The sequence below is a fragment of the Polyodon spathula genome, chromosome 9 (assembly GCF_017654505.1).
Source record: "Polyodon spathula isolate WHYD16114869_AA chromosome 9, ASM1765450v1, whole genome shotgun sequence".
Lineage (NCBI taxonomy): Eukaryota > Metazoa > Chordata > Actinopteri > Acipenseriformes > Polyodontidae > Polyodon > Polyodon spathula.
Genome location: NC_054542.1, coordinates 36,375,134 through 36,447,222, shown reverse-complemented (window position 1 = coordinate 36,447,222; position 72,089 = coordinate 36,375,134). Strand labels below are relative to the sequence as shown.

General features: G+C 37.1%; 2 protein-coding genes and 1 long non-coding RNA gene across 3 annotated transcripts; 2 read left to right on the top strand and 1 right to left on the bottom strand.

Moving 5' to 3' along the window:
* Positions 1-6,924: 6,924 nt before the first annotated feature.
* On the bottom strand, positions 6,925-15,190 carry LOC121320456. The gene is made up of 3 exons (XR_005950852.1): positions 15,073-15,190; positions 11,091-11,136; positions 6,925-7,899 (listed from the first exon to the last, which is right to left on the bottom strand). It is a non-coding gene; the product is annotated as an uncharacterized LOC121320456 (long non-coding RNA).
* An 11,740-nt stretch (positions 15,191-26,930) lies between these two features.
* On the top strand, positions 26,931-63,375 carry fstl1b (follistatin-like 1b). Its single transcript, XM_041259362.1, has 11 exons — positions 26,931-27,039; positions 27,156-27,212; positions 45,014-45,118; positions 46,689-46,818; positions 49,199-49,231; positions 51,628-51,758; positions 54,800-54,918; positions 55,565-55,677; positions 56,833-56,943; positions 57,792-57,895; positions 60,990-63,375. Exons 1-11 carry the CDS (start codon positions 27,037-27,039, stop codon positions 61,032-61,034), a joined length of 951 nt encoding a protein of 316 aa, XP_041115296.1. The 5' UTR covers positions 26,931-27,036; the 3' UTR covers positions 61,035-63,375.
* A 2,352-nt stretch (positions 63,376-65,727) lies between these two features.
* On the top strand, positions 65,728-71,082 carry LOC121320755 (leucine-rich repeat-containing protein 58-like). The gene is made up of 4 exons (XM_041259361.1): positions 65,728-66,342; positions 69,577-69,705; positions 69,937-70,214; positions 70,637-71,082. Exons 1-4 carry the CDS (start codon positions 65,891-65,893, stop codon positions 70,828-70,830), a joined length of 1,053 nt encoding a protein of 350 aa, XP_041115295.1. The 5' UTR covers positions 65,728-65,890; the 3' UTR covers positions 70,831-71,082.
* The last annotated feature ends 1,007 nt before the right edge of the window (positions 71,083-72,089 follow it).

Here is a 72,089-nt window from a genome sequence, read left to right as displayed (position 1 = left end):
GATTCTATAAATAAACTGGTACAATATGTTGTTTATCAAGCCAAACTGGATAGCCCCTTTCCCCTGTTTTTATCATGTACTTTGTAAAAATAAATTAAGTGACCGTGCATCACAGGAAGAGCATGTACCGTTTTAGCTTCCTAAAAATCATTCTAAATATAGGTGAGATTTAAAGATATGGCCTCCTGGGCCTGGGCCTCTCACCTTCCACCCCTACAGAAAATAACTAAGTGCAGCTCGTTCATTTACTCACTTAGTTCATTCTTAGGAGCTGGTGAAAATCTTAGTCTGTTACCATGCCTGGAACCCTGACTCCCACAGCTGATAGAAGAGGGGTGTACTAAACCTTCAACTGAGGGTGTAGCAACTAAACACTAAGCTATCACTACTGACTATCCTGAAATTTAAAAGAGGTTACCATAACACTAACCCTAACTTGCATTATTTTAATTCAATTACTGTGTAAAGCATCTATCTATCTATCTATCTATCTATCTATTATAAAAAGTGAAAATTTACCATGGTAAACTTTTATAAGAGCACCCCCTCCGTGTATCATAATGACATTCAATATTAAATACACTGCAAAGCTTATGAGTGGTACACATATATTATTGGGTGAGGTCACAAACAAACTTTGAAAGACAATGCAGATAAGATGTGGTTTTCTCATCACTATGAAGAGCTTAGACCACTTTAAAGCACCAGATGTGTTTGTAGGAGGAGTCTGCAGACAGCATTCTCTAAAATAAGAAGTCTTTTGGTAACATTTGGGTTTTACACTGCATGTAACTGCACAGAACGGTTAAAAGAGGAACGCCTTACTGATCAACTAAAGAGCAAGCTCTCTAGTCGAGAGGAAAGTATGTGCCTTATGGTGATGGTAGCGTTATAAATCCACCAGCCACTAGGAGCGGGATGATTACATTTTCATCAAGCTTTTAAATGAATAAACTGTGCATCAGTAACATACAGATTGTAGCACCTTTTGGTCATTATTATGATTGGTACTGAAGTAAATTAGCATCCAGTACATTGTTCTCTGTATTTAACCTTGATCAAGTAAAAACTTTAAGGAACATGCATAGATGCAAGACTAAATGGCCAGTTTACAGTTTCTAGCAAGAGGGTGTAGACAGGAAGTGGTGAAATGAGCCTCACTCTCTCCTATGCAAGCACACACACACTCACACTTGCCTGCACACACACAGTCATTTGCTGTGTGAACAAGAGCAGACAATTTTTTTGTTGGTAAGCTTTATTTGACTCAAAGTCACATGAAAACTGTTTGCTTGATACAGTGAGAGCACAGCTATCTGTTGTTTGAACCTCCAATACTGAAAACAAACATTTTATCCTACACACTTTATCAGTAGCAGTTATCATTGGCCAAATATTATCAGTCTGCAAACAGAAGCCTGCTATGTCAAAATTAATATCTGTAATTTAGAAAGTAAGTACCTATGGTATTACATAATAGAGTGGATGAGGTCCACTATGATATCCAATTGACAAAGTAAATACCTATAATATTACATAATACAGTGGATGAGGTTCCACTGTATGATATCCAGTTTAATTTGGAGAGGAAATGGCTCTGGATCAGTCCAATGCTGCAACACTCCTAATTAAAGGGTTACTTTCATTTCTAAATCTAAACTAAATGCTTTTGGCCATTTTCATATAGAGCTCCTAAGTTTTCAGGGACCAACCATCACTTGTTGTCTGGTTTCAACTGGAAGAGTCCTTAGTTACCTGCCATGCACAGAAAGATTCTCATGAAGTCCCAATTATCACCAATTCTGTTTACACCTACTGTATCTTACATAAAGAAACATTGCTTAGTCAGAAAAGGGAATTCATATACGGAATGATGTCGTACTGTTTCTACTTAAGACTTGCAATAGATCTGCACTTCATTCTTATGGTGTTCAGTGGAATGTAGTACATGCAGAAGTTTGTTTTTGCAAGTTTCATGGAAAACTAAAAAATGTCAGATTGGCTCGATGGACGAGGTTAAACAGGAAAGAATGTAACCGATAGTGTTGTGTGATTCAGTACCCCCTGTCGGCTCTTGTGGGGTGCGGGGTCACTGGTTTCTGCCCTGTTACACGTGCCTTCCAACTTAAATTGGGGTATGGTCTAAAACCACCAGTCTATACTAAAACACCTTGTCCTTCACATCCACTAGTTGGTTCATGTTTTTTTTTTATTTTATTTTAAAGGCAGGGTTGTATTCATATTTGCGATGTGTTGCTACTAAGATTACTCCCTTTATTTTCTCACTTTCACTATTTGCATTCTACGCAATGGTCATTTAAATAAACCAACTATTTGCAATTAGAGCTGGCTCCTGTAATAGGGCTGAGCTCCACCTTATCTTTCTCTTCAAGTCAGCACTTTAGATGGCCCGTGTGTTCTACAGTACTGTGTGTGTAATGGGGACTACTGAAGCTGTTTTATACTGTTTATTGTATACGATTTAGTGTTCTGGCATTACTGTATTAAAACGATGGTTGTGTCCTCCTGGTTTGCTTCCTATCCCCATTGGTTGGATGATATGCCACAATTACCATCTGGATCTTCTTTTCCAGCAGTGTTCTAGAAAGCAAGCTGATATAGCACAAAAAATATGATCCTTGAGAGCAGGGCGAGCTAGTGGAGAAAATAGCAGAATCAACAGAACACCGTTCATCTTCTTGACTAATGTATCACTTAAACACAAATCACAGTTTTAAAACAGCTATCATATGACAAGCAAATTGGTTATTATTATTATTAGATAATATTAGCCATATATTTTTGGTTTTTCCTTTCAATCAACTATCAAAGTTTATGTTAGAGCTTAAAAAATGAAGTAACATGGTAAAGGTGTGAGGAGGGATGTAATAAGAGTGCCGGGTAGAGTGGTTTTATTCATTTCAAAATACCTGTCTGTTGCTAGCTGTGCTATTAGATTCTGCTCATTTGATTTTCATTTGTGGGCACCAAGTGTGCACCATTGTTTACAAATAGGAAAAAACGGTTGCTGGTGGCAATCAATGCAGCAGATCTCTCTGATGAATCTGGCCAGAAGAGGGAGACAAAGCCAAGCATAGGATTGAAAAAAAAACTAAAAACTAAAAAAAAAACACAAGAATCCAGAATAAACTACAATGAGATTTGACCCCAAAAAAAGTGTTTCTGGTACAGATTGTTCTAAATGAACTGGGATGGATACAAAATAAACAGATTAAGGACACAAAGAAGCATACCAAAGAAAATAAAAGCAACAAGAAAATATGTAAACACACCCGCACAACCTGTAACACAGGTTAAAGTACCTCAGCAGTCCACATATTGGGTGAACACCTGGGAAAAGACTAAATGTTTTGTTATATATACAGTTGTAGTCAAACGTTTACATACCCCAATGGAAATTTATAATTTCTAGAAATTTCTCGAACACAAATAATTGTAGGAAAAATCTTTTGTAGCAAAAGTTTTACTTTTGTGAATGAGGAAATAAAGTTACAAGAAATATCTATCCTCAGTAACCGTTTAATCCTTTACAGGGTCGCGGTGAGCTAGAGCCTAACAAAGCACACACAGGGTGCAAGGCAGGACTACACCCTGGATGGGACACTAATACATTGCAGGGCACCACACACACAAAGGACAATTTAGAGTGACCAATCAACCTCACCAGTATGTTTTTTGACTATGGGAGGAAACTGGAGTACACAGAAAAAACCCATACAAACACAGGGAGAACATGCAAACTCCACACAGACAGACCCTCTAGGCCAGATTCAAACCCGGACCCTGGCTCTGTGAGGCAGCAGCGCTAACCACTATACCACCGTGCCACCCAGTTACAAGAACTAGATGTCTACAATTATTTATTTCAGCAATTTTTTTGCAAAACTCAAAAAATGTTAATTCAAAAGTATTCATAGCCAGACAAGGAAAATTAAAGTAATAGAGAGGCATATTTAGCAACAATAACCTCTTTTAAACGATTAGGATAATTGTCAGTGAGCTTCAGGCATGATTGTTTTGACCATTCTTCAACACAAAATTGTTCCAGTTCATTCAAATTCTGAGGACTTCTCTTGTGCGGAGCGTTCTTCAACTCATACCAAAGATTCTCAATCAGATTTAGGTCAGGACTTTCACTAGGCCATTCCAGAACCTTGCTTTTATTCTTAACCCTTCTGAAGTAGATTTTAATGTCTGCTTTGGATCGTTAGCGTGTTGGAACATCCAGTTGTGCATTAAACCAAGTTTTGTAGCGTAGTGTTTCAGATGATTGGCCAATATCCTTTGGTATGCTATGCAATCAATTTTACCATGTATTGGAACTACATTTCCTGTGCCATTAGAAGAAAAACAGCCCTATAGAAGGATATTACCACCTCCATGCTTGTCATTTGGTATGGTGTTCTTTTCTTTGTATGCTTACCAGACTTTCTTCAAACGTAATAACTATCAGCATGACCAAATAGTTTGATTATACTGTGTCTCCACAAAACCTTTGACCAGGACTCATATCTATCATTCAGATGCTGTTTTGCGAACTTTAAGCAACTGTCCTTGTGACGTTTTCCTAAGAGTGGCTTTTTTCTTGGCCTGTGACCATTGAAACCTTCACCATGCTCAACCTACAGTTGAAATGGAAACCCCAGTCTTACATGCAGCTAATTCACTTTGAAAATCTTTGGCAGTCAATCTTGGATTGTTATTAACCTTTCTCACAATTCTTGTACTTGTTCTTGGCGAAAAAACCTTCTTTCTTCCAGACCGAGGGAGCGTTGTGACAGTACCATGAGTCTTGTACTTCTTGATAATAGAAACAATAGTTAAAATTGGGGTACTCAAATGCTTGGAAATCTTCTTGTATCCTTCTCCAGCTTAATGACAATACATAATTTTCTGCCTAAGGTCTTCAGATAGCTCTTTACTTTTTGCCATATTGACTTATTGTTAATGACAGCAATCGTCCTATGCCTAACCCTTATATACTCTCTAAGAATGTTCACCTACAATCCAGCAATTAGGTTCTAGCACCTTGTAGACAATATCATAGCATCTAAGGGTATGAATACTTTTGAATTAGCATTTTTGGAGTTTTGAAAAAAAAAAAAAAAAAATTGCTGAAATAAATTAATTTAGGTATCTATTTCTTGTAACTTTTTTTTTACCTCATGCACAAAAGCAAAACTTTTGCTACAAAAGAAATTATACATTTCTATTGGAGTATGTAAACTTTTGACTACCCTGTACACACACACACACACGCACACACACACACGTACATAAAAACATGAATAATTGATAGAAAACTAGAAAACTGCTGGGTAAGAGGTTTGATTTCACTTTCGTAGTTTTAAGTCTTTGACCAATGTGAGTGTAACTGTAACTGTTGCAATAGCCTGAATAGACCTGGAACAGAAAGAGACACTGAATGCGTATATACACATATTCAAACTGAACATACAACTTTTGGTGGTTTGTAAGTTTCGAAATAATGAGTGAAAGGAAGGGTGTGGTTACTTGATTACAGGAGGATTGTGTCTATGAGAAGATACAGCTTTTCAAGTGTATACAATCCAAGACAAAGTCCAGGATGTTACACTTGCAAGGGAGACTTTTGTCTCCAGGTACAGTAGTTATGCCCTGTGTCTTTAGTTGTTATATCACAAGAGTTTTGGTATTTCCTTGTTTTAAATCCTGGATTTATGCGTTTATCCAAACTGTACTGTGTTGAGTTACTCTGGTTCTGTCTCATTTTTCTGGCATTGGTTGTCCTTGCCATTTCAAATGACTCATGTACTTTTTTATACAGATAACTTTTTTTTTTTAAATATATAAAACTGGGTGCTTGGTAATGTCAAGTAAAATAAATAAATAAATAAATAAATAAAGCCCCAGATTAAACAAGGAGATGGATTAGAGGTCACTTAACAATATTTTGACATGTTTGGTACAGATTCCCCACAGCAGTGTTTTATCATTTAATTCCACTTTACTGTATCTACTTTTTGTTACAGTGTAATTCCATTAATTAAAAACAGAAACAAGAAATGTCAGGTCATGACACACCAGACATAAGAAACATAAGACCATACCCACAAAGCAGAACACATGGTAGGCAGTTAAAAAACATTAAATAATAAAAAAGCACACCACTACAATGGTATAGAATTCAAGAGTTACTGAGGAGCCCTCAAAGAGCAGGGGGCAGTTCATAGTCATACTGTTACAGGCAGGGCCATGGCCCCCTCACTTGAAAAAATAAACTTGTGCACAGCGGGGGGAAAAGGCGCTTGTGTGGCAGATAATGTTTAGTTGTGGTTGTACTCTGCATCCTACATAGAAATGAGGCACTAATCATGGTCAGCCATGCGGTCAGATACCTCAGAAGAGTGTACATACATACTGTGGGAACAATGCATTTGCTTTAATACAGCTGAACATGCTGCTGGGTCTCTTGAAAACTCACAATCCATTGTTAAAGGCATGCATCAAAAAGGTAGCATTGTCAAAACCTGTATACCGCAATTTACTTACATGTTGTGCCTGTGTCTGTAACAACCAGAATAAAAGTGCATTCTCAAAAGATAACTCATGTCTAATCCCCTCACCTCCAGATATTATTAAGATCTGAAAGACAGATTTTCAAGCACAGGGATCGGATTCTGTTAGATGTGGACAATAAGATAGTAAAGAACTTGATATAAATCCTTGGTGATTTGTAAGCTTTGTGCTTAAAAACATTTGCTGGCTCATGACTTTAAAAATTGTTTCAATAAAATAAAGATTTTCTAAAACCAATTGATAATTCATGGCATTTAAAAAAAAAAAAAAAAAAAAAAAAAAAAAAGATTGTCTCTTTACAGTGTAAAGCACATATAAAAATATAATTTCTACAACCTCTGCAACCTCTTTCCAATACAGAAAATATCTGAATACCATTACCAATACAGAAAATATCTGACTTGATATAATGTACTGTATTGTAATGCATTTGGGAAATGCACTGGGTTCTGTTTGTGTTTAGTTATTTACCTGTGGTATTAAAACCCTGCTCTCCCCCAAGTGTCTTTCCTACAGAAAGTGTGCACTGGGAAATGCATCCTACACAGGGAGACATTTGTTTCCTATCCACATACCTGAAATTGAATATGTGTTCTGAGCACAGCTTCATTCTCTTTTCTCTCCCCTAGTACTACTGTTACCCTTGTTTTCTGACACACTGGCTTCCTGAACATGTAAGCTCTCTAAATGATTAGTTACGATGTTTGAACCGCATAAATCATCGCCCCTGACGAGCAGACAAACTGAGCTCCCCTCTCCCCTCTAAACCATTGCGCTTATATATACGATACAATCCCGCCCATTAATACTCAGTTTACTGGTTACATAGATGTTGCCTCAAATAAACAATTTGGATGAAATTACAGAAAATTATATAAATGTAGATAAAAAAAACTATATGTGATTATTTATTTTGTTTCTTGTGTCTCAAAGTGCAGTTACAGTGAGATTAAATGTGCAAAGGTGCTAAAATTACAGTTATATGCATATTCACACCTAAGGTGAAAAGAGAATGCAATGTTTATCATGTTTACTGGGAGGATTCTAACAGTTCTAAACCACTTTATTACCATATGTGGGAGCTTGGCTTGTACAGTCGTTAATGAAGGGGGATGTAGCTTTACATCATTAGAAAATCTCTAAGATCAAGTAATTTAAAGAAAGGTATTTGTACAATATTACAAAATTAATGATGACAAAACTTTATTTGCTGAGTGGTGACCATCATTGTCATCCTATCTCCTCATAGACAGAGTTCAGTCTTTCAAAATAACTTCTGCTGTTGTTTCTTGCAGTTCTAGTTGTATTTTCAGGCACTTCCTGTAAAAGAACATAGATACGGTGAGGATTTGAAAAGACACACTTATATTTCCCCATCAGTGTGTCATAATAATGGTCATACTAAGTGAACTAATTAATACAACATCACTAATAAATTCAGCCATGGGTCACTTGTATACAGTATTCAGACCCTTCCTATGGTGTCCTATTTTGTGAAATTACAAAATGATGCTGTCACAAAGACGGCCGGAGTGGGGGGGACATCAGACCAGAAAAAGGAACCAGGAAATAAACAAAAAGAGAGATGGAGTTTGGTGGAGCTGAGCGAATGGTCTTGCTCAGCATTTAATAAATGAACAGACAGTCAAAAAATAAACGGTTGCAAGACAAACAAAAACACAGGACACGGCACTCGTCGCCAAAACAAAAAGACAAACAAAACGGACTATACCGCTAAACACAGTGAGCTTCTATTTTTCTTAATACGAATACAATTACCTCCGTCTCCAATCCCGTTCTCCACTCACCGAACACACAACCCTGAGTGGGTGAAAACATGTAGCTTTTATGCAGCTGTACCGAGACTCGACTGCGAATCAATCATTCAGTTGGAGTTGCAGTATAACTGCACGTGAATTAATAAAGTGCAATTCCATCGTGCTCACATATTATTGCGTTTTAATTGCACGTGAAGTGCTGTGCAATCCTTGTGACAAAATACAAATATACATTTTAAACACTTGTGTTAAACAGACCCGTTTATATCCTGTGTACCAATGACTATACACAAACATTAACACACAACATATAACAGAACATATACACCGGGGCGGGCACTTTGCCACAGATGCATACACATTTTTCTAAACTTAATATTTTATTCAAAACTTGAATGCTCAAACTGAAGACTTGTAGGGGTAAGTTACAGTAAATGTCAGCAAAAACTAAAGAGAAAAAACTGAAATATGTTGATTGCATAAGTATTCAGACCCGTCAACTCAATATTTGGTGGAAGCACCTTTGGCAGCAATTACAGCCGCAAGTCTTTTTGGGTAAGTCTCTACCAACTTTGCACACCGGCTTGATGCAATTTGTGCCCACTCTTCTTTGCAGATTTGCTCAAGCTCTCTCAAGTTGCTTGGGGATCGCTTATGGACAGCAATTTACAAGTCTTTCCACAGATTCTCAAAAGGATTCAAGTCGGGACTTTGACTGGGCCACTCAAGGACATTCACTTTCTTATTCTTAAGCCATTCCCGTGTAGCTTTGTCTTTTTGCTTTGGGTCATTGTCCTGTTGAAAGGTGAATTTTCGCCCCAGTTTTATGTCTTTAGCAGACTAAAACAGGTTTTCCTCTAGTATTTGCCTGTACTTTGCTCTATCCATTTTTTTCAGTCCTAACAAGCTTTCCAGTCCCTGCTAAGGAGAAGCATCCTGTGAGGCGAGAGTGTATTAAATGGAATGTCCAGACAGTAATTTATGTGTACAGAAATAAAATAATTTTTTTTTATTTTCTATACACAACAAAAGGATTAAATAACAAACAAAAAAACAAAATGGTGTGAGGGAAGGAGTGCAGGGGTGAAATCCAAAACAAACTGATGACTCGTCTTTAATTTGTCTTCGTGGTGACCATAAACAAAAAAAAGACAAAAGAAATGTTAGTATTTCAAAAATCCCGCTGCACAAAACCAGTCTCTCCCTTCACCCGTTACTCCGCCTATTTTACTTTCGGACCAACCCCGAACACAGTAGTACGTTCCCTTTAGTATGTAATGTCCCGCCTCTGTAGTCAGTGGAACACCAATCCCCAACCGACACGTGACCTTCTCCTTCACTTGACTCCAGTGGCTGGAAGTTACATACTCGTACTTCCGCCCCTCACCAAGGTGCCGCCCCTCAAAAGATGACTTTTGCCATGGTCACGAGATCTTGGTAAGGGAAGTCCCGAGTTGGTTTGATGCCATCTACTGTCGGGAGGCTGAATCACAGACCGAAACCCCTTTGACTCATCACACATCCCCATAGCAGGATGCTGCCACCATCATGCTTGACTGTAGGGATGGTGTTGACTGGGAGATGTGCTGTGTTGGGTCTGAGCCAAACATAACGCTTGGCATTTAGACCAAAACATTCCAATTTGGTCTTGTCTGACATAACACCTTTTGCCACATTTTTGCAGGATCACTCGGATGCTTTGTTGCAAACTTCATGCAGGCTTTGAGATGGCTTATGTTTAGTAATGGCTTCTTTCTTGCCACCCTGCCGTACAGGCTACTTTTGTGAAGTGTTCTGGATATCGTTGACTGATGCACATTTACTCCTGTCTCAGCCATTGAAGTCTGTAGCTCTCTCAAAGTTGTCGTTGGCCTCACAATGGCATCCCTCACCAGTTTCCTCCTTGCCCGGCTGCTCAGGTTGGAGGGACGGCCTGATCTAGGCAGTGTCTAGGTGGTACAATGCACCTTCCATTTCTTGATGATTGAGCAGACTGTGCTCACAGGGATATTCAGATACTTTGATATTTGTTTGTACCCTTCTCTGATCTGTGCTTTTCAATGACTTTATCCCTGACTTGCTTTGAAAGCTCCTTGGTCTGCATGGTTGAGTCTTTGCTTGAAATTCACTATCTGACCAAGGAACCTCACAGAGACAGGTGTTTGTATTCTGAAATCATAAGAACCACTAATATTGCACACAGACAGGCCATTCAACTAATTGTGTGGCTCGTTAAGGTCATTTTGTGTACCTGAATTAATTTAGATTTGCCACAGCAAAGGGTTTGAATACTTATGCAATCATGACTTTTCCATTTTTATTTCATATTAATTATTTATTTACTTCTTTATTTTTGTTTCTGCTTTGAATGTGTGGAGTAGGTTGTGTATATAACACATATTAATTCCTACTTCAAAGTGTCATGACTGCAAGCTTTAAAGCAACACAATGTGAAAACTGTGAGACAGTCTGAATACTTTTGCAAGGCACTGTAGATCTGTGTCACTATGATATCTTATACTTGGAAATAATAAACCAACAGAAAACAGTGAAGATCCACATACCATCTGCATGGTTATACATGACTATAATTTGTAAACAGTAAAATGTATAATATAGAAGAGTACGATACAAAGAACATGCAGAAAAGAAGGAATAAAGTAAAATATGGGAGAATCTGGTCTCGTATGTACTGCAGAACCAATGGCAGTATAACAAGGCTAGTTTATATACCTGATTTCCAGGGTTATTTCTCTGGCTACCTTCTCTGTGTTGTAATCTGCAGAATGAAAAAAGTACTTTTTATTTATTATCACTAAATGACATAGAACATGCCCACACTGGACACATACCGTGTAGGATTAAGATCACAGCCTTAAAGAAAGAATTGCACCAAATTCCAGAACATACTTTTTGTATCAAGTCACCCAGGAAACCTGGTTAATGTACAACATTTCTGAGGCTTTTATTTGATCAAATATTCCCCACCAGGATAAATCACAGCTGGATACAAAGCATTTTACAGCACCAGGGGTTCCTCTACAGGGGAATCCCTGGATAACCACAGCAGGAAATCCCTGGATAACCACAGCAGGGAATCCCTGAATAACCACAGCAGGGAATCCCTGGATAACCACAGCAGGGAATCCCTGGATAACCACAGCAGGGAATCCCTGGATAACCACAGCAGGGAATCCCCGGATAACCACAGCAGGCAATCCCCGGATAACCACAGCAGGAAATCCCCGGATAACCACAGCAGGCAATCCCTGGATAACCACAGCAGGGAATCCCTGGATAACCACAGCAGGGAATCCCTGGATAACCACAGCAGGGAATCCCCGGATAACCACAGCAGGCAATCCCCGGATAACCACAGCAGGAAATCCCCGGATAACCACAGCAGGCAATCCCTGGATAACCACAGCAGGGAATCCCTGGATAACCACAGCAGGGAATCCCTGGATAACCACAGCAGGGAATCCCTGGATAACCAGTGCTGTATACTGTTTTAACACAGGAATGGTCAAAATTGGCCCTTCCAGTACAGCTCTGTTCCAACCATGTTCTCATGTACTCTTGTTAAAATGAACCAATTAAACCTCTTTCCTGGCACATTAAAGTAGCTAATGATTCAATTATACTTTGTTAAACCTGGACCTCCAGGACCGTGATCACAGCTGTGGCAATGTTGACTGCTCTGAATGCAGGTGTTACTGTGGTTCCAGTCCCTGTTTTTATTTCAATGATTTGTGGAAACTGTAACTTTGGTGCCCTCCCAAAATGTATAACATTGCTTTATTTATTTAGCAAGTCACTAAATTCAGCTAAAAATAACGGGTTTGACTCAGGTGGTCAATAGATAACTACAATATGAACTGGTAGTGCACTATGTAGTGTTAATGTTGACACTTCAAAAGATGAATAACCTGGGACAGTAACCTCATTAATTCTATGTTCACTACAGAAAATAATATCAAGTCCACCTCCCTGCCCAGTAGAGCAAGCTTTCTGGAAAAAAGAATAGTAAGTTGGGGAAGCCTCAATCAGTGAGACATTGTCAGTAGGTCCAAGCCAAGTTTCAGTTAATGATAAAATATCAATCCCGTAATCCTGAATAAAATCACTAATTAACAGAGCATTATTTGACAGAGACCAGACATTAAATAAGCATAAACGTAGGCCAGTCTCATCTAGTGCAAGTGACTGAGCAGGGATAATAGGATTTTGAGTAAGATTACTGTAACACACACCTCTGTGATTACTCACTGGGAAGCAGGGGTGGCAAGAAGCTATAACCTCAATCTTGCATCTCTCTTTAGGTCCTTCCCCCTCCAGTGCTTAGTTTAAATACTTTGCAAGGTTGTTCTCAATATTAGCAGCTAACCTGCTTGCCCCTGATCTATTTAGATGAAGTCCATCCTTCTTATAAAATATATTTCTTCTCCAGAAACAGTCCCAGTTATTTATAAAACCCAGACCCTTTTGAGCACACCAGCCAGCTAGCAACACATTTACAGCTCTAATTCTGCTGAATTTTTCATCCTCACAACCAATAACAGGTAACAGACCTGACAGAATAATTCTGCATCCTGACCTTTTTAGTTCTAGACCTGTTTTGTTAATGAGCCGAAGTCCTTTTTTAGAACTTCAGATTTCCTATTTTTGTCATTTTCTGATTATTTAATAATTTGCACACTCTTGATTCGGTGTCCTTAGTTTTTGCTCCAGGGAGGCAGGTAACAGTTCTGTTCATAGAGTCTTTATGGCTAAAATCACTGTCAACGTGTCAAATAACAGAGTCACCTACTAACAGGACCTCCCCCCTATTTCCAGTCAACACATCGCCAATGTTGCTCAGTGCTTGGAATCTGTTAGATAATCTGATCGCCTCTGTATTTTGACTACTTATATAACTTGTCCCATTTTGCAGCACCCTAACAAAAAACACAAACTGGAAAACTGCACAATTCTCACAGCATCTGAGAACGCTCATGCCATCTTCATTTTCAATGTATTCAACACCTCAGTCATGAGACCGGTAAGGGGAAAAGTATCACATGAATTGTCAAATCAAATACATTCCTACCTAAAAGGTGAGTTATTGTGGATTTATTAAGATATTTTGGGCATTCAATATATATTGAATGCCCAATATATATATATATATATATATATATATATATATATCTATATATATATATATATATATATATATATATATATAGTGACAGGGAACTGCCCCATCTATATGAATGTGTTTGGAACTGGCAGGGAGGGGGTTAAATTCCTCCCTGCCAGGAAAACATGTGAGAATGTGGCTGGAGCTCTAATTGAATGATTAGTAATTATTGATTAATTGGGCTCCAGCCACAGGGGATAAAAGCCAGGGGAGAGGCCCTGGCTGGGAGGTGTTCTTTTGTTTGGGAGTTTGCTTTGTGTTGGAGAGTTTTGTGTTTAGAAGAAAGGAGTGTCTTGTTTTAAAAGACCTGGAACCTGACCGTTTATTTTGTAAGTTCATTTTGATTATTTGTGTTTGAACCTCTTTCTGTTGGCCCTTGTGCCTGTTTATTTGATTATTTTGTTTAAATAAGGACCTTTAGTTTTTGACTTTACATTGTCTCTGAGCCTCAGCCCTCTGTCATCCTGTCACTATATATATATATATATATATATATATATATATACACTAATACACTGATAGAGGAAACACCGACAGAGGTTCTTTTTTTCGGTCATTATCCATGATAATATATATATATCTATATAGATATATAGCTATATATATATATACTGAATACTACTCTACACTGACTGAGAGGACACAGGACAGAGTTTCTTTTTTTCTGTCATTATCCATGAGAAATCAATATACAGAAAACTTGATCAGTTATTGCTCATCCACCATTGCATTCAGCTAGTTTCTGCACAATTAAGGTGCAGTCATACCCAAGAGTTCCAATTGCTCATTCAATGATATTTGCCAAAATTCTATTAAATCCATCACCTTGAATCATAGATTTACATAAATGTGTTTTTTATGTATGTCTCTGGTGAATGGAAAATAGACTTCAACGTAGTAGTGTGAATTTGGCATTAAACAGAATACTAGCATGTGGAGCTTTAAATAGCTGTTAAAATATATACTGACCACAACAGTGGTCTGATGGAGTGATATAGTGTGGTGTAAGTTTTATCACAAAATCTCTTTAAATAAATAAATAAATATTAAAATACAGTATAATAGATACTAGAACATGCTTTTTGTTCTAGTCATTATGTTTGACATCTAAACAAGTCTGTTAGTATCAGACATCTTCTGTCATGACTGTAAAGCAGAATTAGAGCTGTCAGTGTGATGCAAAGAATGATGACCGTGTGACACATCAATAGTATTTACAGAAGAGTATTGAATTAGCAATGCAATGTTTAAACGCAATTTGATATATTCTCCAGATATGTGACATACAGATGGATGGACAAACGGACCTCTATATATCCCCAGAATCGGTTACTCTCAAGAAATGCTAAATTATATTAATTCCAAGTTTCATGACAATTGGGTAAGTGGTTCTCCAGATAAATGCAATAATGTAAATGTGACACAGATGGATGGATGAATGGACAGACACCCTTATATAGCTGCAGAATCTGATGTTATCAATAATTTAGGCCAGCAGGGGATAATAAACCTTGGTGTTTAAAAAGTACTCACCCACTGCAGTTTCGTCTCACACAGCAGATTACCACAAATGCAGAAACCAACACTAGGACCGTCATGCTTGGGACAAGAGCAACGATTAAGGATCTGTTTTCTGGTCCTTTTTCTGCTGAGGCCTCTGATAGAGAGTGGTAAATCGCTTATTCAGATAAAAAGATGCATTCATGTTGTGAGTGGTAAATGTATTATATATGTTGCCTATATGAAACATTTTTGTTATTTTTTAATTGTTTTATTTAGCACTGCTATCAGCTGCATCATTTCTGGCTAAAAAACAACAACATGGATTTATGACACAGTGAACTAATAAAAAGTCGATAGACAAAAGTCGATGGACACTTCTAATTGACAGAATGACCTATGTAGTGTATCACTGTTGAGAACACCTACCTAGAATTATAAGTTGCCATCTGAAAGTTTTTAAACCTTGCGATGATGTCACTTCACAGGTGTAGTTCCCTTTATCAGACAGTTGCAGATTGGTAATCTCAAGTACGGAAGGATACTGTGAAGCTAATGTTATCCTTTCTATGCTTACATTTTGATGAGTTATATTTCTTGTGTAGCTGATAATGAGTGATGATTCTTTCCTCCAGGTTGTTTGAGTTGTCGAATTAAAAGCATTGCAAAACATTCGAACTGTTCCTCCCACAGAACAATTCAAAATAGTTAGTGCTGCTGCTCTACTGTGATCTGAAACAGAATTTAAAAAAAAAAAAGATAATATCACTGGGTAAAAAGAAAAATACTTGTGTTTGTCAATTGCTTCTGTTATCTACAGTGTGATCTGGATTTCCCTCCTGCAATAACACTGATCCTCTGGTCAAAATAAAATCACATAATAAATACAAACGCAATGTATAAAAGGAAAATACATATTCCCAAAGCTGGCGGACAATCTGTTTAGGTGCTTGGGGTTATTATAAATGCAACACATACAACCTTGTACTTATATTCTCATTTCCAGTCCCTGTGCTAACAGTAAGTACCATCTTGCAATGAAATGGGAGTAACTGTTCAGGGAACAGTTTTTTTCATATTTCTATAGATTCGGTGTTGGGGTTCCTCTTTCATAATGCCTCAGTCTGTGCCTTGATTCTGCAGAATTGTGAAGAGAGTGAATGACAATTTTCAGAGAATGCTTGTGTAGTATTTAAACTTGAACTGCTTCTCACACACTACACCAACTGTGTTGTACCAAGACAATGCTTGTAGCTAGCTTAGTCAATTTGATTGTATTTGCTGTGTAGCATTCATTTTAAAAAAAAGTACATACATTGATTTAAAAAGATTGTTTATATTTTAAAAACAGTGACTGCTCAAGAAAATAAAGGCAAAGCCACCACGCCTTAAAAACGAGTCCCTTTATGTTATTAAACAGATTCCCAAGAGGAAAAACACCTGGTGGAGAATGAAAGGTAAGTACACTCAACCAATAATTATTATTGAACACCAAATGGTTGACAGCTGTGGTTTTGTGCATATTAACATCTTACTGAGAAGGAAAGAATGAAATTATTTTTAAAGTTTAAAGTTCTGTGGGTTGCTTCATTGCAGCACAGGTGCATTCAAAAGGGTTTTTTTTTTTCATTAAACATGTTATTGGTATTATCATTTTTTAACTTCCTGTTTAAGGAGAGGTTTATGTTAATTTGCATTTATGTTGTTTTGAGTTAACAACTATATAACTCGTTTGAAAATCACTAGTACTTTTGACAATTTAAAATAAATATTTCATAAATATTTTCATAACATTTATGAAATAGTCACATAAATATTTCAGACAAAAAAGAGTAAAACAGTATTAAAGCTGTCACATCGGTGAAATCAAAAGCTCTAGCCGCCGTGTTCTGTTTATCATACTGGTGTATATAAGAAAAGAAAGTCTGAACATTGAAAAGATGTACCTGACAGAAATAATACAGCCAGAGTTATTTCGAAGCACAGGTTCCAGGAGCTGACATTCATTGTGTGGAGACTGGTGTGACATAATGACGACCAAGCTGCCTTCATCATGTGTTATCTTAAGGAAGTGAGATGCGCTCAGAAGAAGGATGTGGTTATTGCCTGGGACCTATTAAGATAGACACTTCAGCAGAATTAACTGCTTGATGAAAGGACCTTTTTCTTTTGTATTTAAACATTTTTCTAATTATACTGTAAGTCTAAACTAAACAAACATCCTTATTCCATTCATTTATCTCAGGATTTTGACAGTACAAGTAATTTTGTTGCGATCACAAGATAAATTAAATGATCTCAGTAAAAAAGAAGTAATAATTTCTGTTTTCTCGAGATCCTGAGATAAATTATTTCGTAATCACAAGATAACAGAATGGTAATATTGAGATCTTGAGATAAATTACCTTGTGAACCTTTCAAATAAGGTAATTGCTGTGCCAAAAATTGAGCGAAAATCCAGATTTAAAGATGTTTATTCAAGATAGCCCTGCAATCTGTTGGACTCATTATTCTCCTATTGCACATCTTACCATTCAATTGAAGAGCAAGCTCTGCAGTCGAGAGGTTAGGACGTGTCTAATGATGAGGTCAGTATTATTAACTCATCAGCTGCTAGGAGACTATTACACATCACTTTGGGCTCTTGGAGATTCAGTACCAGGCTTGTAGATACTTGCTGTAGTTTATAATAATGAAAATAACATGGATATTTAAATACCTGTTTTAACCACAAGGGTCAGGATTCTTTCCATAGGGTACCACAATAATGAACTGGCATCTCAGCCAATTGAATGGAAAGACTGGATGCATACGGTTCAAAGATGAACATCTTACCATTTAACTATAGAGCAAGGCCAGCACGGGACCCAACAGCTCCAAAGAGAAGATTCATTAGAGAATGGTGTTGAGGCCAACCCAGTACTTGTGGTTTAAAAACCACCTTTCTCAGAAAAGGGAACCCAACAAATTGGGCTAAAATTAAAAGTACCTGTTATAGTGGGTTTCCAATTATCATGTATATTCACTGCTGAACACATTATATTTTAATATGACATGCTTAAGTGCAAAGTGGAGCAGATTGTGATTAATAACTGCCCCCAAATCTTTTCACACAGGCTGGTATTGAAAGTCAGGTTTCCCTTTTCTCCCCTTACAAACTAGCAACATCGTTTGAGGCTGGTCTGATGATCCACTGTACTTTAGTGGTAAAGGGTGTGCTGAAACTGAAATACAAATACATTGAAATATACCTGTCAAAAATGTGTGGCAAATAATACTAGATAACACACCAGGGTTGGAAACTGTATTATATATTCTCTTTCATGTCAATAGAAGTTCACCTTTTGGGTAAATTATGTAAACTATTTCTAAATGAAACAAAATGATTTAGAGAATCTAGCCCATTTACTTACTTTATTTATAAGTTTTTGCTACAGTTTTCAGATGCTAGTGCTAAATAAAATTAATATTCATCGTTTGATTACACTGGAGCAAAATCTGTTCCTTTGTGTCTAAAATATTACATGTTTTACAGTGATACTTCAGTATACTTCCATAAAGTTTTGGCTTCTGCATCAGAGATCTTGCAATTTGTAGCAAACACAATCTGCTCTTCAGCTGGTCTTCAGTATACTGTACCTGGAAAGATTTAAGTGTGGCTTAATCCAGGTTTAACTTTCCTGTTGCTACCATTTGGTCACAGGGGTACAAATGCATTAAGGAGCACTAGAAGCATGAAGTCGGACTCCTTTTGGCTGATTTTAATATATCCACCTGGTTTCTCTCCATGCCACTTTTTTCAAGAAATGCATACAGTACCTTTGTACTATCTACCTAATGCCCTTTTCTTTTTGTAAAATACTCCTCTTACACTGGCAATAAAGTGTTGCAGATAAAACACTTTTTTTTAGACATGGTTACTTGTAATAAATACCATAAAACATGTGTCATGCATGTTTCAAAAGATGCTAAATTGAGATTTCAGGTGAACAAAGTTTTAAAATGAATGGTGAGTGTTTTTAATTAAAGGCAATACAGTGTAGGTGTTTTCTGGCTATTCTGTACATAATTAGGACTTTTGATCTCTAAATCAGGGCTTGTAGATTTGATCTTTTGAATTAAATCAAACCCATTCAAACTGTTTGTTGATTAATATAAAACTGAAACAAAATAAGAGTCTCCAATGTGTTTTCATAAAAACTGGCACATTTGAAACATAAATTCTACACATTGAGGCATGTAGCGGGAAAGCTTTGTTCTGAGAGTCTATTGGTCTCAAATTATTTGAACCCACACTAATGGTCTTCAATGTTTATGCAAAGGCAACTAGAATGACATGACATTAACTGTTGGTGGAAAGGTACAGTTTATAACTTTATATTATAATTGGTTATATCACAATGGTATGAACTATGGGTTTTATTCCATTAATATCAGTTAAAAGCACTTGTTAGCATTTATCTGGTAAATGTGATGCTAATCTGTTCATCTAAGTTAAATGCTTTTACTGAAACAGCTGTCGACTTTTTTACTAAAGTGTCAGCAATTTGTCTCTCTACACTTTTCTATTTTATTGCTTCCTTATCTTTTCCTCATAAATGAAATCTTGAAAGCCTCATCTTGGTTGCCTTATATTAGACCCTTTCAAAAGCAATAACGTACCACTACTGAGCATGATATCACAGTTGTGGGGTTTCAAAATATCACTTGTTCCATTTTTACTGATTGTGAAAACAATAACTGTGACAGTAATTGTGTGCTCCACAGGCACCTATTGTGTTACATGGCAGGACTAATTCATTGGAGGGGTGGGGGGGGGGGAGAATCCAGGGATTACAGTGTTTTTTTTTTTTTGTTGTTGTTTTTTTAAATATTTGTTTATGGTTCCAAATACTTAATGTAAACACTGTATTCGATTCACCTTGTTTACTCCTCATTGGTCTTCCCTGCAGTGCCTATGCGTTGTGTTTTTGGAACAAACACATTTCCTCCACAGTAGCAGTCCCAGACAAAAGGCTACTTGTTCAGTCCAGGAAACAAAAGTGCCATATTAAGAAAAATATGCTAAAAACAATAAGAATGCCTGTAAGACACATGTAGAAGTTGATAATGAAACAGAAATTAAACCTGAAATCAAAACATGAGACGTATTTTGCCAAGTTATCAGGCATAAAGCTTTCAATCCATTTGACAAGCCAGCATTTGTTGTTGCAGCTAACTTCCTGAATGATACTTCCTTCCAGGTGCTAAATGAAGTCATCCTGGTACATTAGCAATTACTATTTCATTCTCTTTAGGGGTTTCCTGCCTTTTAAAATGAACTTTTGTTCCATTATAAAAGAAGGCTCTGTGATTTTTTATTAAGTACACACCTCTAGCTGTCTTAACTCCAAATAGAAGCTCTATACAAAGTGCTCTTGTAATTGGCTTAATTGCTTGGCTATGGTCACATAATAAAGTCTTATCAATGACATGTCTGTGCAGTATAGTAACTTCTGGCAGAAAAATACGACAGACAAGGTACCAGTCCTTGTGATATATGTTTTAGTAACTATGAGTTTCCATATTACTTAATATATTTGTAGACCATGAACTTTGGGGAATTTAAAAATAGGATTCTTTTTTTAAGGACACGTTGTATTATTTCCCAGCAAGATCTATTTAGCAAGGGTATATAGTCTTGGCAGTATCCAGTACTCATCTCTAAAAGTATATGTGATGATACTTGCAGGCAAAACCACCACAATATATGAGATCAAATGAAAACCACAACTTGAATATTTGCTACTACCACCAAGATCTGCACCCATGGCGGCTCCACCCGAGCCCTTGCCCCAGGGCTTCGGCGCCCGCTACGGCGGCTCTCCTACTCGTCGCGGTTGTTTTTTTTTTTTTTTTTTGTAAAAGGTTTTGGAAGGTGACTGTTACCTTGGCAGACATTCCAACACATCACTGTATCATGTGGTCAACAGCTGTTATTTGATATACTAAAATCTGTACATACAGTAGAAATGTGTGTCATTATAATAATAATTATCTGCTACTTTCCAGTTTAGTTTACACTGCATTGATACGAAAAAGGAACATTTTTATATATTTGCTTAAAGCTAAGTGCCAAGGTTCCCCAAGGAAAAGGTTCAGTTGAAGCATTAATTTTCAATTTACAGCAAAAGGTATTTTTTGGCACTGGTAAGAAGATTTGTTTCCCAGATCTCAGAAAGGAGTCTTTTTATCCTATGAATTGGCTGTACTGAATTTAAAAATACCAAAATCTGATTTCACAGACCTCGATTAGCACTAACCTAGAAATACCTTAGCTAAGGTAACAGTAGAGGGTTGGTGTCCAAGAGTAGTGAAAATCTCTCTGGCTCACTAATTTGTATTCTAACAATTCTCTGGGAGTAACGCCTCCAGCTGTGTGATATGCACTGGAGATGGCAGAAGGAGCTGAGTCTTACCCTTTCTTAAACAGTATTTCTTATTACCACCCACCTGTGAAGAGATTTAATTAAAATGTTATCTCAAATGCTTAACCTTAAGCTTGGTTGTGTTCAAAGAGAAGGAATTTGTCATCTCACAAATCACTCTGGTAGATCTCTGACACATTCAACCAATCTATGTGTGGTGATTCCTATCACAAGTACATAGCTTACTCTCTGGAAAGTACAGACTTTGGTTTCTCAGATTCGAAAACTGAGCTTAGCTAGCACAGGTCAGAATTACTAAGCATGAGAGCTGTTCTCTTGTATAAAGAGAACAAAAACAAGGTGATAGCATTGGGGAGCTTTAAGTTATTTGTCTGCTGTAAGTTATTTGTCTAATATTGGCATGGATTGCTTTTTTGCTGGAGCAAATGCATAAAGAAACGGACCCTGTGACAAGATGGCGCCAGTGGTGGAAGGTAAACAAGAGAAAGTAGGTCGCACTTTTAAACGCCAGAGCGTGTGTTTATTCAAATCAATTAAACAAAACAATCATGCACCACAAAATCAAAAAGAAAATCTCCACCCAAGTAAAACTATTATAGTGAGCTGTAGACCTACATAGACACATTTCTTTCTTCTCAGTTGCTGCCCGAGGCTTTTAGCTCTCTTTTATATCATGTGGCTATTCCCAATTAGCACCAATTATCACATTTGGGAACAGACACATTCTCACATGTGTTTGGCGGGGATAAGAATTTACCCCATCCCTGCCAACCAACACCACCACCAACACTCAAACAAAACACAATTTACAAGCAGGGTTTTGCCCTGCTACACGCCCATCGATTTAAGTTTATAGTGTAACTCACCATTTATTGGGTTAGGTTGATACCCCACTACAGTAATCACATTGGCTAACCATTCCTATACAGACCAAATCTACCTTTCACTAAATTATTTCTCCCCTGCAGCCCCACTACCTCAGAAGCAGCATCTTGATTGAGGCTGGCTCCTGATGGACCAGAAGGTTAGCTCCTGGGCCAAAGATCCATAATAAATACATTTTTATACTTCATCTGTCAGTGCTGTCCCTCTATCTTTTAATCACAGTAAAGAAACAGAAAATTCAAGTTGATTGGGCAGCCCAGTTACATCTAAAGAAGTCAGAATACTTAATACATAGTCATAATGAAGTATTTACTGCAGGGCAGTCACAGTGTGACCCTTTTTTTTTAAAGAAGCCATTGACCTCAAAACCCTTTAGGGGTGCTAAACATACTGTATTTATACTGGCTGGGAACGGGACATAATCTCAAAGCAATAGCCTTCATACCTTCAGCGCTGTACTGTCTGTGAGGAGCCAGTCTCCAAGACAACAACCACCTTGCCCATCTTCTGCCATCTAGAGTGTAAAATAAGATTATTTTCTCCAGACAAGGGTTACACCAGTAAAAGACTACCCTACCTGCTTATTCAGCTGCTTAGCATGTAAGTTTTTAGTCAAAATGGAAATTTCCCTTTTGGAATCAGGTAGGCATTAGGTAAGGGAATTTTGATTCCCTAACATCAAATATAAATTATTTATAATCTCTGAGGACCTGCGTTTCATTTGAGTCAACACTGGAGAGAAGTAAAGCTCAATTTTCCTTTGTCAGTACATTTAACATTAACCTCTGATATAAATGCTCCCGGAGAAGCAAAAAAGATGATGGGTCCTCTTTACTGGAATGGTTTAGAGAAATACACACCAGATGAGGAAAACAGACTCATCAGTCGCCCTTCATGTCAGATGCATCGCTTGTCAGTTGTTGTGCAGGTTTAGGGAAGGTGCCCTGTGTGGCTTTTCTCACAAATTATTCAGCGCTGCAAGATGAGTGTGGAAACACAAACCCGAAAGCAGCTAGTCCCTGGGAGAAACAGATCGTAAGCCAGCACATGCTGTATGACACTTTTACAGCGCTCAGGTCCACAGTAATGATTCAACATGTGTTATCCCTCAGGATTTTGTAACCCAATTTCAAAGCAGCCTGAAAAATATGCCTGTCTTCCCTACAAAAGCTGAATATGCCTGTCTTCCCTACAAAAGCTGAACTCCCAACTATATATCTTTACTGAGAATATCAATAGTGGAAATAACCCACTGCCACTATGTTTTCTTTAAATATGGAGATAATTTTACTTATTACATTGTGTGATGTCTCCCAATATTTATCATCATATTATATTTATCATAAATAGTCAAGGGTATTATATATATATATATATATATTAATATATATATATTATATATATATATACATATATATATAGTATTACTATATGTAATGACATAACATATTGTTCTGTATTTGTATAACAAGTTCAATCCCTTGTTCAATGAAAATCCATGTCCGTGTTTTTGTTTTATTATTATTATTATTATTATTATTATTATTATTATTATTATTATTATTATTATTATTATTATTATTTTTAAAAGCCCCACTTTCTCCAATCCTTCAAATTTCTACCAGGAGCTGCTGGGCTGATTTTGGAACAAGGGTGCAAACTGGAAAAAAAAAAAAGAAAAAAAAAACATCAACAAAGCAAGAACTGTACTTGCAAGCCACACACAGTGGTAACACAAACAGTTCAGAAGCAGCGTTTAGCCAGTCAGGGGGTATGTGGGTTTACAAGTACAGTTTAGTGTACAAATGTATGCGGGTTTTGATTATAGACATTCGTATTGGCAGTACATCCTATGTACATGACATCTGTGAGTCTGTGATGACAGTAAATGTTGTGATGCCTCAAGACATTTAAATTGCTAGGGACTGGATGTGAAAGTGGGTTAAAAACTGATTTGTGATCATGTTACAGGGTACCACACAGCAGACAGCAACAGCAGGTAATGAGCTTTGTTGAAACCCCCACAGCCTGTTTAGTAACACTGTAAGCACGCTTAAATTGTTTGTTTCTCATTGTTGTATCATAAAAGGGGAAAGTATTCTTTAAAAAAGAAGGAAAAGATAGAAGTGGCGTAAACATTTTGAAAAGGTGCCTCTTTATTTGTTTCTTAGCACCCTTGTTATATGGCAACAGATTCCATTTTCAAACACAACACTTTAACCTTCTGAACAAGGAGATAGCCATTACAATAAAGTCACTATCTATTGGAACAGGCAATGATTGCACGCACACAGCCCTCTCAGTAATGGTGTTGTGAAGCATAGCAGAAAATATCATTGATCTCTCAGTTTTATCATAAGCCTTTGTGACATTTGAAAAGACAGCAGTGTTTGGTCTGATTTGACCTGTTGCAGACAAACTGTGTGTGTACATATAAATATATATATATATACACACACACACTAGGTATATGTTACTTTGCTACTTTAATTGTGTCACCATGTATGCACTACGACAATCTGTAACTGTTAGAGATTGAAATTTACCGACTTCATATATTTTTAAATAAATAAAATAGATATAATATATATATATATTATATATATATATATATATTAATTATTAATATTATTTTTATCTAAAAATTATATGAAGACGTCAATGTCTAACAGCTCTGATATGTAGTATACACTGGTTACAATTTCACAGCGGAGTAACATACAGATGTATATTTAACATATGGATGCAATATAATAAAACTCATTTTTGGTTTCTACTGCACTAATGTCACAGTGTTGAATGGTGGTGCAATAGCTAAACAATTACAATACCAGGATTTTGATCAACAGCATTAGGTTGTTGGGAATAGAGGCAGAACACCCTGAGGCTGCTGTAATAAATTGTACTCCATTTACCCTGATCTGCAAGAGGCATGAACAATGGTGAGGGTGAGTCGGTTTATACAGTAATGAGTCATCTTATCTAACAAGTACATTGCAATCCCTGAGACAGCACTGAACACTGTAGTACATCATACATAATCACATTACCTAAAGCATAAACAAGAAGGTTAGACATAGCATTGTATTAATACTGAACATGAAGAAGGTTCGACATAGCATTGCATTGATACTGAATGTGGATATCACAAATCTGGCTTAGAAATAGAAACCAAAGTTAGCTACACTTTGAATGGAAATGCTTAAAAGTGGAAAGAGATTGCCTGACAGTTCTGAATTCTGCATTGTAATGTATTACAATGGGCATGGCCATATGTCAGGTGATTGCAGTTTATCAATTAATTGTTATTTTGTTGGTTGTATGACAAGAAGCAACAATGTAAACATAAACCAGGCGTGCTTGTTAATGCTGTTCTGTATGCCTGCTTCTGATTCTTGGTTATGAAAGAATCAACTATCTATCTATCTATCTATCTATCTATCTATCTATCTATCTATGTATCTATGGGAAGATGTCAAACGTGATATAAAAACAAAATGATAATAAGATCTATTATTTTATGGTTGTTGCGTATTGTTTGGAATTCTTTCTGAAACTTACATAGCCAACACAGTTCAAGGATAAACAGTTATTGTCATACAATTATATTATTGTGCTGCCATTTCTTTGTTCTGTTTTAATGTATTATTTAAGTCACCAACATGGTGGTGAAATGAAATGCAAAATAACGAAATGGACTCAATAAAGAGTCTTTGCTTTTTATCATGTAGCTGAAATGTATTCAAGTTTGAAAGTTTGTTATGAGTAGGCTATATTAGTACAACTTTAATAATAATAATAATAATAATAATAATAATAATAATAAATAATAATAATAATAATAATAATAATAATAATAATAATAATTAGTTGTAAACTATCAGTTGTTAAAATTATACAACGTTAGGTACATGTTCCTTGCAAAGGAACCGACTCTTTTGTACAGTGGTTTCGGCGCTATGCTTCAGTGTGAGAGGTCCCAGGTTCGCGCCCGCCCTACGCCAGTGTGTGGATTTGCCTCGTCCTGTGTGATGCGCCTGCATACGGGAACAGGGAACGCTACATTAGTGTCAGAAGTGGACACAGGTACCCCGGCACTCATTCGTCGGACTGTAGCCTAGTGAGCAAGTACGGGGTGGACTTGAGGCTGGCAGTGGAGAGTGTAGCGTGCACGGGGGAAGGCACCAGCAGGGCTGGTAGGTGACGTAATCACATACAGAGACATAAGCCCGCTATATGCTCCCACGTACATTTCACAGTTAAAAAAAATGCTTTGATCGCTATCACAGTTGACAACTTTCAGCATCCTGCCTCCTTTTCTCCAATAAAAGTATTTTTTCATTTCTTTTTTCTTGCTGCTACACGTATATTGAAACAGCCTCCTTCTTACTGTAACTAGTCTAATACCCCCTTGGACTACGAACATTAGAAACCAATCAAAAATGTTCTTGAGATGTAATAAATAACAGAACAGCCTCTACCATGAATTAACATCTTCTTAATGTGCATCTGTAACAGATCCGTTCTGGCTTTGTTCACTCCAGCCGGCCACGTCACTGAAAGGCGGAGAATGGGTTTACATTCCTGAGCTCTGCTCAAATTTCCTTAAATCTCCGTCCTGCTTTTCTTTATCTGCGAGCCAGACTGCTGTTCTCTGCCCTCTTCAAAACTGCAGCCTTCCAGAATGGTACGGGAGAAAACGAGCGTGAAAAAAAAAAAAAAAATTATTTGAACCTTGAATGTAATTTTTATTATCGACAGCATTTTATATCTCAGCCTTGCATCTTTTGCTTTTCTTTGCAGATGTTTAAAAGTATCCCTGTATTTATTCTGCTTGCCATCGCCTGCGCGTATGCTGAGGTATGTTGCATGTTTTTCTTTCTTTTTTCTTTTTTTCATATAAACCGTTAAAAAACATAAACTTTTTTTTTTTATTCGAATTTCAGTTGCCTAACGTCAATTTCAGAACTTGAAGGGGAAAAAACATTGAAAATCGAGTTTGCAAAGAGTCCAAAGTAACTAGACAGAACTGATGAAACACTCAGAAGAGTTGGGCGTTGTAGTTGGGTGTTCAATGTTCTTCCTTTGATAGATTAGCCTACACTTGCGCTTGTAAACGGAAATGTAATGTAGCCTGCATTTGGTTTCACAAGGTGGTTTTGAGTTGCTCAAATCCAATGTTACTACGTCAAAATTGAGTTTGGGTACATTGCATAATCCACAGAATACACTGATATTTATTTTTCCTTCTCATAAACCTCAATGGTTGTTGATTGTATATTTAGCTTTTACTAATACTTATATGTTACAATTGTACCAAATCTTGAAAATAATAGTATAATAATATTATTGTACAACAACAACAACAACAAAAATGTTACCACAATCATAAATCAATATTATTCACATTAAAAAATGTAATTATAGTTTCATTCGTTTGAAATACCTACTTGGTGAATTCTGTAATTTATATTTTAAATATTGATATTGATATTAATCCTCAACACCATTTAACAGAGGATACTTATTTTGACTGAAAATGTAAAACATGTTATTCCTAAAACACTCATTAAATTTGGCCTTGGTCTGTCACAAAAATAAGCAATACGAAAATCTTCCTTTCAAAAATAAGGAAGCAATATATATTTACTCTACATTGCTTAGACCATTTTTGCAAGTACAGGACAGTGTCTGATTTTAATGTCTTAATGCTGCAATTATTTATAAGGCCTGCAATTAGGAGCCCACCCAAAAGGCCAGGGTCACTGGTTCACAAATGTTTGTGCAGGAAATACAGGCGAATTGTGTTTGAAATTGAAAGTGCCATTCTCTAGCAAAAGAGTTGACACAATACAGCACTAAGATACACTCTGCATTCTTGAGTTGCTTTAGAGCCCAATCAAGTACAGTTGATGAACAAACAAGTAAAGACAACACTTTATAAAAAATATATGTACTGTATATCTACAGTATACCTGTCTGTATTTAAAATATTGTTGTATCTGAACCTATGTAGGAGCCATACATCCTTGAAGAGGGTTAACATTGTGCTATACTATAACAGAAATATACCAGTAGAACAAAGATTGTTGTTGTTTGCTAGTTGGCAAAATGTAACAGAAAAGGGTCCTGATGCCTCTTTGTAAACACAGCTGCTGTCTTCTGACAGGTGTCCACTGTGTGCAATGCATCCAGACAAAGCATGGCCACCTAAGTAGCACTGCACACCACCCTTTCCCTGGTTATACAAACAAGACACGCACTGAAGTTAGGTGTGAGGCCAGCTGTTTAGTTATATAGATGTCTGTTCACTGAATCCCAGCTAACATTAGATAAAGCTGCTGGACACCTGGCAAGAAATAGAGCCATCGAGGACAGCAAAGGCTTTTAGATAACATAAGTCGAGCATTCCGAGTCAACTTGCTGGAAATCATATATTCCACAGATGCCTAATATAGTGTTAATATAATTATTTTTGGAAGCGTTCAATATTAATGTGGATTAATGTGAATGTGTGCAGTCGTAGTAGTTTAAAAAATACATGTCTTAAAATGTTTTTAATGCTGAAAAGTCTACATATCAATACATTCTTTTACTGTATTTTCAGCTTTTACCAAACTTAAAATGAACAAGCCCAATACTTTTATATAATAATAATTTCCATTTATTATAAATGTAAAACAGGGGTACTTTTGATCAAGTTTCAGCCAGAAATGAGCTCATCTAGGCTTGTTTCCCTGTGCTCTGCACACTGCACCCCTCCCTCTCTGGAACAGCTGACTATGCCTTTTGAATAAACTAATTGAAACAGTGTGGTTGAGGGTAGGACCTGGAATAAATGAATTTACTTAGATAATGGGGGAAAACGCTCTGCGATATTAATTAGGCATCACTCATCCATAAAAGCATATTAGTGTTATGAATTTGTCAACTTGCAGAACAGTATTCAGACAGGCTGTTGGTGCTCAAAGCTGTGTGCTTGCTTCGAGAGAGGAACGTCTGTGGCTAAGACTCTGGTACTGTATAAGACGTGCTGTAGAGCTAACAGAAAAGGGTTATGGAAATTAATTAACAACACAATGTACAGTCTCTTGACACAGCTGGAACCCATCATTTCTTCACTGTGGGGTAGATAAAGATATATTTGATATTATGCGGTGTCATTTGAAATTCCAATCGTCAGACATTCCTCCCTTACCTAATTTTTTGTTGCTTACATGATTATGGAACTTCAAAGTCATGAACCCAGCTATAGCTGAGTGTTACCCTTATAAATTTCATTCACCAATCAGAAAGCTCTATTACCTGACACAACCTTTACGGAAGACAACCATGAAACAGAATGTCTAGCTTAAAAAAAAAAAAAAAAACATTGAAAAGCAACTTTAAAGATTTAAATCTTCAGCAACAAAGCCACTGTTAATGGTTTCTTAACCCAATTAAACTCTTATTATTTACCTTCGTAGTTCTATAGTACCTTACCAAAGTGGTCAACTACCAAACAGGAAAGCCCTCTAACAAGGGTTTAAATACTCCAATATATTATTGAAAATGAATCTGCATTGTTTTGAAAATATTGTTTATTTATCTCAATTAATTTTCACTTTAAGGATAACCATTTTAATAACTTTTGTCTACAGTAAAACAACAATGCTGAAACAACCCCCTGTGCCTAACCCCCATATCACCTGGCTACTTGCCCATTGGATCCCACTGGTCAAGTGCTGCATACAAAAGGACAACAGTATTACAGCTTAAAAGTACCCTGTACAATTACAGTACATTTAGGTCTTTATTACAGCTGAAGATTTATACTCCTTTTTTTGTTCACCATTCTTTCTTGTTTGAGCAGAGACTGGGAGAAAGCCTCATTGTTCAGGCCCCAGTAATTGTAGCCTGAAGGTTGGCGTGCTTTGCATGCTGTTTTAACTGTTAGCAGATGTGCTGGGTCTTTGTTACAGGCCAAGCAAGCTTGGGTCTTTTTTCTTTCTTTCCTACAAAGAGCTAAATGCAGCTCTCTGGTTTGAAATGTATTTGAAAACATTATAGTACCAGATTCTCGCTCCTGAGAACCCTTGGCTCTTTTGTTCTAAGACTAATCCCTCTGTTGCATACAAACGTGAGTGCTTTGTGAGGTATTCTCTGCTCACTGGTGCAGTTGCATGTTCCCACTCAATCTGCTTCGTTTGCCCCGAAAAGCTGAAAGTGACAGTTCTTAGACTCTCTATTTTACATTTATTGTGTTACTTTAACCTAATTTTGGAACTACAAGGATCAAGAGCTAACAAATTAATTATACTGTAATTTTATATAATGAATAAAACATTTCTAAACTCCGAGTGACCTATCTTGTTTTGGAACATTGATTTTAAGTTATGACGAGGTTCCCAGGAGGAAGGGTTTAAATGATATTCATAGCTGTCCACCAGTATTATTTTTATATCCACATTTACCTTCATACTGTATGTGTTCTTTCAAACACCGGGATGCTAGAACTACATATCTAATTGCAGGATTTGGCAGGCAAACGATTATGGGAACTTGAAAAATGAGTACAAGGTTAATAAACTTTCTGACCTGGCCAAATTCCAGCCTGGATGCCCCCACCAATTACCCATCCCCCATACCCACACAGTGATGAACATGCATCTTTAGATATTCCAAATTGTTGTTGAGAATATTGGATAATTGCTTTGACAGTGCGGTCCCCAGCTCTTCCAGCAGTGTCAGCAGTTAAAACCTCTTCTCTCAACCCACGTATAGTGAATTCTACTAGTGATAAAGAAAAATCTTTATTTCCTGTGGCAGAAGCAGACACAGGAGACGACTGCATTTATCAGTGTGAATCAATCCATTTCTCATGCTTACAAAACAGGGAAAACTCATTAACAGACATGTACTTACACATCACCGAGAGACGTAGCTATAACTGTCATGAGTTCTTGCTTGAATATGTGTGCGTTTCTGTAATTCATTTTCTTGGTTTCTATGGCACAGCCTGTGAATGTACTGCATGTGCAATTCACATCATTCTCTATGTTGTTTATCTCCAAGAGCAAAGCTGGAAAGGTGTTGTATCTTCCTTATTATATTTAGTACAAATCACATCTTATTTTCATATACCTTTTATATTTCTGTATTCAGATGGAGCATTGGTTGTACATGCATGCAGTGATGCAAAGTTATTTTTTATCCTATTAACAAAGCAGTCTGTTTAAATTGTTCAGTATGGTCTAATCTCTACATTCCTTGTAGTGGTGTTAACAGATTTGTGGATATTGGAACCTATTTGAATACTCTTTTGTTGATCTTATAAAAATTAGAATCTCTCTCCCCACACCACCCCTGTCACAATGAATCAATGTTTACAGGTGTAAATGAATAAACCAACTCCCCTCATGAGCAGTAATAGAAATGCTGCGCCTTTAGATAGTTCACCATGGCAACCAGGTTTGCTATGGCAATTCCCTTCAAAGAAATAAACCAGTTCACAGCAAACATTTTTAGAAAACAATCTTTGGATTGTGCTTCCACTAATATTATGTAAAAATGATTCCACTCAGAGATTTGAGGTTGGGTTTATAAAACATATATATATTATTAACATATTTTATATGTTATGGCTAGTGCATTTAATAATTTACTATTTTTCCACAAATGGAAAACTTGCCACATACCATAGTGAAGTTCGATATATTTTCTGCTACAGCATTCAAGTCTTCAGTGAAGGATTACTTACTTCATGTTTTAAAAAATTAGGGGGGGCAGTTCCAGGTAAAATCCTCAAAAATGTAGGCATGTTTATTTATTTATTTATTTTTGTTGTACACAACACAACAAATTTACATACCTGTTCTAAACCTTGGAACGTCTTGCATAAGGGTATTCCCTAAGTTTTTTCTTTCAAAAGGTTCTCGTCGCGATATATTAATATATATATATATATATAATATATATATATATATATATATATATATATATATATATATATATATCATATATATATATATATATATATACCAGTTAAAAAAGGGCAGGGAGTGTGTTCTGGTACCATTACTCAGCGTCCCCTGGGGAAGGGTGCAGTCTAGACAGCCTTTGCTTAGGTCTGAATTCTTTTGGATGAAGAAAGGGCTCTGTGATTTCTTCTTAAATATTTGCCTTTCTTTCTATTTCAGTGTAATGGCAGTTGCTCTTTTTCCCCATAGCCCAGGAAATCTCCCTCAGCTGATGTAAATGCTGAGACACGATGGTCTTGCTAGCAATTGCTGCGCTCTACAGATAGATGGTATTTCTTGATAGTCCCACTCCATTTTCCATATGGTAGAAAATAATTTTGTCACAACTGAAAAATAACCACCTCCGGTTCTTTTTTTATCTCAGAAAAACTAATGCTGCTGGTAAAGTGACCTTTTGGCAATTATTATAGATCAAGTAGAGACCAAATCAATGGATTCTGCACTCAGCAAAGCTCTAGTCTGACATCTTAATTTTGCATGTCTTTTTTGTGCTGAGGAATTCCAAGGCAGGCACAAAATTGCTGATACCAGCAACATTTTTATAACAGAAACTGGTTTTATCATTTTGATTTATGATGATAATGCCTAGGGATAGTTTGGGTATGATGTGAAGCTAGAACACAGTTTCTGAACCTTAAGAACTGCTATAGAACGTTCAGCCTAATTAAGGATTAATAACCGATGTGGAAGTCTGAAGCCTGAAGGGATGAGGGCTCAAAGCTATCTTTAGGTCATTATCTGGTTGCTAGAGACCAACACACAATAGAAAATATTACCTCTGAAATATATTTTAAATACGTTAACATGTAGGAGCTCCCAAAATGTGATGTGGAGACTCACGCATCCCAGGACAATTAGAGTAAGTGTTAAACTGGGGAAATGCAAACTGTATGTATGCAATTCAAGGAGGTAAAGAGGAGACAGGTGTTTAGTTAGATGGGTCTGGGACAAATTGTAATAGTTTTAACAACAGAGCTGTCGAGTTCCTAAATACTAACCTTCTCACACCAAAATCTCGGGTATACCTTTCTGTTTACTTTTTTTTTTTTATAATTTCTTTATTAGAACACGCACTCGCGTCCTCCGAAACAAGTGCCGTCAGCCGTCTGCGTTATTCGCTCTGCAAACCTTACAGCTTAGTTCTGAATTGTGTACAGGCTGGCCTGCTGGCACCTAGCCAGCCACAGGGGTCACTGATGTGTAGTGACCCAGCTGACCTAACCCCTACCCTGCCCAGGCAGCGATTGGCCAATTGTGCACCACCGCCGCCCAACCTGGGAACTCCCGTCCACGGTCGGCAGTGGCATAGCTTGGATTTGAACCGGTGATCTCCTAGCTACAGGCCGCAGCCTGCACTCTGGGCAGAGTGCCTTTACCAGATGCGCACTAGAGAGTCCCGTACATTTGTTTTTAGACAGAGTTCCTTACTTGAATGCACAACTCAGGGACCCCTCTGTTTGCAGATTGATAGTCCTTGTTTAAAACACAGTAATGAGGCTTTTTGTTTACACTAGCTAAGCTAACGTAAGATAACTACCTGAAATGTTGCACCTTGATTTGCGGAGTCAGTGTCCAATGTTCTGTTAGGGGTAGAATCACCAATTGTGTGTTCCTGGAATTAGTCCATAGAACCTCACATTTATAGGATGCTGGATTCAAATGCTATCTCAGTTACTGACATATGTGGTGTTTTCCTTTGTACCACTGTAAACAGGGCCAAACTTGAAACAAGATGTGGATTTCTTCAGCTGTTTCCAGTTGCAAATCATTTAACTAACCTTGTGCACTGCATTGTAATTGTTTTATGTTAAGTCATATATCCAGTTCATTCTCAGTTGTCAAAAGTGTGTTTCTAACTGAAGACTACAGAAGGCCCACCCTTAATCTGGGATGTGCTTCTCTGCTTCAACCACTACGTCTGAGTGATTCTGAACAATTTGGGCTTGAGTGAAATGCAACCCTAGTGGCTGCAGTTGAAGGTCAGTACACTAGGGCAAGCAATTAAATTCTCTGCAGAACTCCCCAGTGGGATAACTTCATCTGCAAATGCAATGTTTTTCTTGGAATAGTTACTGTGTGTGTGTGTTTTTTTTATTTTATTTTACTATTGTATATAAATGAAAATGAACCAGGAATTATCTTAAAAAATACCTCACCCCAGTAATGACTGACTATGTCCAGCTGTAAAAATCTCTTTCTTGTTTGCTGTCTGTTTTTAGCAAGATCATAGCTACTTTGAGGTGCCTAACTATTATAAAAGATCTCTGTGTGTGTTTGTATGTCTGTGTCTGAGATTACACATTGTGAGTAGAGTTTCTCAGAGTCCTGGAAACTTGCAGTGAAGGTGAAAACTGCTAGTTAATCTAATTCAGCTTCACATTAAGTAGACGTAGCTGTAACTGTATGGGGGAATTACCTTACAGGGAGGATCAGTGTGTCTGTCTGTGACCTTTGGTGCGTACAATCAATCCTTTCCTGTCTGCCCAGATGCACTTTTGATACCAAAGCCTGACTGGCTAACAGTCCTGTAATTTAGAAGGATGCAAAACATTTCTATTTTATTGATGGCAAATGTTTCGACTAGAGGTCTTCTTCTATATCTTCAAAAAGCTATGTTTCAATTCAGCACTAGTGAGTGTGAAATATGTATGGGTGCTATTTTATTGGTGGAACTGACTGAAGTGGCAGAAAGGGCAGTGTAGTTCATTGAAAGACTACTGAACAGGCTGCTTGCTACACAGTACACTCTCTGATTTGGAGCCTGGCTGGTATTTTACAGTGGGCTCAGTGTTGCAAGGCTTCACAGTATTATATTACCTTTTCGGGCCAGGTGCTTTCTAGTCTCAGAGTTTTGTTATTTGTGTAGTCTAATTTTGTGGTGATGTTTGTTAGAGAGTCACTTACCATGTGACCTTTAAAACCTTGGTTAAAACAAAATGTTGAATATTTCAATTATTAATGTTTTGTTTCCATCGACCACCGAGATGGACTTGAGGGTGATTTGAAATCAATCCTCTTCTTTCCAGCTGTACCTGAGTTGCTTCAATGCGGCTTGATCTGGGATGGCAAAAGTTTAAAATAAATCCTGAAAGAATTCGCTATAATGGAGGTAAATACCTACTGAGTGGGCAATTAATGAAAAAATAGACAGGTCGAGAGCTGTGAATTATACTACTAGAAAAATAAAATAGTTGAGGTAAGATTTATTGAGGGTTAAAAGTATTAAAAAAAGTCATTACAATGGCTCCTTTTCCAACCATCCAGTGAAACCTGCAAAAAAGCTGCTTATGACTGTGTAAGGAAAGTGGTTTACAAAGGTCAGGTCAGCGTTGCTAAGCAACCGGCATCAGCCGTACATTATGATAACTAGCCTTTCTATTTTCTTCAAAAATGGATGGGAGCAAAGTAAGGGAAAGCCAATCAAAGTAATTTCTTATTCAACAAGCACATCTTCTGAAAGGTCATCGATCCCAGATTTGACTCTGTCATTTATAAAGGCCCATGTTTAATGGAGACGTCTAACTTGGAAATTGTTCCCCAAGTTCTCGTAAATTGACAGAGCACATGGGGAGAGTCACATTTGCTGCTTTTACACCAAATGTATTTTTTAGGTACTATATGTTCCAATAAAAACAGCCACAATAACTTGTTCACACAAAAATATATAATATGTCTGCCTGACAGTGGGTCGCTGTAGGTTCAGTGTATTTCCACACCCCCTGTGACCGTGGTCAGTTTCTTTATGACTGCAGGGTAAAGAAAAAATGCAAAAGTTATGCATTGGATTGTTTAAATGCCCCTAATGTGTTTCAAAGACAATTCACAAAGGAAAGAGCCCTTTTGCAATTTACTTTTACATTTCATTGCCACGTCTGGCTTGATAAGGTCAAGATACAAGGGGAGTCTGAAGCACCACAACACAGATATGATTTGCATGATTACATATAACATAGGCTAATACAAGAGGTGCACAACCAGAACATTTAAGGTGGTATTTCATGCTGCTGATTTAAATTGCCTCGTATAATGGTACAATGCAAGTAAAATAATACTCAATAAACTGAGATATTAGGAAACTGTCGGGGGGGCACAGAAAATAAACAAGGTTTTGAACCCCCTTTTAATTGTGCCGCTTGTTTTGTGGGCCTGTGTAAGCTCAGCTTGTGAAGAAGCCCTTTGCTGGAGAAACGGCCTACACTGTAGTGCTTTGTTTCCTGCTGCCTTTCTTTTCTAGTTTACATTTCAGTGCCTCTTACCAGCGTCATTAAAGTGGAATGTGCACTTCCATCTGCTCTAGATTAGCCATGTTTGTACAACCACTGGCTTCACTACGGACACAGCTGGGGGCGGGGGGGTGGTCCTGTGTTGGAATATATATTGGAATATATATTGTGTGACCTTTGTGTGAAAAAGTTAGAAAAAGTGTTTTTTTTTTTTTTTTTTTTTTTTTTTATTGTGTGCGTGTGGGCAGGTATTACTATCAATGTGGGGACAAAATTTGAGAAAATGTCCCCACAAAGATAGTAACTCCTGAAAAAAAACGACATTGTCGGGACGTCCCCACTTTGTAAAACACATTTTTAAGAACTAAATGTGCCTTTAAAAAAAAAAAAAAAAAAAAAAAAAAAAAAAACTAAAATTGCCAAAATATTTTGTTTGTTGTCGACTTTCTAGCTCACAGATGCGTGAGGGGGGCAGAAAATACAGCTGTACACGGTATTCTTAAAAACCTTCAGAAATTCAACTTTAGGGATTCTTTTCAAAAACAGCCCTGTGGTTAAAAAAACAGCAGTACCAGGGAACTTTTAATATTCAATACACAATATTGTTACATAGTTTCACAATATTGTAAAAAATAAATGAATAAATAAATAAATAAATAAATAAATAAATAAAAGAAAGATAACTTGGGTGCCATTCTGTTGAAGCTGCTGTGCAGGTTTTGTAATTTTGAATAAAATAGAGGTCCATGTTTGTAGGGGAGAGAAGACGATACAAACCTTTGAAACAAAATACTATACGGGGCTATATATGTCCCTTGAATTCATTTACAGCAAAAGACAAACTAATATTTTCTTTTAAATTATTTGTTTAAAAAAGCTTTGTTTAGCAAATTATCATGAACTTGATTGAAAACAGCTATATGACTAAAAACTGTTGGAACTACAATATGGATACTTATATTGCAGTTAAATATGCAGTAGTATCAATCATCACAAAAAAAAACAAATAGTGACTAAAATACCTTCATAACTTTAATCTCTCCGGGAGACTTGATACTTTGCCCTGCTTCCGGTGACTGGAACACTTACACAGACACTCAGTGAGGTGAGAGTTGAGCTTGCAACTTCACTGCTTATCACTGCTCCTTGGAGGTTCCAGGCAGGAAACCAGAGCTGGATAACATCCAGCACTCCAGGGATTTCCAAAGACAGCATGGGTTGCTGTTGCAGCCGGGAACAGTGGACAAGGATTTAGTATTGATTGCAATTCCACATGGCCTCTCAGAAAGTGAGAGGATGTCATTACAGTCTCATCTGCCGTTCTTCATGGAGTTTGCCTACCCATCCTTGGATCTTTCTTTGTTTTTGTCTTTGTCAATACCCCCTCTGAATTAAGAACAAAGAGAAAGTGACTCCATTTGCTAACATCAGAACATCATAGTTGCTAATATGTGATGGTGATCTTACCCTGCATGACAGGATACTAATAATAATGCCAAAAGCTGTATTTCCAAAGCAATGCAATACAGAACGAGCTGCCAAATTATCTGCAAAGTTTCAATAGATAAAGCCAAAGTTTAACATTATCAGCTAATTCAGAACAAAATGGTTGCGGTTACAAATTTGAGAATTCAAATTCAATACATTGTAATTAACCTGGATTAAAAGGCCACTTTTTTTATTAACCCTGAGGCAGCAATTATACCACAGAGAGATCACAATTAAAGAATGAAACCCTGCATCCCCAGAGCTGCAGAAGTAATTAAATAATAAACTTGCAGCAGAGGAGGGATAATAAGCGTGTGTTTGTGCTCTGTGGTCAATAGTAATTACTGCTAAATTGAACTAAAGCTGAGAACATCCAGGAGCAGACTGGGTCGCTTTCCATTTCCAACGCTGTATTCGCAGTAGAAACATCAATGTCTTTGCTCAGTTTAAAAATAATTTAACCTTAAAACAGCTTTTACTGAAAATCCATTAAAGTATCTGTAAGGCCTAGCTGAATAATAATTGCACTCGGAGAAGGGATTTGATGGTTTAACGGTTTTAGATGGGAGGCTTTATGACTAATGCACTGGCTTGGCATTTGAGAGGGGAGGGAAGGGGGCAGAAATAACAGTGTCTGTGGGAATTGAGCAATGAAAGCATGACTGAGAAGCCAGATGTGGCCTTCTTTTAAAGAAACAAGCAATTGCCTAACAGTTGTTGTTTGTCCACAACCTAGCTGTTGTCTGAGAGTTTCATATTTGGTTCACAGTGTTTAGGGGATTCAATTAAATTTGACCTCCAGCCAAAACTGCTTTGATCTCAGTTTACTGAGAGCTTCAGGTCAGATGTTGAGTGGGGGGAAAAAAAAAAAAAGCTATAGTTTAGTTTGGAAATGGGGGTTTGTTTGTATGTATCTGTGTTGCTAGCTGAGTGGGCTTTAACACTTACATTAATGATAATGACAATGTGATTGTTTCGAGTGCCATAGGCTATGTTGGAATATCCCATTTGTGAAGCCTTATTTGAACCTTCACCAGTCACACTATTAGGCAGTTATACTGTGTGCAACCTCATAAAGACCGAATGGAAATATATCTGTCAAAAGCATACTACTTTTTCTTAAATCCACTTTATATAAATACAGTTTCTTTTTGGGGTCTTGTAGCCTATACAGGCCTGTCTTTTCCTGGTGACCTGCTGGGGAGGAAAGGAGCAGTAAAGACAAACTGCAGTATTTGTGTATGGGAGTAGTACAAATTAGTGACTGCTTTTGTACTCTTAAGGTAGAGTTAAATTAAACTGACATCATAAAATCAAGTTGAGGACTGCAGAATCAAACAAAGAAACAGGCTTGTAACCAGGAGGTACCTGGTTCAAATCCCAGCTCAGCCACCTACTCATTGTATGACCCCAAGCAAGTCACTTAACCTGCCTTTGCTCCATCTTTCAGGCAAGATGTTCTTGTAAGCAACTCTGCAGCTGATGCATAGTTCACACACCCTAATCTTGTCTCTTGTAAAGCACTTTGTGACAGTGGTCCACTATGAAAGGCGCAATGTAAAGATTATTATTATATACTTTAAAAATTATATTTTTCAGGACCGCATTTTCCCGCATTTCCAGGCTCAATTAAGGAACTGTGACGTGATTAAGGTGCCTTTAAAAAGAGATTGCATACACAACTGCTGCCTCGAGCTCTTACCTCACTTATTATCCCCAAGACTTGTTCGTATGCAGATGTTTATAACAGAAAGCTAGAAAATTAGGTACAGCATTCTTTACCACAAGTTATTGAGGGTATCAGAAGCTGAAGATATATGGAATAACCTGTCCTTCTTTAAACTCTCAAATATTATACAGTAAGTACCAAAAAGAAATGTACTACTGTATAAAGCTTTGACAAACTTTTAAATGTACATACAGTACTTATGGCAGGTGGTTTATGCTACTAACATAATTTAACATAAAGTTATTATGCGTTATACTGCAATGTTTTGAACTGAAAACTGTTTACTGTTTTAGTAATAGTTTTGGAACTTTTAAGATGCCAGCAGTCTGGAACTCAATGGAATGGCATTTCATTACATTAGTCGATGTCTCGCTCTGGGTCTAGTGCTTGAAATGGCTTGGGGGAGAATGGGGGTTAATTGGATGGAGCTCTCTCTTGTATTTTCTGGGTTGTATCTGGCATTTGCTGATTGGTCTGTTGTTGTACATGTACGGCTGTGACTGGTGGATGCACTTGCTCGCCTTTCAAGTCTCTCCTGCTGAGTCTCTGCAGATGTGCTGTGCAGAAGTATTTGGGTCAGCAATGTTTGTAATTAAACAGGCTGTTCTTCACCACACTTCTGGGAGATAGATTTACTTGTATACTGTATTCATATTATAGCTAGACACTATCCATGTTATTCCTTACAATACAATACGTGTTCAATATCAAAACTTTATTTCATAAGGACAGAAAAAGTTATTTATTTCTTTTTATTTTTTTTAATTACTGTATTTTCTATTCAGTTGGATTTTATGTTTTCTTGCACACTAGATAGCATTTCCGACACATTTTATAGGTAACAAGTTCAGTTCTGTTTTGTGAATTCACAACACAGCATGGGGTGGATCACACTGATTTGCAATGTGAGTCTAAGCCCTCAGCTATATCCTGTTGTAACCAAACCCTTTAAAAAAACATTTCACATATTATGTAGCCAGTAGGGCCAGTAGAAGGCATGGTAGAATTGAACGCAGTAGGGATTCAAGGAAATGCGTGTACATGGATTAGGGAGTGGTTAACAGGTAGAAAACAGAAAGTACTGATTAGAGGAGAAACCTCAAAATGGAGTGAGGTAACCAGTGGAGTACCACAGGGATAAGTATTAGGCCATCTACTATTCCTAATCTACTTTAATGACTTAGATTCTGGTATTGTAAGCAAACTTGTAAAATTTGCAGATGACACCAAAATAGGAGGAGTGGCAATCACTGTTGCAGCAGCAAAGGTCATTCAAAATGATCTAGACAAGATTCAGAACTGGGCAGACACATGGCAAATGACATTTAATAGAGAAAAGTATAAGGTACTGCACGCAGGCAATAAAAATGTGCATTATAAATATCATCTGGGAGATAATGCAATTAAAGAAGGAATCTATGAAAAAGACCTAGGAGTTTTTGTTGACTCAGAAATGTCTTCATCTAGACAATGTGGGGAAGCTATAAAAAAAAGGCCATCAAGATGCTTGGATATATTGTGAAAAGTGTTGAATTTAAATCAAGGGAAGTAATGTTAAAACTGTACAATGCATTAGTAAGACCTCATCTTGAATGTTATGTTCAGTTCTGGTCACCTTGCTACAAAAAGGATATTACTGCTGTAAAAAGAGTGCAAAGAAGGCCACCAGAATTATTCTAGGCTTAAAAGGCATGCCATATGCAGACAGGCTAAAATAATTGAATCTATTCAGTCTTGAACAAAGAAGACTATGCCGCGACGTGATTCAAGCATTCAAAATTCTAAAAGGTATTGACAATGTCAGTCCAAGGGACTTTTTCGTCCTGAAAAAAGAAACAAGGACCAGGGGTCACAAATGGAGATTAGATAAAGGGGCATTCAGAACAGAAAACAGGAGACACTTTTTTACACAGAGAATTCTGAGGGTGTGGAACCAACTCCCCAGTAATGTTGTTGAAGCTGACACTCTTGGATCCTTCAAGAAGCTGCTTGATGAGATTCTGGGATCAATAAGCTACTAACAACCAAATGAGCAAAATGGGCCGAATGGCCTCCTATCATCTGTAAACTTTCTTATGTTTTTATGTTCTTATAATACAATACATGAGAATGAAGAGATTAAGAGAATAAGTATAAAAAAAATCTCTTGTCTTGGCTAATCATTTACACTCCTTGTAAATACCATTGTTTAACAGACCTGCGGGAACAACCTTTTGTTTTAAACTGGCAGTTGTCTCGGTATCAAAACTCAGCCAGTGTATTATTTTTGTTAGTTTTAACTAAGGCCCCCACTTTGGTTATAGTTGTAGACCTTTATGAGAATTGAGAAAAGAAAAAAAAAAACATACTTACCTTTTATGTAACTGTTAAGACTATATTTTACTTTTTTAAATGTTTCTGCTGCGTTTTCATTCTGAGGTAGCAACTCAGCTCAAAGTCACCCTGGAGATGGGAGCTCCACGTTGCTATAGAAACAGAAGGGCCACGGCGTCTCCTGGGACTTCAGTAGAGAAAGTATCTATCAGAATGAAACTCCTTGCCTGCGATTTTTCCATTTTCAACTGCCTTCTCGGCTAATAAGGACTGCTTTTTAAAACTAAAATGTCAGTGAAACAACCTTCTGAGATAAAAAAAAAAAAACTGAAGCATAATGAGTGGGCTAGAAATAAACACACTGTTTCCAAAGACATGCACCTCCAAGGTCATCTGTTGCTGGCAGTTGTATAGTGTCTTTCATACCACAGTATCTAAGCGCTTTACATGTCAGTTAAAACAGAACAAAAGTATGCATTATTAAGATGTAGTACGCATTACAAAATAAGACAAAATAATTATAATAATAATATCAATAACAATAACATTAAAAAATCTAAATAAATCAATCGACAAGAACAAGAAATGAATAAGGATGATAGGTAAAACACAAAAATAATAAATAAAATAGAACAATTATGTCAGGACAAAAAAAGCTAAACTGTAAAAGTAAGTCTTTAATCATGACTTAAAAATATTGAACGAAGCAGCATCTCTAATAGAAAAGGGTAATACGTTCCACAATCTAGAGGCATTATAACTAATGCACTTCCTTCTCTCGTTTGCAATTTTACCTTTGGGAGGCACAAGAGGTTTATATGGGGACAGAATCTCTCTTAGGTAATCTGGTGGCAAGCCATTTAGTGCTCTTTATAAGTCAATAGTAAACTTTAAAATCAATTAAAACTCACTGGAAGCCAGTGCAGTGATGCCAACACAGGAGTTGTATGAGTGCTTACCAGTGAGTCCCGTTCTATATGCTTGTAAAACTAGTATTGACAACCAAATTATCAAGGCAGTTCATCCTGAGAAACTCCAGAACAAGCCAAGGTTAAGGCTGGCAAGCAACAGGAATTCTGCAAAGCCGGCAGCAGTGACCTTTATAATTCCTGTTTGGCTATTTCCTAAAGGGAGTGCACTGCAATACCCTTGTGCTCGAGGTGAAATGCCTTGATCATTAAAACAATGGTTCCAACACCAGTGTCTCCCAAGTTCAGTGTTCTCAATTAACACTGACATGCGTTTTTAGCACTGGAGATTCAAAATCATCTGATATGAGGGTCAGGTGTTTCTCCATTAACGCTAAGAGAACGCGGTGGAACCACTGCCATCAGCTGCCAGTGATGCACAGTGTATATATTCTTTGTATCCCCGTTTCACTTTCTAATGGAGTAAAGGTCAGATGGGAACTATGGCTGCTACAGTAGGGTGTACATGGCCTGCAGTTGTTGTCTGTGGCTTGTGTGGGTAACCATCTGTCCCCCATAAATTTAAACAGCATTGTTGTTTTTGTTCTGTAATGGCACAGCAGTACTCGCAGAGCCAGTGTCTGACAGCGAGTACAAGAAAGGAGAGGTTAAGAGAGAAAGCTGGAATCCATCTGTAAACTTCACACAGGGAGACAGGAACGACTGCAGAAAGGAAATGTTTTCATGGAGATATGAAACATCAAAAAGACCTAGCATTTTCTAACACTCTCTGTCATACTGTTTTGTGGCCTTTTCTTTTAAAACACTATCAAAGGGACTTTCATTGCAAAATGCCTTCGATTTATTTTCAGAAGTGAGTCATCAAAGTAGCAAACTGCAGCTAGTGTTCTACTGAGCACCAAACAATATTATTATATATTTTTTATAACAGCATAAAACACTTGGCTATTACTTACAGTGTATTGTCTGCATTCATGGAGGGAGTTGCAAGGTAATGATTACCTGTGATAAAAAAATTCACATAATGCTTGCTTACTGGCAAACCAGGTCCAGCCCTCTCCCTGTAATCTACCAAGATAAAAGCTCTCTGGGGTCTGTAATCATCTGCATGTTTGAAGGGAAAAAAGAGAATACTGAACTATCTTTGATTGTGAGAATTGTTAAGCTTCAGCCAATGACAGGGTGACCCGTTAAACAACAATTTTTTGTTTTTTTTCTTGTAAAAATCTGATCTTGATATTTAAAAAGGCAGCTAGAGCCACCTTGTGTCTTTCCTACTGCATAAAAAAAAACAACAAAAAAAAAAACATTGCTGTTAAGCAGAGCCTGTAATACATATTTTCTAAGACGTTTTCTATTTAAAGATCACTAATATTTTGCTTTAAGTAGGGTGTTATTTTGTGTGGCCTCCTTTATAAAATATATGTGAATACAGTCTCTTGGTGAAAGCAGTATTTCCTCTAATTAAACGTGGGGATCTCGACATTCTTGCTCAGTGTTGGTGGTTCCACAGTTTAGTGTAAGCTTATTGGGGAAAGGCTGCACTGCAATTTAGTTACTATAGTTTCTCATATGAGTCTGTGCATATAAAACAGGAAACCATAGCATTTATTCAGAAACCTGTTTTTGGCTGTATTGGTCAAGCATCACCGCATTTCACATCAAACTTAACTAGGTGTTGAAACTGAAAAGAATTAGCTTTGTCTCACCAGTAGATGGCACTAAGACTGTAGCTATGAGTGGGCATCAAGAAACAGCTGGGCATTCCTCATAACAGCATGCTTGCTTGTCATTATTAACGTTGTATCTTACATTACGTGCTATACAAAATAACTAAATGTTAATCTGATGGATTCCCTCTACTTTGCACTGAGGTGACTGTACAGTGTTCTGTTGGTCATGCACTGTTATGATGTGATTCATACTGTACTAAGTGTGCTGTTATCCATTCCTTATACAGCAGGAGATGAAGAGCAAGTCCAAGATTTGTGCCAACGTGTTCTGCGGTGCTGGAAGGGAGTGTGCTGTGACAGAGAAGGGGGAGCCCACCTGCCTCTGCATTGAGGCAAGTCGTTCGAAACGTGTGCTGGACACATTGTCTTAAACACAAAAGTGGCTGTGCTACAGAACACCTAATTCATTTAGAAATTAACTTTTCCTGTAATTAAAATAGATTTATCGAATAAAAGAGGGCGTTATTGCTTTTTAATCCTAATACTTATAAACAAATTTTACTCAAGCCCGTTAGTCATAACAGGGAATTAATGTTGTGTTTTGAAACTCTTTTAAGGGCTTACCTGAGATACAAATCAGTGAAAATAAAATAAAAATAAAATAGTCGAGGAGGTTTGGAACCAGTGCATTGATGTGTCATTATTAACCAGCAGTGATTCATACAATCAAGCCTTCCTTCTACACAGGAAAAGTTATGTTTAATTAAACAACATTTCCTTTGTGAATTGTGTCCCTGCAGTATGCAAGGAATCATGCTAGAATGATATTGAACCTTTGCTCTGTGGAAAGTCCTCATATGAAAGACTTCCCGTAACAAACCTTTTGTAAGCACTTTGTCACAAAATGGTGACTAAATTTATGCACTATAGCTACCATTGTTTATCATATGACCTGTTGTACCCATATGTTGCAAGCGTACAGCATCAAGCATACAATTGTTTTTATTATGATAAGCGGTAAATGTGTTTTCTGTCAGAGTAGAAATCATTGTGCCAATTCAATGAGATCTGTTTTGTTTTTTTGAAACAAGAAAACCAACAAGCTACCCTCATGTATGAGGAATTACAAGTAATCGATTTGAAACACCCTGTCCTTGAAAACTCCAAAACTGGTTGCAACTAATCCTGTTAGGAAATTAACTGTACAAGTCTTTTTTTTATGATTGCCTAACTTGGATTTAGAGCCTAGTTGATTTAAAAAAAAAAAAAAAAACCTGCATGACGACCAAAATGATGTATCAGTATTGTATAAATAAACTGGTGCCCATATGAATTGACACCTTGTGGTTACAGATACTCAGGCAAACCCACAATTATTGTTTATACTCAGGGTAATATTATTGATAGGAACCACTGTACTGTATGTCATTCGTACTACAGGGACACATTGCACTGGTACTTTTTTCAGAGTATTGAAAATAAGCTGTTAAAATGAATCGTTCGTGCCTCATTCCCAAGGAAAGCCGATAGGGGACAAGGCAGCTGACTGTGAGGCAGGGTAAAGCCACCCCACAAAGAGGGCTTATTAAAACTTCCAACATCAAAGCGTTTAAAAGATGTCAAATTATAATTGGATTAGCCTCAGGAAAAAGGAATTAAAACAAAAAAAGCGTCACTTGTTAAAGCAGTTTCAGGGTCTGCCAGCAAATGAATTTGGAGCGGCTGCATTGCCAACAAACGTTTCAGAACAGCGAGCAGGATAACCGTGCAAAAAATAAATAAAAACAGGAGAAAGAAGCAGCTTCTCTTAACATACCGTTTAATTAATACTCTTACAGTCTTTTGGCTAAAATCTTTACTCAAAGCACATTGTTAATGTGATGTGTCAGCTGCTAAACAGTACCAAATGGTGTTAGAGTTCATCTAGCTGTTGTTGAAAATGTTCCCTTCTTTGCTGTGCAGCAATGTAAACCCCACAAGAGACCTGTGTGTGGCAGCAATGGGAAGACCTACCGTAACCACTGTGAGCTGCACCGTGATGCCTGCCTCACAGGCCTAAAGATCCAGGTCTCCCATGACGGACACTGTGAAGGTAATTGCGAGGAATGCATGCGGTAGATTTGTTCACATACAGTATATAAACACATAAAACCATGTCTTTAATGTCTGACAATGTAGTTAACCTCAAACATTTTTTATGTTATTTTTGCATTTTGCTAGGCTCAGAATCTTGCAAACTGGCATCTTGTGTACAGACTAAGTGTTCCAAATTCATTAGTTCTGTCATGAGACACCTACATCTTAAGAGACAGCAGGATTAGGTTTTCCCTTGGCAGGATTCAAGCATTTGGCTTTCTGGTGCAGAGAATACCTTCATAATGCCAGGATAGGTCAGCTTCACCACAATGAACGCTTACTGTACATTCTTTTAAGCTATAGACAAGAATAGTCCATGATGCCTTTACCCTGTCTGGATTGGGCATAATTAGAGTGAATGACTTGGGTATTAGGTAAAAAGAGCATTATTATTTAAATAAAGGGAGTCTTTCATTGAGGTGTTAACTGGTTATAATTAATAAAGTAACAAACACAAAAGCTCTCTGTTCACAGAGTGCTTCAATTCATATCTTTGCTGCAGGTCATGTATTCAATTGACAGCAGCTTTTTTTTTTTGGTGTTCATGAAACTGGGAGTCTTGCCCAGGTCTCTTATGGCTGGCTAAGAAAACAATGGACAGTATTGTTAACAGTAGTGAGGTGGGAGTGTAAGCTGTTTGTTTCTTTGAAAATATAAGGTCGCCCGAGCCCCTCTTAGAAATAATTAATTAGTGTTGTTTTCTTCTGAACCCTAAGAGACCAGGTGGGACTTATGGATTGTTTCTACATGTTCTTCAATTGAACCACAGTTTAAGCCCAGATCTGTACAAAGCTATGTCTTGACTATTAAATGTTGAATTGATGAGAGGACTGGATATACTGCGGTATAGAGAGTATACATAGAACTGGAAGCATGAGCCTCTTTTACAAGTACCAAGGTTAAAGTACAATTTAGTTTGGAAGATATCCTTTTTATTTTATTAAAAGATATCCTTTTATTTTATTAAAAAACAATCAAGAAGTTTACTGATGTTTTCCCACTTTTGAAACACTTCTAGCTTATCACAGACCCATTGTAATGACTCACATTTTAGCATCTCATTTGTTATTTACAAAGAAAATTCATAAAGAAAATTGACAATTCCAAATGTAAATGTTAATTCTTTTATGGTCATCAACAAAGTAAAAAAGTAGCATCCCCAAGTGTAGAGGGTGCCTAGTGTTAACACAGTTCATTTAGCAGCATCAATTCTACAGTGGCTGATCTGACATCTGGTGAGGCTGCTGACAACTTACTCAGTATACCAGTCTAAGGAAGGAAATGTGGCGACCAGCTTCATACATTTTTTGACTGACCCACGATTTACTTGCAAATGTGGTCATTTGTTGGGCTGAAAAGCGGTCCCTTTGATGTAGTTTCCATGACGCTGCTTGACAGCTCACTGATGTGTGCCTGTGGTGTGCGGATGCCACAGCACTCGCTTTATTATATAAACTAGCGCTCATTATACTTTGGCTGCCTGTTGTACAGCGTGTCTTGGGCAATGACTAAAATACTAATCACTGACTCGGTTCCCAAATCAGGATAATAGACATCAACTGCTGTGACGCTCCTGACCAGACAGTGATAGCCACAGCTATTTTTCTAAACTAGCTCTGCCTTTATTCATGTACTGGAGTGTTTGATGTAGCCTGATTGTCGGCAGTATAGCTTAATTACTGTGGAGAGTGAGCTATCCATACATCACTGTATGTGTTTGCAGTTTGATGCTTAGGTCAGAATTAAAGCTTAAAGCTTAGAACTGAATTAAAGCTGTTCTGTACTACAGTACATGTACTACACCATAAAAGCACTATTTAACACACAATATACATATGTGTGTGTGTGTGTGTGTGTGTGTGTGTGTGTGTGTGTGTGCGCGTGTGCGTGCGTGCATGCTTGCATGTGTGTGTCTGCCAATCATAGATGTTGTACTTAATGATCACTAGTGAATCCTTTGTTGTTGAAATGATTGCTTTTGGTGACACGGTGTATCAAGGTGTTCCTAGCACAGCTCCTTTCTACAACTGACAGATTTGTACTGAGCCATGATTGTCCCACTAATTATTGTGAAAAATAATAGGATTGGGATTCTATATAGAAAATGATAAAATGGCTTGTGTGCCTCACAACGCACCCCAGTAAGAATTGTCTTACCGCACACCGTGTCTTTGGTTATTTCTCACATACAGGGTGATATTGTACTGTACTTGCAGTAGCTCTACTGGCAGCACAATAAATACAAGCTACAAAAACGCAGCGCACATTCCACCCTTTCTTATGGACACAGCATGCAATATATTTGAACATATTTTGATGTATTTTTTTTCTTTCAGAGAAGAAAACTGACAAGGCAGCAGCAAGCCCAAGTAAGTAACAGGTTGTCGTCAAATATGAGAAGGTGGCTTTATTTCGAGGAAGTGTGTACATTGTTTATATTTGATCAATCAACCAATCTGTTGTACAATCAAATAAACAATAAACACACTTTTTTTTTTATGCAGGGAGGATTTTAACCCCCTCCTGGTATAATAAAAGTATCTCAAAAACCCCAAACAATCACAAGGCAAACAAGGAAACCCTTTCACTTTGTTTGTCTTCAGAAAGATAGCAAACATGGAAAATGTAGCTTTGTTAAATGTCTTTGGGTTAGTGTAATAGGGGTATGGTTATCCACTGTGCGAGATTGGAGAGACACAGAAGTTGCATCTGAAAAAATTGCTACTCACGGTTGCTATTCTGGCTTTCTCAAGTGTCAGTTTTATGAAACCCACATTTTAATCTGCGAGGTGCCTGCGACTGTGAGTCATCGCAAATGACTTTTATGAAACAAGCCCGAGGCTAGTTGTCAGTACCAGTTCCAAATGATGAGGCTGCTGACATAATTTTCTCCAGCCATAATTGTTCATTTTTATTGTTTTGAATAGTAAGCCCATATTCACTTTATGGATTTTTTTTTTCTTCTTTTTTTTAAAGGATCCTTGAAATATATATACTTGATGTCCAGGGGGAGGCAGATCAAGATAATACAGACATCAATTATATATAAATAGATTCTTTTTAAACAGTAGCTGTGCTGAGGTACTGTGTTTTTCAGAACAGAGTTCACTGATTCAAACTGGCAAAATGTATTCATTGGGTGTTTTAACTCCTTGTTGACCCGTCATTTGTTTAGCTTGTTAAGTAATATATATTTTTTTTATTTATTTATTTTTATACTTTGCTATAACATTTAACTTGTGTTTTGTGGTTGTGAGTTCTAGCAAAGATAGCTCAAATGTGGAGTATATTACTGAAGATGTGAGTTAAATTTGAGTTTGCTCATTTTACTTCTACTAGACATTTTTTTCCAGACCAATATGGCAGAAGGATAAATAGGACTTTGACTCCCATGCTGTGCTAGTATTTACCACCATATCCTCCAAGCCTACAAGCTCAATAGTGTTTTTATAGTGAAGTACAGTAGCTGAGCTACATGTGCAGCTCCCAACTAACCCAATTTTCTTCAGGTATTCTGTTTTGTCTGTGTCTAAAGGGAACAGACATACAGTAAGCACATTCGGGCATATATACTGTGAGAAGCTTAAACACAATGCATCCACCCAGACAATTATCGTTTCTTTTTTTAACAACCAGAGCTTCCCACTCATTAACACCACTTCATTGCCTTTTCTGTTGATTTTGCAAAACCAAACATCGTAACAAAAAACTACTTTTAGACAAAGAGGGGCCCTTTCACAAATAATTCAGTTCCCATTAAAATGTATTTCACACAGGAAAGAAGGAGAACCTACGCAGGAAACATAAATTGCTAATTTTACATGACAACTTCAGCATTACTCATCTTCCACCTTTCACTGTTACTGCTTGTGTTTACATACACCAGCACCCCACTTCACTACTCACTCTTCCCCTGAGTCATACAGCATCCAGGAAAGAGGTGGGTGTAACATTCCAGACAGGGATCCTGAAACAGGAGCTGGACTCGGATTAAAGCGTTGAGTTTTATAACTGGTAAAAGGAATTATTTGTATCTAAGCGCATTAAGCCATTTAAAAAAAAAGTAATTCAGCTTTAGTACCCTTCTTGAACAGTTCAGCGTTTTTTTTTCTCCCCTAAATATGAGACTGAAAACCCCAGAGCACATTATACATATCCAACAGCTGGCATGGCTTTTAAACAGTAAAAAACACGGGCAGAAATGAAACTTGAGAATCCATACCCCATTGCCACCAAACTCCTTAGGGCACACTTTATGTTGTTGAGAAGAAACATCATTTTGTAACGAACCATAGCAGTTATAGATCCTTCAGCCATGCCTTATGTCTGGCGCCATCAGTCTGTGGACACCTCCCCCCTCAGCCACAAAAATCTCCCGCTGTTGGAGAAACATTCTTTCCTGATGGCCAGCCTGCATCACATCATTTAAAAATCAGAAATCAATCCATGCTTCCTCTAAGGATAAAAAGGAAACATCCTCAACTAGGTCAACAGAGTTTATAAATGAGCTGGGAATGTAACTCTGTTTACTTCAGCTATGCCTGTAAATATTCGCCTCTGGCCAACCTACTATGGATATTTGGTAATAAACTGCTTCAATTTAAATGTTTAAAAATTTTTTTTTTTTTTTTTTTATGGTATTTTTATAATATTGTTAAATGCTACTATGTGGTGTTTTTTCTTTGAATGCATTTATAGTAGCCCGGCCTCTGATATATGAAGTAATGGGTTTGTGTTGATGGATTCGTGTTTTCTGTTTTTCCAGTTGTGTGTTACGTGGCCGATCGTAATGAGCTGCGTAGCCGTGTCATTGAGTGGCTGGAGACTGAAGTTGTCCCCGACGGCTGGTTCTCCAAGGGCTCCAACTACACTGAAATTCTGCACAGATACTTCAAGGTGAGGCTCAGTTCTGTTCTGAGCGTGTGTATTTATATAATATTCTACCAAGTGCCAGTAAATAAAAGAGCAGAGAGTAGTTTTATATTGAAGGTTCTTTTCAATTATAAAAATGTTACCTTACATGAAAACTTTTTTCGTGCTGTGTTTTGCCGTTCTCTCGTTTCCCATTTCAGAGAGACCTGCCTCTTTGTTGAGTTTCCTCAGCAAATCCTTTGGGTATTTTCAATTTAAGTAATGCAAATAAAATGCCAACCGTCAAAGTGCTACTTGATTAAACACCAACTTGTTTTCAAAAGACTGCAGGAATCAAGATGTACCTGCTCACATCAATAGCAGTACCCTGTCCTTCAAATACTGCTACCTTGTCAGTGGAGGACGCTGGCAATCAAATTAGCATGTTTTTAAAATGACTAAGAACCATATAAGGTTTTAGAGTTATGTTTGTTATAAACATTTACTAATTATTTAGAGGGGGGGGGCTGAATTGGATATGTTCACGTTATGTAAAATACAATTTAGAACAGGATGGCACATTACACGAAGGCTAATAAAGGCTCTAAAAGTACTAGCATGCCTTGCACTACAGATTTTCATTTTTGTATAATGATAGGCAGGCCCCTGAGTTTTTATCAGTGGGTAGTTGCTCACCTGGACCGCAGAGTAGACCCCTACAGGAAGGTGCTGATTATGACTTCAATGGCAGATGACAGAAGTTAATTATTAATTGTGAGTTTACCATGGCAATGCCTCTCACAGGGGGTGACATCTGCTGTGCTCATTTCAGAGTGCTGAGGTTTACTTTCTCTAACTTCTTAAAGCCTTCTTTGTTGCCAGATTATTTGTGTGACAGCCATCCCAGGCATGTTATAGACACACACAATTACTTTAAATTAGTGGGCTACCCCATTGAGAAAGACCCCGCCTTCACTCAGCATCAAGGAGGAAATTCTTAAAGGCAAAGGGAAGCTGAACCTAGTCTCCTCAGTCTAATATTTTTCACAGTAGAAATAGTACAGTTTACCAGTTTTAACCCTTGCAAGCCTTTTTGCAGTTTAGCCCAAGAGAGACTGGTAAAAAGAAAGGTAAACATGGCTACAAGATCATTTGTGACAGATGAATATTACCCAATAGAAGTAAAAGGGAATATTTTATAAGGGTGGTCAAGATATATTGTTTCTAGTTTTTCTTTTTCTTTAAAAAAAAAAAAAAAAAAAAAAAAACTTTCACAGATGCAAAGGAACATTAAGTTTACCAGTAGTTTTCAGCAGTTAGACATAGACATTCAGGAACAGATGGGGTTATCAAAGCAGGCTGCTGTCCAAAAAAATGGCAATACAATTGTGGTAAATATGAAATAATTACTAAATGATACTGTACTATACTAACTTGAAACAAGTTTAGCCAGTTTTACCAAGTTTAGCAAGTTTAGAGTTTCAACTACATAGGACTCTAAATTGTAGTTTTCACTCTTAGAATATGGTCACTTACGAGTTGCAGGTTATAAGAGGTGGTCTCTAGGATGACATCAACATCCACACATCTAATAGGGGCCAAATTATAAAATGAATTACCAAAACAAAATAATAATCTGAGTCATGCTGACAAGAAAACGGTTGAATCCTAAAAACAGGACTGCTTGCCTGGCTCACAGCTTTAATAAGCTAGTTAATTAGTGGCCGACACTGATGACCTTTGACACTGTCTTCTGGGCAGCACTCTGCATTTCTCCTGAAGGCCGGGCCAGGCTCCAGAATTACACTTGTCATGGTGATAAGGCTAAGAAACAAACTTGGTCAATTCTGTGGACTCACAGTATTTTACGGTACAATACCTGTCCTTTTTTCAGCGGTTGAATAGTTGTAAATAATATAGCTTTTGCTGAGATTCAACAACTTCAGTGCTGTTCTGTGTAACGGAAAAGTAACCATTTGTCAGGAACAGGTGAATTTGTAAATCTGTGTACCAGTAGGTCCACGTTTAAGCCCTAATTCTACAAAATAGGACAATGTGTGCGTTTAGTGAATCTGATTGTAAAATGATAACACAAGGAATTGACTAACAGTCTGTTCATTTGATGTGATATGGGCTTTGAGGAACAGAATTGCAGTCTTTCAAAACCTTTTTCATTTATTTGTATTTATTTAGGTGTAAACAAACAAAACAAAACAAAACAAAAAAAAATGTTATTTTAGAAAAGTTTTTTTTTTATTTCTGCAAAGCAAAATGTGGAGCCTTAAAGCAGAGCACACAAAAGCCCTTGCCTTAAAAAGACTGAGCTGGAAGACTTGTCAGCGGGGCTGAAATTAATGGTGCCCGTCACCAGGCAACTGTTCTGCATCACGTGATCATTATAAAAGCAGTACTGGAAGCTGAATTGAGGGCTTCTTTTTAAGAAACTGAAACCCTTCTTTAGAGAGCGCTTCGTGTTTGCTGATTGAATTGACAAAACAGCCTGTTTCACTCTGATGGGTGTTTTGTTATCCAGCTAAAAATCTGGCATTTTCATTTACAGTGCATATTCTCCTGACACACAAATGATGGTGTTGCAAGTTTCACGCAAAGAACACAATACATAGAAAGATGAGGAGAATACATACTATATTACATATCTGACTTAGGGATTAAAACCTGATTGTTAAGTATTTCTGCTATTTCAGTGTGGATTCCTGGTATGTATTGCCCAAAGATACTTACTTGGTAAATCTATTCCTTCTATCTCAAAGTACATGTAGAAGAAAGGTAGATAACATGTTATCGTGGGGTACTAGGGTCAATGTTAATGATTTAGATAGATGGGGCACAGGACTGTGATCTCTTCTCAGGTGATATTCCACTTATTAATACTGAGCTGTGTGTGCTAATCAACACCATTATCATTACCCTTTACTTCTAATTATACAGCAGTCTGCATGTTTTTTTTTGTTTTTTTTTGCAGTCTTCTGTGAAACAGCAATATGTTTGCATAGCACTTCCTGTTAACTATATAATTTATGTGTAAAGCAATTGTATTAAAACAATGCACTGTGTGTTTTCTTTAGAACTACGACAATGGGGACTCCCATTTGGATTCAAACGAGTTCCTGAAGTTCATTCAGCACAACGAGACAACTGTTAACATCACCAATTACATGGATGAGGAGAACAACAGGCTTCTCAGGTATGCATATCTCCTGCTGTGCTCCCATTTTAGATGAGGTTCTGTAATGTGACCCTCTGAGGATAGTTGGCAATCTGTTTCCCAATCTTTTATTTGGTTGATTGCGAACCAGATGGGCAATCATAATTGTATATTCAGCACAAGTTTTAACACACCTAACACAAACAGAACCTCTCTGAACACATCTCTTTTGTACAACAATGGCATGCAAGATCAGAAATGTACTTGCTCTTTACTGATTTCAATACTTGTCTACATTGGCATTCAGCACTTGTAATGCATGTAATACAGCCACAATGCAGACCCTTTAATGCCCTGTTTTAGCTACTGAGTAGTAGTAGTTTGCCAGTATTGGCCTGGTAGAGTCATGCATTGCTTTTTAAAAAAATACTGCCGCATTGCAATTCCTGTGTATGCCACTTTCTCTGAACAATACAGCAGTGCCTTTCCATGGCACAGTGCCACTTAATTGTGACATTAATTTGCCACCCAAAAAATCATCATTGAAATGGGAGTAATATAAAGATCTGGAATCTAGCTTTGTTGAATTGCTTGTGGGCTCAATGGAACCTTCTAACGAAGACAGTCTAAATGTGCTGCTTGTTGCCATTGGTTGAAGACTGATTTGTGTGTATTTGTTTGTCAGGAGCCTATGTGTTGATGCCCTGATTGAACTCTCTGACGAGAATGCCGACTGGAAATTGAGCTTTAGTGAGTTCCTCAACTGCCTGAAGCCAGGGTTTAACCCCACTGAGAAGAGTGAGTATTAACCCATGTAAATTATTAAATGTAATGAGACTTGTTGTTCACAAGATTATTGTCTCAGAGAGACCCAATCCATGTTACCCCTAAACATACAGTACATGAACAGTACATAAAACAAAGCATGCATTGAAAGTAGGATTTCTGACAGGGCTTCCCAGCCACTACATAATCCATGTGATAGCTCAAGTAGTGGGAGTTCAGTTCCAGAGTGTAGCCAGTGAATGCCTCCAGTAGGATGTGCATTGCTACAGTTTAATGAGGCAACTGACAGCGCTTCTGCTTTTTCAAGCCCTATGGGTTGTCCCAACAAATGGTTTTGTAAGCGTTAAACACACTTTTAAAACCAAGTCGTTCCCATATTGAGCCTTCTCCCTGGTTGAACAACTAATATGAATTATGTTCTGTTTGAGGATATTATATAATTCTACCATAATTGTAAACACATTGCAATAACCCTTATCAACAAAGAGGAGGGAACAGTGTCCTTAACTGTTATAGGACTAAGTGCATACACAATAGGGCCAAATATCTATCGACTTGTTAATTTTAATTATTATTATTATTATTATTATTATTTATTATTATTATTATTATTATTTATTATTATTCATTAGTCATTTAGCACAGATGCTTTTATCCAAATCGGTTTACAGAGACCAGGGGGTGAATTATTCATCACAACTGCTGCTGCAGAGTGGCTTACAATAGGACCTCGGTTTTACGTCTTATCTGAAGGACAGAGCACAATTGGGTTAAGTGGCTTACTCACACACAGTTAGTCAGTGGCTGAGCAGGGATTAGAACCAAGGACCTCCTGGTATCAAGTCTTTTTTTCCCTGGACCACCAAGCCTCTTCTGATGAGAAGAAGACAGAATCAGGTAAGGAAATTATGTTTGTAGTCGTGTCCTGTTTTAATAATAATCTTAGTCATGTAAGAATGCACTAGTCAAAAATGTATTGGTTTTGGTAGTGGTATACCAGTGTAGAAGGCCTTCGGACAAAGTTGTATTAAATACTGGCTAGCAAAGCTTGTTTTTCATAAGGACCGCGACTAAATATGAATATGTGTAATATGGCATTACTGCATTAACATATTAAAGAAAGTGAGTATAGCTCAGCTGCTACAACACTTCCTTGTGTTTCCTCAGAGTGTGCTCTTGAGGACGAGACCTACGAAGATGGAGCAGAGACTCAAGTGGAGTGTAATCGCTGTGTCTGTGCCTGTGGAAACTGGGTGTGCACTGCCATGACCTGCGATGGTAAGGACACTTCAAAAAAGTCATGCTACACCCCACTATTGTAGAATTAATTATTTCTTCAATTGCAGTCAAATGTGAAATGTCAGGTTGTCAGTTCTTACTTGACTTTAATGGCAAACAAAAAGCAACATTGTTCGCTTATTGCTTCACTTATTTGGGAGCACTGTTATTGGTTTGAGCTGGAATTAATTAGAAATACTGCTCAGTGTTTCAAAACACTGTTGAATTGTAAGACCTGCTGCTGTGTGGTCCTAGAATATTGGAATGTTCATGGCTAGAATGTTCAGGGAATTGCAAGCCTAAGCGCACACTCGCAACATGTTGCTGTCTTTCAGAATCATGTCAAATCTTCGAGCTAATTTGAATGTGCAGGAACTTTAATAATGTCTCTACCCTAAAGGTCATACAGTACGAGCTTGGTGAACAGAGTTCATTGTAGTGTGATTCTTGAAATTAACCATTGTAACACAAAAGGCCTGATTCACTAAAGATTAATGCCAATTTTGCACCTACTTTTCACTTTTGACTTCAGTCCATTTTAAGAAATAACAATTCTTGGTTACCTTACGGAAGTTTTGATTGTCTAGCTGTTCTTAATGCTGTAAATTATAAAAACATGACATGAAAAACACTGCCTGAATTGATCAGGTGGAGATATTTTTTTCGAGGACAGAAGTTATTATAATTTAATGAGTAACTAAATGCAGTGTGGCCTAGCCTGCTCTCATGTGAATCTTTGTTTCTGACTGACCGATTTCTCTGGTAAAATAACATTTAAATTAAGTGTTTCAATTTTGGTGCCGGTGTTGTGAATGAATTACCAAATTGATTTTTTCTTTTGTCTCCAGCTAAGGATAAGAAGGACGTTCCTGAGGACACAGACCTGACTGCACAGGAGGAGATGACTGAGGAGGAGTGGACCCGACGTGTGGAGGAGCTCAATAAGCACCAGGTTTGTTTTTTAACACCACAGTAATAGGGGAGAACCCCAAGCGGCAGTGCGCATAGATCACAAAGTTATGTCAGATATCTAACAGCATTTGGCCCAGACAGCAAATTTGTATGCTCCTGTCAGAGTATATAATCACTAAACATCAAACAAAAACTACATTTGGAAAGTACACTCCAGAACAATGAAAAGGCCCCACACTGACTCAACTGGTACAGAAGCTGGGGAAGGTCTTGTGTGTGTGGCACCACCAGGTGGCGTGTGGTACACAAACTGCTGTGACTGCGTGACATGAGGAAAAGGGTATGAAAGGGTAGAATTCAGTGGTCAGTCTTCATGTTGTTGAATAAGGAAACACAGGTATGTGCGCAATGTGTTTGTCAACAGCTGTGTGAGTTCAAGTGAGTCACGATTATTGGGCTTCAGGGGGCAGGGTTGGACCCAGTGGATCTAAGAACATACCTACACCCGGCTTGTGACTTCAGGAGTAAGTCGACTGACAACTGCACAGGAGGATCGCCATCTGCAATGGGTGACCACCAGGGGCTATTTCGACACTGTGGAGCAATTTGCACAACACTGATGGGCCAGCATTCAGATCTTCATGTTGTTGAACCTAGTATCATTTTCCCACCGGTCCGTTTGGATGACTCCCTATGAGACACACTTGGACATAGACATTTTTTAAAAATCTGTACCAAGTATATATATATATATATATATATATATATATATATATATATATATATATATATATATATATATATATATATATATATATATATATATATATATATATATATATAGTGGTAGAGTAGAGACAAAGTTTTGGAAAAAGCTTTGCTGTGCATGTATATGTATCCAGTGCTCCAGTGTAAATATTGATACATCCATTGTTTACATGATTTTGTTTACTTTGGTTATCCAGGAAGATATCGAGTTTACATACCATCAATGTTCCCAATCTTGTTTCAGTTAACTTTTGAGCAGTGCAGCTCTTAGTTTAGTTCTCTTTTTTTTGCTCGCTGTAGGCTGTTACATATACATCCATTTTTATTACAACAGGTTGAAAGCAATCAGGTTAAATGAAAGGACCTAAAACATCTATGGCTCAGTTGTGAAGCTGAGTCAATTTAACTCCTGCTGCATGACTCCCTTATTGGAGTACACCAGAACTACAGTGCCGTAGCTGAATCAAGTTTTTATTGTCTTGGCTTTCATTAAATTACATACTTGGAGGACCTCCTGCACACAACGCTGATAAAAGAAGCTTGCATTTAAATAAACTGCAGTCCAGCTCTTTTCTACTATTTAAATAAGTCCTTTAATTATTGTTGAACCTGTGTCGATTCGCTGAAAAAGCAATCAATCAGTCAGTCAATTTTTATTTTTATATAGCGACTTTCACAAAAGTTTGCCTCAAAGCGCTGAACAAGAGAAAATAAAATGAAATAGAAACGTATTTTTAAGAATACAGAAATGAAAAAAACAACACAAACAAGTAATAAATACATAAGTAAATACATTAATAATTAAAGAGCAGTAAAAATAAGTATAATTTACAGAACTGTGAACGCTGTGTCGGCAAAGTAAGTTTTCAGTCTTACTTTAAAAACAGCAACAGGGGGAGCCTCCCTCACAGATGGTGGCAAGACATTCCACAGTTTAGGGGCTCTGTAAGAGAATGATCTGCCACCTGCATTTTTTTTCTGTATCCTTGGAATGTTAAGAAAAGCTGCACCCTGTGATCTAAGAGGCCGACTAGGAAAATATGGAGACAGGAGTTCTTTTAGGTACAGCGGACCATGATCATGGAGAGCTTTATATGTCAGAAACAGGAACAAAGGAACAAACAGGAAGCCAGTGCAAATCTACCAAAACAGGAATGATATGTTCATATCTCTTGGTTCTTTTTAAAACTCTGGCCACAGCATTTTTTTCAAGTTGTAATTGTGAAATAGCATAGCTAGAAATACCAGAGAACAGCACTTATAGATTACAGTAATCGGTCTTTGATGTTTTAAAAGCACGCCTTAGTCTCTCTGCATCAAACTGAGAGAAAATACATATGTTTACCAATATTTTGTCAGTGAAAGAAGGATATCTTAGTGACATTCCTGATATGTTGCTCAAAGGAAAGATCTTGATCAAAAGTAATGCCTAAATTTCTCATTTCAGCCTTCCAATTAGAGGGCAAGCTACTAAGAGCTAGGTCAGATAACTTTATGTTACTTCTGCAATTTAAAGGTATCAAAAGCATGGTCTCAGTTTTATCAGAATTTAGCATCAACATTTTTTTTGACATCCATTTTTTGATGTCAGCCATACAACTAGTCAGTGCAGCTACAGCTAAGTTTAAATGACAAATATAGCTGCGTGTCATTGGCGTAGCAGTGGAAGTTTATCTCATAACTTCGAGCAATATCCCCCAAGGGGAACATATATAGTGAGAAAAGAATAGGACCATGAATTGAACCTTGCGGAACACCCCAAGTAACTACGGATATAATGGAGGTGTCTTCCTCAATTTTGACAAACTGTTGGACAAATAAGAACAAAACCAAGACAGGGCATTCCCTGACAATCCTACTCGATTTTCGAGGCGGTCAATTAAAATAGTGGTCAGTGGTGTCAAATGCAGCACTTAAATCTAGCAACATAAGAATTGAGAGTAAAACCATATCGGAAGATAGCAATTCATCGTTTACAACTTTAGCAAGGGCTGTTTCAGTGCTGTAAGTGTTGCAGAAGCCATTCTCATTGATGTTGCATGCTACAAGAAATTTGTTAAATTGATGAGCCACCACTTTCTCTAAAACTTTGGATGGGAATGGGAGATTAGAAATAAACAAGACAATATGTAATGATCCAGGATGTTCAGTGCATGAGTGGTTATTTATTTATTGATTGATTGATTGATTTATTGTTATCAGTATTATTATTAGTAGTAATAGTTTCAAAACAGACACTGTTGTTTGAATTGGCAGAGGCTGTTCCTTTTTAAATTCTTTCTGTCATTTGAACAAACTGATTTTAGCCATTCTCAGCTGTTTAAAAACAAACAAACACACAGCTAACGTTTTTATTATCTTTTCAGGAAACAGTCGAGAAGTCCAAGAAAGTCAACACCAAAGAGATCTAAATATGAAGAAGCTGAAAGAGGAACACAGGAGCATCATCCATCGTCCCATCCTCTTGTAAGGAAGAGCGAGCGAATGCTTACATTTTCCTCTGTATTTGAAAGAAAAACATGCTGTTGTTTGATTTTGTATTATTTTTTTTAAATATATAAATGGGGTAGTAATCCATGTGTGTTTATGTAAAGCACAGTAATTCATGTATCACTGCAAAGCTTTGTGAGTACATTAAGAGCTACAGAATACAGATTGTCAAAAGAAATTGCCGTAGATTAAATCTTCTGAAGGGGGGAAAAAGAGAAGTAGCTACTAAGTGAAAATACAGTCTAGATACCTCTCCCACTTTGCATGAGCTGGTAAATATGTGCCATGGCACCAGTGGGTTAACAAAGGGCAGATGCGTAGAAGATAGAGGACTTATTAACATCTTACTCATAGGTTGCATTGTAGATGAAATCTTGTAAGAAAATATATTTTAACACTCTCATAAAGAGCCATTGCAAAAATACATTGTAACAGTGTTAATATCTAATCATAATCTGTAACTATAAATTACTTAATAGATTATGCTATATATAACCACTTACAACAGATACCAAAGCTGAAGTGTTAAAAGATAGCACAGTACACTCGTCTTGCGACTAAGCTTGTGGTGTGGTTAAGAGTGGCAAAATTAATTTTTCTGTAATGCTCATTTGAAACAGACACAGGTTTAGTATATGTCGTTATAGGTCCATATAATATTACAAATAGTATACATGAACATGTGTTAAAATAAATTAAGTCTATGGGATGCTTTATTTTAAGTGGGCATTTGATAAGGGAGACAAGATTACACATCCAGCATCTAATACATGCATATGCAGAAATATATTCATGTATATTTCACAAATACAGAAATGAGGTAGTAATCTATGTGTGTTTTATGTAAAGCACAAAATCAATGTATCACGTTTTGTTTTTGTCACTTGAACAAGATTTACATCATGTTGTATTATTTAGAAGGTTATTACTAAGTTAGGATCATGGTTTTAATAGAATTATTGGAAGTGTCACCAACAAAAGTCTTTTCCAATGTACATGGCTCTCATTTGACATTTCACAAAGGTGCTATATTTTTATTGTATGATGCATTTTGTGTAGCTTTTTTATATAACTTTAGTCTTTTTTTTATTTAAATTTGATCGTATCTTGGAGGGCAATCCTAAAAAAATACAGAAAATGCACATGTTTTATCTTTGGTGGGTGTTTTGCTTTATTTCAATTATGTACACACTTTTGTTTAACAAGCCCCATTCTTTGGTTTGATTTCAAGTTAGTATTAGATGGTGTTCATGTATAAATCACCTAGCAGCCATAACAGAGTGTTACATTTTCTGTTTTAGACTTTTCTTGTTCAAGAGCAGTTTTCAGCATATGAGGTGTCTACGATAGTGTGTGAAAATACATTTTTGATGGTGCTATTTGCTCTTGAATGACCTGCTGTCTGTAACTGCAGTTAAAGGAATGTTCAAAACTTTATGCAGCTCTGACTTAGCTGAAGTAAAAGCAAGTGTGCTTTGCTGGAATAGAAACCGAAGCTTGTAACAACACAATGGTTGAGTTTGTATCAGCTATGAGACATAGGTTTACATGCACTGGCAATTTACCATATAAAACAGAAATGATGGGTTAAATGCAAGTAAGAGGCTTATGTTGGTGGACAACCACGACTACTGACAGTTGATTGGTCTGGTAGGTTAGAAAAATATGGGAAACTATATGTTAATTTTTGTTACGACTAGTTGGCACATTTTAAACAAATCTCACCTCATAAAACTAACTGCTCAAGTTGGAACCAAAACCTGATGTGTGACTTGTTATCTGGTATTACTGTACTATTCCAGATATTTCATTACTCTGGACCCAGCAACAACGATATACCTGTTTTACAAGAACTAGTATCAATGGACATGACATTATTTTACAGTTTTGAGTTTCACCACCCTACCCATTATTGCAGAATCAGTGCCTTAAAATATAACGTAAAAGCAAAGGTATTAAACAAAGAACTCCTTCAGTGTGTTTTAACACCTAGAACCAAACTAGCCGGCATAGCTGTAGTTTTTTCACCCTGCAATTGATCAATCTAGCATTGAGCACAGCACGAAGCTGGCAGCAAATCTTTGTAACTTTGTTTTTGTTTTGTTTTTTACATTTTGTTTTTTGTCACTTGAACAGGATTTACATTGCATTGAATTCTTTAAAAGGTTATTACTAATTTAGTCAGGTTCACTTTTATTTTACTACTTGTATTTTTTTTCACAAATTTTTGTTATACATGCCAATAAAATGTCTTGATAAAAACACTTGATGAAATACTTTTTATTGTCCCTTACCACTGAACATGCCCTTACCCAAGTATGGAACTCTTACACCAAAGGAAGGAAACCTACACGGTTACTAAAGATCTCATAACATGGATCCACCCCACTGGACCAGTTCACACACCCTGGGTAAAGTGTTACATACTTTTATAAAATTTGGAGTTATGTTTGCCAGTGCTACTGAATTTAGTTATTACCCACTCCATGATCTATTGTTGCTTCTTGCCAAGTTTCATTGCTGTATAGCACATTCTCTCCACTGAGCAAATCTGTGAAATGAGAGTGGAGTTTTTCACAGCATTTAAACATGATTATCTAAGTTTTAAAAAGACTCTTGTCCAGATTCAAAAAGCAATGCAAAGGAACTGCTTAAGCGTGTTGTGACAGAAGCCAACAACCGTTTAGAACCATTTTCTGAATATTAAACCTTGAGTTTTTAATCTTATTAAAGAGTTAATGCTTTGTCAATAGGGCTTTATAACTCAAAACAAGAGGACTGGGTTGAATGGGCATGTGGACTGAAGGGCTATTCCATGAATATGTAACATTTGATAGTCTTTAGTATCTACTACTGGGCAAGCCCCAGACATTTTAAAAATCAGACTTCTTAGTTTTAGGATAGACCCCAATCTTGGGCTTGCAATTAGTCTGATATCAATGACTTACTAGTGTAATAAATGTACCATTTTTTGGCATACCTTCAGACACTCTCATGTGAGGCTCAGTGCTGCTGGACAAACAAAAAGAGCTTTTGTCTCCAGTGCAGCTCTTTTCAGGAACACGTAAATTCAGCATAAAAGCCATAGTTGTCATCAGACAGTCGGTCCTCGGAGGTAAAGCGACACTCCATTGAGTTGTGTATATAATTATATATATATATATATATATATATAGATATATACTATATATATATATATATATATATAATGGGACTGCGTATGTCCATGGCTTTTTTATTTTAAAACACTGTAGTCTCCTGTGCACGGAGATCCAGAGTGATTATTGAAATGTAGATTGAAACCGGTTGACAGATGTTGGAGATGTGAATCCGATAAAGGGAGCTATTACACAAAATGGAGTCGTAGGAAATTACAATTACTGGACCAGAATATGTAGGCATATGTCTAATATTTTACACATAACAACCCCTTTCAGCCCTTTAACTGCAATTTTAGGAGATTTTAGTCTACATTGAAAGTTACTAAACCACAGTCCAAAATATTACTCATGTTAATTATAGCAGTACATTAATACATTTACAAAAAGTGAATGGAATGATGCTGGAACCTGAATATTACAGATATAATATTATTTAGAATTATGTTCTATAAGTTATTGATTCAGAAATAATAATGTATGCTTATTTAGATAAACCCACATAAATATGAAATATAGCCCCTTTTTTATTTTAGAGATTTGGATGTTGAGTCTTTCTCTATTTTATACTCGTTTTAGTGCATTTTTGGTATTCCAAGGTTGTCATTCCATGGAGAAAAAAAAAAAAAAGTCTTTGACTGTAATTTCGAGTTTAGGTTATTTATTAGACTTTCTATTATTACAGGGGCACGGGCGTTTTGGATAGGTTTGTCAGTTTTAAAGATATGTGCTGTCACTCCTTTTTGTCCATTGTTTTCTTTTGCCAAACGTATTTTTGTTGCATGTCAATGTTTTTATGTGTTTTTAAACTTTAATCGATTGTTTCACTTGTATAGACAGATGTTTGTGCAACTTTATTGAATACTTATGTATTGTACATTCATGCATTGTACGTTATTTGAAATTTAAAAACGAATAAAATTTATATATATATATATATATATATATATATATATATATATATATATATATATATATATATATATAGAATGGCGTGTGTTACCGCACCCATGTTGTGTGTTAGACAACAAACCATATTTTAAAAAACAATTCCTGTTCTACATGGTGGGACGGTCTGGTAAATCCTAGTATGGACATGTAACACACTTTTTTTGTTACGATTCTGTAACTGAACGATATTTTAATATATGTAACAGGTTACATAAGAATTAAACAACACACAATGAAATGCTCATTGCTGACATCGACAAAAGGCTCACAGCTGTAGCTGAATATAAATTACTGAATCCAACAGTACCAGATGCTGTTGAACTTTGCACACATTTTCTACACCCTCCTCCTGCACGACCAGCTAGGGTTACCCCTGAACATGAATATTAGACAGAGCTTCTCGCTTCCAGAGGGCAGTTTGTTTGTTATCCAAATTCCGGGCGATAATGACTGTATTACCCCGGATGGTTTTCCCAGGAATCTTTAAATAGTTTTAATTGTTCTTTGAATCTCTTAATAGGCTGACACTTTTCGGTTTGGAAAGCAGTCCGTGATTTCTCTAGCTTTAATTAATTAATGTATTTAATTTAATTTTATGTATTTATTTATTTAGGTTTTTATTTTTTTGTTGTAGTTAAATATCCTCGACTTCTGTGCCTTCAGGAAAAATGGACGTCAGTGAAGTTTTGGAAGGGGAGAAAGTCTTGAATTTATCCAGACTGAATTTGGATAACTTGGATTTAGATCATGTGGGCGAGGAAAGGAAACGGGACACTCAACAGCTGTTTCTGGTTTACAACAGATTTATTGTGCTTCCTGGTTCGATCTGTCACTTTTCGAACCTAGTCTTTCTTGACATCAGCTGCAACAGACTGGCTTTTATTTGCGAGGAAATCCTCCGGCTTTCCAAGCTCAAGACCCTCGTTGCAAAAAACAATAGGCTGAATGAGTTCTCCCTTCCAAAGGACTTCGGGACCATGTCCCTGGAGGTGCTTAACTTCAGTGGGAACAGATTTGAGGAGTTCCCAAGCGAGTTCCTCAATCTACAAAGACTCCAGTCCCTCTCTCTGGGAGGAAACAGACTCAAATCAATCCCCACAGAAATAGAACAATTAACAAGGTAACGTTAGTTAAACGAGACCTCGAGCACCCTGGAATGCTATCATTTGAAATTAGATTGCAAATGTTGTGTCAGATTCACAGATGGTATTTCTTGCAAAATGAATACATATGTAGGTACGATTTAAAAAAAAAAAAAAAAAAAAAAAAATGCACAGGTTGTCATTAAATATAGCTATAGTAATAGACCCGCCCATATTACTATGCTCTTTTTCGATTCTTGTCACTTTCTTTTTTAAACTTTTAATTTTACCTTTTAACTTTGCTCACTCAACTCTTTTGACTTAGCTACACATCTGTATGTTTGGAACTGATTAAATACCGTTTTAATTACTTTCACTTTTCCTAAGAAGCATTCAATTAAATGAAGTGCCCTGATCAAAGTGTAGTGTCTGGTATTGGCAGTTCATACCTGGTACAATGACAGTCGCAGTCTGTACATTTTATATATGATAAATGACATGAGAGTGGGACCATGTCACGATGACATGATGAACTTTCAGTCACAGTGGTGGCCAATTACAGTCCTGGAGGGCCATAACTGATGTAATTAACTACTTCTATTATCTATGTTGCCCTGACGCACTAGTTATGAGGTTAATTGATAATACACAGAAAACTGGCAGTTGTCAGTACTACACTGCAGTATGTGAAATAGACTAGTGTACATACATGAAGACACTTAAAAGACACTCCAACAACAGGAGTGGAAACAAGACTCCTATTGCATAGCAGTTTGATCTATTCCTGGTTTTACCTTGAGCTTAATAAAACACACATGAGCTTGTTAGATACACTGTGGCTAATCAAGGTCATAGTAAAACTGGAATGTGTGAAACTGCTATGCAATTGGAGTCTTATTTCTGTCCCTGAAACAGTATTGATATATTAAAGCGGGGCTCTCCAACCCTGGTCCTGCAGAGCCCCAGATTCTCAGGTTTTATAGGTGTCTATGTCATCAATGGCTACAGATCTGAAACACATGTTAATTTTCACTAATTAAGCCAATAATTGATGCAATTAAGTAACTGAAAGCTTGGTTGAAATGAAAACCAGCAGACCCAGTAGCTCTCCAGGACCGGGGCTGGAGACCCCTGCATTAAAGCATGTAGGAGTGTTTGAATCAGTTCTAATCAGTACAGAAATTAAGTGTCCTTATCTAATTGTTCTTTTAAAATACCGCTTGTCTGGTATTGGCATGCATACCTGGTGCAATTATAGTAGCCATTGTACTTTTAATACTTGATAAATGTCATAAAATTGAAAAAGTGTAGGTCTGTATCACCATGACATGACATTACATGTCACCATACAGCTTTTATGACTAGAGAGTGATGAGATTAATTGATTGATTACACAAAGATAACTGGCAATGGTTTGTACTGCAGTACGTAGCTCTAAATATGGACCCAGCCTTTGTAGGACCAAAGAGGGACACATTCTTCGGTGTTTCTGTACACAGCATGAGGGTGTAGGGTTCAGACTTCTCTTCTCTTATAGGTATATACATTGCAAAGTATATTGCAGCACTGGGTCACTACCCGACTTAACAAAAAAACAACAACCTCTGAGGTTCCACTAACCCATGTAATTGCTGTAGTAAAACGAGCATGACAATGCAGAACAGGTCGCTATTGAAGAAAACCAGCTTTGCCCAACTTGTTATTTAATTAATGGCTCTTGTACAACATATACTGCACCCCCACATTTCAACTTTCGACACTCATTTAATTTCAATTTGCACCACCAGTTCTGTACTATTGAGCAGACTGAGCAAGCAGTTCACATGCCTTTCTGGAAGGAGGAAATCTGTCGATAAGCAGGTATTCATCAAACAGTACTTGGAGGAACATTAATGTTTTCATGTTTGAATGTCCACAAAGCTTTTATTTGTATTAAGTTAACTTTTATATTTTTAAGGGTAACAACTACAACAACAGTATTAGATTTTTGGCACAGCTTTAAGGACCAAGGTTAACCAGCTTTTAATAAAAACTATAGGCTATTAACAAAATTATAATGCAAAAGTGTGGACATATATTGTCCATCTATATCAGTCAACATCCGTGCCTCGGTCTCTGGATTTGGGCAAGTAGTTCAAAAGTGGTGGTGCATTATGGCTCTCAGCCTGCATGTGCCACCAAGTTATAAATTCAAATAACAGTGCAATTGGCACTTTAGTTCAGTCTAATATTAAATCACTTCAGCATACTAATTCAGACGCAAACTGATTTTACTAAACAAAAGCATGCAGCATTACACATGTCAGTATGAATCCACAAAGGTACCTGCATGCAGAAGAGTTTATGTCACATGGGTTGAAGGAGTTATCTTTAGCCAATAAAGTATACACTACAAGACCTAAGTACTTTTTGCCAGTGCATTTCAATCAATGTTTGTTAGGGTGTTTGCACCAGTCCGGCTTGTCCAATGTGCACTGTAGTACTGTACAGTTTCTGTGTGGCTGCATTTTCATACATGGTTCTCCTTGCACTGTACTTTTGCTGACTCGAGCTGGTACTGAACAGAGGGAACTTACTATTGTTATTATTATTATTTTTCTGTATTTATTGTTTTCAGTTTTAATTTTAGTGCAAAAAAACTTAAATGGGGGGGCATGTACAATATTTATAAAAGACTTACAAGCTGACCTGGGCAGATATCAAGAGAGGCGTGGACTTAACATTGTGGTTCATTTATGTCTAAAAATACGGTAGAATCAAGTGTCCATTAACATGTAATTCCTTAGAACAAAATATCCACAACTAATATATAGAAGTACATTGTGTAGATGTAGATTTTTACTTAAACACAGTAAATATTAGGATAGTTGACTGGAGGGTTGTTTTTGTATTTATTTTTTTCCGGTGCTCCACTTGTGGTTATATATATATATTGCAGTCACTTTTACACAAGCCCGTCAAGTGGTCGACCAAGTCACAGGGGAATTGGTTTGGAAAATATCTGAGGTGCCACTGAGATCACTTCAGATTCATTACTGGCCTTGTTTTCACATGGGATCCCAGTAAAGCAGGAATAGCAAGACATCCGGTTTACTTGCTTTCACAGATTAAACAGAAATTAATTGTTTCCATATATTGAATAATTAAAATCTACAAAAACTAAAAGCAAACTGAATATGATTGTTTGCTCTTTTATATACTTATTTACTTAGTCTGTTTTGCCGATGTGCTTTCTGTTCTTAAATACAATGTGAATTTATCATCTTTTCCAGCCTGGAGCTGCTCTACCTAGGGGGAAATTCCATTACTTCTATTCCTACAGAGCTTGCAAATCTCCCCTACCTCAGCTACCTGGTACTGTGTGACAACAGAATACAGAGCATCCCTCCACAGCTAGCACAGTGAGTCCTCTTCTCTCTCCACCTTACTCTTGTATTGCAGTACACTTTAATGTTTTCATAATTACATTCAACATCCAATAACTGCCAAAATAAATAATAGACCAGGTATACAAGCATAATAATAATAATAATAATAATAATAATAATAATAATAATAATAATAATACATCTTTAGCATGTAAGGTTGCATATGTCCCAAATCCTGAATCTTCAATTGTGTTTGTGTTGCAGGATGAACTCTTTACTATCCCTGAGCCTCCATAACAACTTGCTCACTTATCTTCCACGCGAGATTCTCAGCCTGTTCCAACTGCAGGAGCTCAGTCTCCGTGGCAACCCACTGGTTGTGCGGTTTGTCAAAGATATGACCTATGACCCTCCTTCACTCTTAGAGCTGGCAGGACGCACGGTCAAATCCCGAAATCTCCCTTACAAGCCAGAGGACTTGCCAGGGAACCTCATCAGGTACCTGGATTTGGCCAGCAAGTGCCCCAACCCAAAATGTGGAGGTATTTTCATCCTTTTGTCAAGCTCTTAATCAGGAACTACACTAAATGTTAATCATATATACTACTGACTTGTAGTCCAGATAGGCGATGTAATTCATAGAATGACTGGCTTGCATGATTTTTATCCAAAAATATGTTAAACCAAATTTTAAATAATGTGGTATGTATGTGTTGATGACTTTTAAAACGCACCCTTTGAATAAGCTCTGTTATCCATGATTTTAAATAATTTGCTAGAAATATTTTTTTTATTCATGAACCAGTCAATGTTGGTTGAAAAATGAATGAATGCATTGTTCCCATCTTTTTACACAATGTTAGACTGTAGCTGGTTTCTCTTTTATAAACACATGAAGCTGTCTTTCAGGACCCTATAGAAAATAATACAAATTTGTGTTTGTTTGTTTTTGCTCCTGCTTCAGGTGTCTACTTCGACTCCTGTGTGCGTCACATCAAGTTTGTAGATTTCTGTGGCAAGTATCGTCTCCCCCTGATGCACTACCTGTGCTCCCCGGAGTGCTCCTCTCCCTGCAGCTCCAACCCGCAGAGCGACGCCGATTCGGAGGACGAGAGCAGCGTCCCAGCGCACAGAATGCAGAAAGTGCTGCTCGGCTAAGTTACACCAGACTCTCAATGGGAGGGGGAGGGGGGTCTGCTACCACCACCGAACTCACTTGATGTTCCAGTTTTTTAGCGCTGCCTTTGCTATTGTGTTACAGTCATTCATTTTTTTTCCTCCCATAAAATGTATTTAGTTTTTTCTCTAAGAACAGTTTGAGTGAGTTTGATGGGTAACAAACTGTTTTTTTTTTTTTTTTTTTTGTTTGTTTGTTTTTTTTTTGTTTTTTAAAGTAACATTTCAAGCAGGTTTAAAAAAAAAAAAAGAAAGAAACCACACACACTGCAATGTTTAATCTCATGGTGCCTTTTTTTGTTTTTTGAGAACCAATCAATGGGTGACATCGTGTTCTTTGTTCACCTGATTTTTTAAAGTTTTGTTTCCCACCGAGGATTACATTTGGCGCAAATGAATGCTTAACCACTGTGGATCTCAATACATTATATATTTATAAAGGATGACATTAACAGTTTCGCTGTTTAAATTAGTTTTTCAACATTCGTGGGGGCCAATTTTCACCTTGCATGTTTAAAGGGAAAACATACTAGAAGCTAATGATAGATCTGATAAATCCACTCTTATAAGTGAATCTTATTATAGCATTTGAAAGCAGTGGTAGAGGGTAATTCCAGGATAACCAGTGCTGTAAAAAACTAATAATATCCAGGTGTAGGTTGATGAAGTTGACCACTGATTGTGTGTTTTTAAGTTATGGATGAGCCACATGCTATGCACCCCTTTTTTTATTTTTGTAAATAGAAAAAAAAAAATGACTAAAAATGAAAGTGCCTGCTGTACAAGAAAATTGAAGCAAAAATACATTTACCGCACATTGAACATTTTTTAAACTTGCTTGCTAACACATTTTGTGTTTATTTATATATACAAAATAAGTACAAAATAAATCTGCTTTGTAGATGGTTGTTAAAACGAAGACACATTATCTTGCCAAAATAAAATTTTAAAAATGGTTTTAAAGCTTAACATATTTATAAGAAATATTAATAATGCAGTTAACCCTTAATGCATTCCATACATTTTAGGAATGCTCATCATTTTTCAGTATTTTGTTTCTTGGGAATTGTTTTTACGTGAGTGTGTTTGTGAGTGAGTGTGTTTCTTGCTAGAATATAGAATGTTGATAATCTATCGCTGATTACTGGCATACGTAATAAACTAACAGCTTACTAAGTGGCGGTGATCGGTCTTGACGTGGTTGGAGAACAGGGCCCTCGGCAATCCACATGCTGCCCCAT

Bases quoted from the DNA above. Each gene is read 5' to 3' on its own strand.
- fstl1b (XM_041259362.1), top strand. The intron at 27,213-45,013 runs GTATGTTGCATG...TTCCTTATACAG, and splicing joins TCGCCTGCGCGTATGCTGAG to CAGGAGATGAAGAGCAAGTC. The intron at 51,759-54,799 runs GTGAGGCTCAGT...TGTTTTCTTTAG, and splicing joins TTCTGCACAGATACTTCAAG to AACTACGACAATGGGGACTC.
- LOC121320755 (XM_041259361.1), top strand. From the start codon at position 65,891: ATGGACGTCAGTGAAGTTTTGGAAGGGGAGAAAGTCTTGAATTTATCC. The intron at 66,343-69,576 runs GTAACGTTAGTT...CATCTTTTCCAG, and splicing joins GAAATAGAACAATTAACAAG to CCTGGAGCTGCTCTACCTAG. The intron at 70,215-70,636 runs GTATTTTCATCC...CTCCTGCTTCAG, and splicing joins CCCCAACCCAAAATGTGGAG to GTGTCTACTTCGACTCCTGT.